At 42.6% G+C, this 72089-nt stretch overlaps 2 protein-coding genes and 1 pseudogene across 3 annotated transcripts in view; 2 read left to right on the top strand and 1 right to left on the bottom strand.

Moving 5' to 3' along the window:
• The first annotated feature begins 17158 nt into the window (after nt 1-17158).
• On the top strand, nt 17159-19678 carry LOC310795717 (translocation protein SEC63 homolog pseudogene; annotated as a pseudogene). The gene has a single exon. The product of its transcript is annotated as a translocation protein SEC63 homolog pseudogene (transcript).
• A 2419-nt stretch (nt 19679-22097) lies between these two features.
• LOC310795318 (retinal Mueller cells isomerohydrolase-like) lies at nt 22098-59862 on the bottom strand (the record flags this gene model as incomplete). The annotated part of the gene is made up of 8 exons (XM_083657368.1): nt 22098-22332; nt 22696-22810; nt 22999-23323; nt 23866-24008; nt 24134-24260; nt 24816-24897; nt 27005-27109; nt 59658-59862. The coding sequence occupies 6 exons, from the start codon at nt 59860-59862 to the stop codon at nt 23188-23190; spliced, it is 798 nt and encodes a 265-aa protein (XP_083513494.1). The 3' UTR covers nt 22098-22332; nt 22696-22810; nt 22999-23187.
• A 12009-nt stretch (nt 59863-71871) lies between these two features.
• Nucleotides 71872-72089, top strand: part of pstpip2 (proline-serine-threonine phosphatase interacting protein 2) — a gene marked incomplete at its 5' end in the record, with an annotated part of 12031 nt that continues 11813 nt past the window's right edge. The window contains one exon of the mRNA XM_083657789.1: nt 71872-71904. Coding sequence (XP_083513915.1) covers nt 71872-71904 — 33 coding nt within the window. The remainder of the gene's footprint in view (nt 71905-72089) is intronic.

Genomic DNA, 72089 nt, shown 5'->3' on the forward strand with positions numbered 1-72089 from the left:
TATTTATGTTCTTATTACGTGAAACTGTTTTTATATGCACTGTAAGGCGACCTTGGGTGTTCTGCAACCGGAACTTTAGCGTTACCAGACCGCAATGCCGATAGCCCACATCAGAACCAGCTGAGCGAGGCGGTGTGCAGCGTGTCAGGGACCGGCTGGATCTAACCTCTCCCAGCCATTACCTCGTTCATCATGGGCATTCCTTCCTCTTCGAAGCTTGGTCCACTGCAGGGACACAGAACATACTGTCATCAATCAGTCAACTGTCCAATCTGTCAACAATCACCAGAATATTTATGTATGTGCATGGTATGGCATGTGTGTGACCCCTCAAGTAAAGCAGTAGCCTGCTTTACTTTACCACTTTACCATTACTTAACAAACATGTTAAGTAATGGTAAAGTAAGCAGGAAGTAATGGTGTATTCCTTAGTAACAACTCAGTAAGATGTACTGCTTTACTTGAGGGGGCACAAACATGAGAACTAATGGTAAAGTAAGCAGGAAGTAATGATGCACTAACATGGTAAGTAATAGTCAGTTCTTAAGGAACTACCTGTTCATGAACTAGTGAAATATAAAAAAATAATAATGAAGTAATCATTACTTACTGGTTCGTTAACATGGTAACTAATGGTCAGTTCTTAAGTAACTACCATGGGAACTAATGGTCAGTTCTTAAGTAACTACCATTAAGGATCTTTAAGGAACTACCGATTAACTATTAATGAACTAGTGAATGAAAACAAATGAAAAAAAATGTAATCATTACTTACTGGTTCGTTAACATGGTAACTAATGGTCAGTTCTTAAGTAACTACCATTAAGGGACTACCTATCAACTACTCATTAACTAATCATTAACTATTCATGAACTAATGGTTTGTTCCCTACTCGTTCCTCAGTAACTACCCATTTTTTGTGTTACAGTATTATGAAGTGTTACCATATTTTGTAATAGGCTACTTTTACAATTTAGTAATTAGTGTGAAACATGGGCTTGTTGTGCTTCATTGCCACTAGGCATCTGAAAGAGGCGTTCGCGCCGTCCTAGACAATTGGTTTGGGTTTCGTATGGGTAATATTGTGAATGGGCATTTTGGGTCGACAGTTTTTATTGCGCTACAGTATATAGATTTAGCAATCTAGGAGGTGGCGGTAATGCAACATTGAAGGATGGCAACCCCCATACCACCCCAAAGAAGAAGAAGACTTGCGTAGAACTGTTATTTTATTTTTGAAAAAGTCCGACAGGAAGTCCTATTGTTGTCGCTAGCGGTTCTTGCTCTTATTACATCCATGTCTTGCTTAGTCTCTTAAAACAGACTGTCTTATCTACATCCGGCAGATGCAGCTATATACAGTCTGTACTTCGTGGGGGAGAATCATGCACCAAACGGAAGAGGAAGTTGAAAGGCGGGACTTCCGCTCATTCGTCCAATCAGAATTTAACATTAGCTAACTAGCTGTATACTGCTGTAGCTATCGTTAGCTAACGCTGATTAGTAAGACGAACGATAAGCTCAGTAACGTTAGCAACTTACCTCATCACTTTCGTTTAACTCTGGAATAAGTGCACGTCTTGCACGAGGTTCCTCCAAGCCGCGGATACATCGTTTACGTCTATCAGGGTCTTATTTCACCGGTTTCGTCGGCGTAGCTTCCATGGTAATTCTAAAGCACTGCTAGCATTAGCAACCTGCATCGGTTTAAGTTTCCGGGGGGAACATATTTTTCGTGGACACGCGTGTCGTGATTGGTCAGATTCCGTCGAACTTCCTTCCGGTCTGAAGGTTTTTTTCACTACTTCCTTGTGCATGTTCTGGGGGTCTAGCGTACAGACGGTATGGCGAGAGCATTTGAAAATTGCGGAAGCCAACTCGTCTGTTCTAATCGTGCATTCCTTTATAACTGGGGACTGGTAATCTTACGACTTCAAAGGTCATGAGCTGGGCGGTGACGTCATCAGAGCTGGTATGTCCCATTCCAAACTCGTAGGAGTCTCAGCAGCCCCAACCTCAAAAATCCAAGATGGCTGCGCCGCGCAACAACAGTAGTAGTATAATCGTAGTAATGTTGTTTAGCACTTCTGTTTTGTTTGTGTCTCATTAAATCAGCTGTACACACAGCACTGCCTAACATCTATCTGTGTGGACATGAGGCTGCAGTGTTTGTATGCGCAAATTGCCGCGAAATGCCATGTTGTCAATTTTATTGCTAACAATGGCTAACAATGGCTAGCCTGGCTAGCGACTGGATCTGACCAATGAACAGTGAACTTCCCAGCTCAAGTTTTCTGCAAATGGAACGCTAACAAAACGGATGTGATGTCATTTAGCCTCCACATCCCAGTTATTTTGCGATAAAGGAACGCACCATAAGAGACTATGTCTTGCTGCCTTTGTTTGGCGGAAGGAATGCTAAAAGTGCTGCATCAGAAAGATCAGAAACGAGTAAAAATGTCTGTAGCAGCGGGGCCGTGCAGATGCTGAGGCTGTGTGTACAGGAGCGGATCAGCTGTGCTGCTGAAGACTTTCTGCTGCTGTTGGAAAAAGGAAAAGAAACTGCTGAAATCCCACCGGATGAGCTGAGAGCGCTGCTGGTCACCGAGCGCGGCCAACTGCGGCTGCGCAGGATATTTTCAGGCTGTTTGAGGAAACCGTGGCGGAGTACGAAGACAAAGTTCAGCGGTCAGGGCAGGAGATCCACCGCCGGAGGAAGCTGCTCGATGTCCTGATGAAACCCCAAGTGAAGCTGCACAGAGCAGGTTAGCCCGTCCGAATCGTAGCTAGCTACCTACTAGGAGCAGCGTCAAGTTAAACATGACACAATAAGAAGGCATGACTTCCGGCCACTGGTTTATAAAATAAAACCTTATCTTCAAGGTACGCCCACTTCCAAGGTATCATGCTAAGGTACGCCCACTTATAAAAGCAAATTTATACTGACTGCGGAGTGTCCGGTGTCCGCGGTGTTCACGGCAAGACCGTTCTCTCCGCAGAGGCACATCCTTTTATGGTAAATGCGGTATCAGTGCAGTGTCTGCAGAGAGCGGAGAATCCCCCTCCAGGCTCCCGTTGTGTTTTTAGCAGGAATGCAAATGTCACATCAGTTCTTCCATGTGTGATCCTGATTTATATCGGCGAATAATCAATCCTAGTGCAATTGTAGGCTATTTTTAGTTTGTTTTTAGCAAGTAAGTTTGTTGTCTTCTTGTTTTTGTGCTTTGCATTTCATTTTTTCGATCTCAAATCAAGTTTTTATTGACGTAGTAAATTGTAGGCTATTCAGACTTTTTTCCCAAAAACACTGAGCCAAGGCAGCTTGTTATGGGAGGAATTATTTTCCCACCGCCATCCCCACTCTCTCCTTTCACCTTCTTTTTTGGCTTTCACAAATTTGTCCCGACGTTTCTTCCCCTTTTGTTTACAGATGTCAGGATCTGTTGACAAAACTACCAATTTCCCTCCACAAATTATTAGTAATCTGTAGGTCTTTGTAGTCTCGTGTGGATGAATCATACACACTGTACTTCTTCTGCCAGGCGATGCTCAAACCCGTTCATTTTGCACTGATTTCGCCGATCACTTGGTCAGTTTGTGGAGGCTTCTTCCCTATACAAACCATAGCAAACATTAGCCAATCATAGCCTCGGAATTGACTGCACGAGCTCGCGGCGGGCTCCGCGGAGTTACATTTTTTGAGAGGAGCGCGGAGCTCCGTGCAGTCCCTCCGCAGAGCCTGTGCGGAGCGCCGGGCTCGCCGCACAGAGCCTCCGCGAATACCGGACACTCCGCAGTTAGTATAAATTAGCTTTAAGGCTAACCACTTCTTAAACCGGAAATGAAGGATTCATTAAAGTTAACACTGTTTCAGGCCCGGCTCCAGACCCAAGTTACAGAGGGGGCCTGCCACTAGCTTGGGGGGGCCAAGCTACCCAAGGGGGGTCCGGGGGGATTCTCCCCCGGAAGAAGATTTTGTACATTTTAAAGTAAAATTCGTCAACCTGGTGCATTTGAGAGCAAAATGAAGAGGCTAAATCTGTGAAGAACTACACACATCTCTAATGTGTTGTGACTTTACAAATAATTAGGCCTAAACAATTAATATTAAGTGTATTTACACATTGTGCACAAATTGCATTCATTGTGACAAATTTACAATAGTTAATATCCAGCCAGAATCATTGCAAATGGATGTTCAAAGTAACAGTTAGCAATAGCATTCAGTTAATCAATGCCTAATGACAGCCAGATTCCATGTTAAACTTTAAAACAGAAAAACGGAAAAACGTTTAGCAAAAAAAAAAATTTTTTTTTTTTTTTTTTTTTTTTTTTTTTTTTTTTGGAATGGGGGGGCCAGTTTGTTGAATGGGGGGGCCCGGCCCGGTCAGGCCCGCCCCTAGCGCCGGGCCTGCACTGTTTACTGAAATTATTTCCACTCTAATCAATGATTATGTAGCAGCATCCATGACAATAAAGAAAAAAAAATCAGTTTCAGCTTCCAAACGGTATAGGACGAATCAGCGTGACATCACTTACCACCCAGAAATGCGAACCCCGCGGCAGTTAACTAATCACCATCAGTCCTACACACATTTCCAACCCTAAAGATTTCTATAACAAAATGAAGGCTAGCCTAATCTAATCCAAGAATGACCACATAATATAAACATCCAGGCCTGAAGTGGAAAGTATATTCAACTCATGTAGGCTAATTTAACACCATAGCCTACACATCATTTGATTCCTCAGCCAGAGAAGGTGATCACAGCTGATGCTGCAAAAACTGTTGATTTGTGTTCTTTGTTTATTGGAATCTGTATTGTCTGTATGATGTCTTTGTTTGTGATTAGTTTTTTGTGTGTATTAATGTTTGCTTTGTCTCCATGTAATTTCTATTGTCAATATAAGATGTTTGAAAAAAGTCATCACAGCTTATTATTTATGGATTTATTGGTGCAGATATCTGAAGATAGCAGTGAGGGGAATAAATAGTTACATTTGCAGATATGATTCTTGCTGCTACATTCTGTACGCTGGCTTCTACAATGCATACGACCAGCTTACACATGACGACGATGATGATGGTCAAAAGCGGTTTGCTTCTGTGCCAGTAATCAACACACATGCTTGTGATTACTGCCTCACCAATTCATATTCTCTTACATCATCACATGGCCATCTTGCTAGGACAATAACAGGTTATTGTTAACAGGTGATTACAATCAAATGATAAAAACAGCCAATGAGCTGTGTGTATTGTAAAGTACCATATTGCTAGCACAAAAAACAGCAGTGTTTACACATCATATCGCCGTATCATGATAAAATACCAAAAGTAATTGTAGTGATTCAACCAGCACCAGAGACATGGACAAGAAACTAAAAACACAATTACAACACGAACACAATTATTAATACTATGCACTATGCATGGTTACTGTAAGAATAACAACACAACAAATGTAGTTTAGGTATATTATTATTTAATATGCTTTAATAAGTTAGTCAGGATCTAAGTACAAAGTCTTTCATGACAAAGCTGTCAATGTTGTTTGGGTACTTACATACAGTAACTTCATGTTCGGCTGGGTATTGGCAAGGGCCTCTCAATACGATACATGGGTCACAATATGATTGCATCACGATACATTGCGATACAATACATATTGCGATATATTGCAATACTCTACATAATTTACTGAAAATTAAAAAAAAATTGAGCTAGAAAATACAACTCGCTGTGTACCACCCAGGTAGTGTAATAATATGTACATCACTTTATATTGATAATTTAGTGGACAAATTGAGTGAAAACCACTAGTGTTGAGTGTGTTACTGAACGCACTAAAATAAAAAGTATTCTTATTGTGTCAATGAACACACAGTTGTAGAAAAACATCAATATGGCGATATATCACGATATTTTTCTGAAATATCGATACGGTATTGCAGAAAAAAAATGATCGCGATATATTGCTGTATGTATCGATTTTATTGCACAGCCCTAGTTTACAGGTTAGGCTGGCATGCATGCAGCTGGTGGCAAGCAGCAAGCTCCCAGAGACAGACAAGGAGACTGGCACTATCTGCACCTTGAGTGTCTGCACCTTGACCGTCAGTGTCAGCACCTTGACCGTCAGTGTCAGCACCTTGACCGTCAGTGTCAGCACCTTGACCGTCAGTGTCTCTCCACTCTGCGGCATCCACCCTTCAACTCAGTCTCACCAATATTGAGCAGTCATTTCACAGCCTCCATCTGCTTCTTAATTCTAAGAAGACGAAATGCATTCTTTTCGACAGAAAACACGATACCACCAGCGCCCCCAAGATCACCTGTGCCGATGGCTCCGAGCTGGAATTTGTCACATCGTACAAATACCTTGGCCTCTGGCTCGACCCATCCCTCTCTTTCAACACTCACATAAAACACCTACAGTCCAAAGTCAAAGCTCGCCTGCAGCTTCTTGTACCGCAATAAAGCTTCTTTCACCCGTTCTGCCAAACACACGCTTGTCAAGATGACCATCCTGCCCATCTTTGATTATGGCGACACCATCTACAGAATGGCATCCCAGAGCGCCCTCAAAAAACTGGACACGCTTCATCATTCCGCCATCCGTTTTGCCACTGGCGCACCATTCACCACTCATCACTGTGACCTTTACAACCTGGTCGACTGGGCATCCCTTTACACCAGACGGCTTCTTCACTGGCTCCAGCTCATCTACAAATCCATTCTTGGCAAAACTCCTCTCTACCTCTCCTCCCTTCTACACTTCTCCAGTTCCGACTACAATCTCAGATCCAGTAACTTCATCCGACTCTCCGTTCCGAAAGTCCGCACCGTTTTTGGCCGCAGTGCCTTCCGCTTTGCGTCAGCTTACGACTGGAACACTCTACAAAACACCCTCAAACTCACGCTCCTCTCATCGCTCACTGCTTTTAAGCAAAACCTGCAACAGATTGTAATCGACTGTTGTACCTGTTGACCTCCTCCCAACCACACACATACCCCCAGTCCCTCCTCTTCTCCCTTCCCTGCCCCTTCACCCCCTCCCCCCTCCTCTTTCTCTCTCTTCCTCTCTCTCCCTCTCCCCCTCTCTCTCTCTCTCTCTCTCTTTGTCTCTCTCTCTCTCTCTCCCTCTCCCCCTCTCTCTCTCTCTCTCTCTGTCTCTCTCTCTCTCTCTCTCTCATATTGTTATTGTAGCATGTGTTTGTATATAGTATGCTCCTATTACTACTGTAAGTTTTTACTTGTATTTATATAACCTTGTTTTTATTTCAGCCTCCCACCCCCTTCCCCCAAAAGGCCCTTGCTTTTTGTCAGGCTGCTTTTGTATATAAGAAATTGTTCTTACTTGCTTGCCTGGGTAAATAAAGGTTAAATAAAATAAAAAAAGTCAGCACCTTGACCGTCAGTGTCAGCACCTTGACCGTCAGTGTCAGCACCTTGACCGTCAGTGTCAGCACCTTGACCGTCAGTGTCTGCACCTTGACCCCGTCAGTGTCAGCACCCACAATGATGCATTTGAGCAGGATAAAGAAGAGGGGGGCAATAAGCAGTACATCTGCACAGGCACTTTGACAGATGACATAATAAGCAACCAAGTAATAAACAACAACCATTCATACTGTACATCTGTGAAATGCCAGCTCCCTCCAACTAGGGCCCCATCATCTCAGCCAGATGTGCACCTTAGCAGTGAGCAATGTGAAGATTAAAGGGCTCATTATACTCGAGCAAGACTCCGCGAGGCAGAGCTCCGTGAGTCACGTGCGGACCTCGCGCTGCTGGGGCAAATGCTTTTATACTCAGAATGGCAGCATTTACATTCTACACTGGTAAAATAGTGAGAACAGCCCGTGAAACGTCGCAATGAACCGCTATTATGTGCAGTACTGAGTGCGCTTTCACTCTCAAACGACCGTATATCAGAAAATGAATGAATCACCAAACTTGTTTTTACTGAATAGCCGTTTCAGTTCTCAGCCCCTGATTGCCTACTCTGTGCTGCTTTTAATCTCTCTCAACACAACACATTTACTTGGTGAAATGGCTAAAAACGAACAGTTGCAAATCAAAGTTTAGCCTACCACATGGGTCAAGAAATGTGGGGAAAACACAGCTCAGTGTTCAGGGCTCAGTGGCTCTCCATGTTTGGAGAGAAGCCGTGCGGAGGTCGTGCTGTGAGAAAAATCTTCAGGTACGCGGTGGGCGGCCTACGGAGGTCGCGCCCAACACATTGACGTCATTTGACGCTTGCGGGCGGCCCTCGCTCCTCCCCTGCGCCCTTCGCGGCACAGCGAGTATAAAGCCAGCTTTAGAGGGAGAAAGCTTAATGTCAGAGTGTCAAGATGATGCCCATGATGATGAGTTTGAGCTGAGTGGTGAAGGAAGCATCAATGATGAAGATGGAAGTCTCAGTGATGAGGATGAGGAGCCTGTCTCACAAGATGGAAAAAGTATTGTGTCTGGAGAATGGTTGAAGCTCTTTCGTGTGTGCCATTGGGAAGGTTGCGGTAAATGTTTGGTGAGGCCACCAACTGTCTCCAAAAAACGATTGGATTTTTGGCCTTAGTATGAGCACAGAATGCATTGATGGCCATGAGTATATGTGGCATTCTCAGCCTTTAGTTAGAGGAATAGTGGAAATGCAATGTTTCTGTCCCTGCTGCTGTATTTGTGACCGCAAATGAGTGCAATCCATTTATGGAGGTGTGTGACAGCATTGGTCTGGAAACCATCTCAAAAAGACAGTGGTTCAACAGATAGAAGTCATATGTCACCCCAGAGGTTAACCATGCCTGGACAGTTACACCATGAGCCTGTACTCAACGCTGTACGTGAGCAAACCAGAGGTGGTTTGTGATGATTCTGAATCTGATCCATTCAAACAACTCCTCGTTGTGGCAGTTCAGCAGTCGTTTCTTAACGTTCTTCACGATGTGCCAGAGGTGCTAATCATGTTGTATGTCTTCATATTCCTCACACATGATTTTCTGCACTGCAACAGATCGAGTGATGATGTCATACTCTCCCAATTTGCAAAGACACCTCTCCAGTCCAGACCCTCCACCTCAGGCCAATAACTTCTTTACTTCTGTCAATTGTATGTGAGTTTCCTGTGCCACCACCAAATTCGACTTGATGTCCAGGAGCGAGTAGGTTCCATGAGGAATTTTGGGACCTGCACTGTCATATCTCTGGAGTCTCCTGAAACCCTAAGGGGCTCATCACTTACAGCGTTGACTACAGCCTCATTATGTACTGTGTCCAGGCAAAAAATAAAACTAGTCGCGAGCTACTTCGTTTCCCCTTGTGTTCCCAAGTACATATTTAGCACATTTTTACAGTATTATATTATTTATCTAACATTATTTAATAATGTGTATCATGTTAAATACTGTAGATACTGAGTTAGCTATACATGAGTGGGATGGGGTTTGTGTGTAAAACAAAACAAAAAACGATTCCTTTGGCGAGCTACTTATTGATGGCCCGAGATCTTAACCTGACATAGCCAGATGGGGGCGGTATTGTTTGTTTTTTCACAAATTAGAGAATCCAGCTTGCTTGCAAGGTTACCGAGATCGACCGGTAGATCATCACAATCTACCTATTAGGCACCCCCTGCTGTCAGTGTTGTGCAAGTTCACACTTTCCCAAGAGCTAGCTGAAAGTTCAGCTCACACTAATGAACTTGTTCATGTTCATAATTTTAAATGTTGAACTAAGTTCACAGTGCCCAAAAATGAGCAGTTCAATTCATTTCCAGTTCATTTCCTATTCCCTTTTTTTAAATTTAGTGCACGAGCATCAAGTCAACCACAATGTAAAAGTAGGTCTTCCGCTTTAAGGCTTTCAAAAATAAATTATGAAGGTATGAGAGTGAGGAAACAACAGGAAGAGCGTCGTTCACTCCCGCAGGAGTTAATGACGCTCACTGTACGTCTCATGTATTTGCAAAAGGATCCGCTCAGCTCACGGGTTCACCAAAATATGAGCTTGTTCAATAAACGGTGCTCATTTAGTGTGTTCATGCGCAACACTGCCTGCTGTAAAGCATTACTGAAAATTTATATTAAGGTTATATTAAGGATTTTATTTTGAAAGCCCTAAAGCGGAAGACCGACATTCTGGCTGACTTGACACGTTCAGTAAATGCTGGAAACTCGTCTCATCCGAGACACTTAGGTTTTTTCTTTTTTCTGTTGGCATATTCTGCAATTTCCCATAATTCCTTGGGTGCTCTTATGAAGAAGTCAGAATGACACAAAATCTAGTGTGCGTGCTTCTTAGACTTGCCTTTACGTTGTTTTAAACTAACCAGGAAATGGGTCAAAAATTGTGGAGTTGTTGTCCAATGCAGTGGAAATGTTCTTAAATTGCTTTTAGTGGAATGAGATTATTTGATTTATGCTCACTCTTTGTGTATGTGTGTATTTCAGCCTTGCCTCCAGACATCCAGCAGCTGTTAATCAGTGAAGAAGAGGTTCCCCCTGAGCAGCAGAACTGGAGCCCCAGTCTGCACCAGGAGGACCCAGAGCCCCCACATTATATTAAAGAGGAACAGGAGGACCCAGAGCCCCCACATGATATTAAAGAGGAACAGGAGGACCCAGAGCCCCCACATGATATTAAAGAGGAACAGGAGGACCCAGAGTCTCCACACATTAAAGAGGAACAGGAGGAACTCTGGATCAGTCAGAAGGGAGAGCAGCTTCAAGGGCCGGAGGACGCTGATGATATCACCAAGTTCCCATTCTCTGTTGTCCCTGTGAAGAGTGAATATGAGGAAGAGAAACCTCAGTCCTCACAGCTTCATCAAAGCCAAACTGAGGAGAACAGAGAGACAGAGCCTCTAGCCAGCAGCTCAACTGAACAGATGAAAACAGAAGCTGATGCAGAGGACTGTGGAGTATCAGAACCAGCTAGTAATTCACAACCAACTAGTGATGACAAGACTTCAGACTCTTCTGAGACTGAAGACAATGATGATGAATGCATGGAAACTAGTGAACCTCAGTCAGGTTTAGACTCACAGAGACACTTGAAGACACACATGATAGTCCACACAGGAGATAAACAATTTAATTGTTCAGTCTGTGGTCAAGGTTTTGGTCAGAAAGGAACCTTGAAGACACACATGATAGTCCACACAGGAGATAAACAATTTAATTGCTCAGTCTGTGGTAAAGGTTTTGGTCATAAATCAACCTTGAAGACACACATGATAATCCACACAGGAGATAAACAATTTATTTGCTCAGTCTGTGGCAAAGGTTTTGGTTCTAAAGGAACCTTGAAGTTACACATGATAGTCCACACAGGAGATAAACAATGTATTTGCTCAGTCTGTGGTAAAGGTTTTGGTCAAGAAGGAAACTTGAAGAAACACATGATAGTCCACACAGGAGATAAACAATTTAATTGCTCAGTCTGTGGTAAAGGTTTTGGTCATAAAGGATCCTTGAAGTTACACATGATAGTCCACACAGGTGTGAAACAATTTAACTGCTCAGTCTGTGGTAAAGGTTTTAGTCGCGAAGGAAACTTGAAGACACACATGATAATCCACACAGGAGATAAACAATTTATTTGCTCAGTCTGTGGTAAAGGTTTTGGTCGGGAAGGAACCTTGAAGACACACATGATAGTCCACACAGGAGATAAACCATTTAATTGTTCAGTCTGTGGTCAAGGTTTTGGTCATAAATCAACCTTGAAGACACACATGATAGTCCACACAGGAGATAAACCATTTAATTGCTCAGTCTGTGGTAAAGGTTTTGGTCAGAAAGGAGACTTGAAGAGACACATGATAGTCCACACAGGAGATAAACAATTTAATTGCTCAGTCTGTGGTAAAGGTTTTGGTCATAAATCAACCTTGAAGACACACATGATAATCCACACAGGAGATAAACAATGTATTTGCTCAGTCTGTGGCAAAGGTTTTGGTTCTAAAGGAACCTTGAAGTTACACATGATAGTCCACACAGGAGATAAACAATGTATTTGCTCAGTCTGTGGTAAAGGTTTTGGTCAAGAAGGAAACTTGAAGAAACACATGATAGTCCACACAGGAGATAAACAATTTAATTGCTCAGTCTGTGGTAAAGGTTTTGGTCATAAAGGATCCTTGAAGTTACACATGATAGTCCACACAGGTGTGAAACAATTTAACTGCTCAGTCTGTGGTAAAGGTTTTAGTCGCGAAGGAAACTTGAAGACACACATGATAATCCACACAGGAGATAAACAATTTATTTGCTCAGTCTGTGGTAAAGGTTTTGGTCGGGAAGGAACCTTGAAGACACACATGATAGTCCACACAGGAGATAAACCATTTAATTGTTCAGTCTGTGGTCAAGGTTTTGGTCATAAATCAACCTTGAAGACACACATGATAGTCCACACAGGAGATAAACCATTTAATTGCTCAGTCTGTGGTAAAGGTTTTGGTCAGAAAGGAGACTTGAAGAGACACATGATAGTCCACACAGGAGATAAACAATTGAATTGCTCAGTCTGTGGTAAAGGTTTTCATCAGAAAGGAGACTTGAAGACACACATGATAGGCCACACAGGAGATAAACCATTTAATTGCTCAGTCTGTGCTAAAGGTTTTGGTCAGAAAGGAAACTTGAAGACACACATGATAATCCACACAGGAGATAAACCATTTAATTGTTCAGTCTGTGGTCAAGGTTTTGGTCAGAAAGGAACCTTGAAGACACACATGATAGTCCACACAGGAGATAAACCATTTAATTGTTCAGTCTGTGGTCAAGGTTTTGGTCTGAAAGGAACCTTGAAGACACACATGATAGTCCACACAGGAGATAAACCATTTAATTGCTCAGTCTGTGGTAAAGGTTTTGGTCAGAAAGGAGACTTGAAGAGACACATGATAGTCCACACAGATGGGTAAAGTCCTTGAACGTTTAGGAAAAGTCATAACATTTTGTTGTGTGTAATGAAATTGTTGCAGTAATCTTCCTGTGGATAACCTTCCATGGAATGTAACATGAGGGCAAATGTATTCTCTGTAGCATTTGACATAACGTAGCTCTAATATGTATTGATTTTACTTCTTTGAATTCTTGTATTTTATATTAGTATTTTTATGGAAAATTCCTCTTTTAGTTCAATAGCTTCCATGATGCAGTGACACTAAAATACTGAAAACCAGTATAAAGAGCAGCTGTGTCGATTTGTCCATACTAATAATTTCTGGTATTTATTCAGAGTCACCGCCTCACATTACATGGAAATTCTATTAATTATAATTTATGAATTATTATTAAAAGTCATGGAAAAGTTTAGAAATTGTATCCATGAAAATGTGTGGGAGCTCTGTTAACTCTGATCTGTGGTGGAGGGGGGATTTAGAGTTATGTATGTAGATGTTTTTGTGCTTTGTTGCGTTGTCATGTGTTTATGTATCACAAAAAAGCAATAAAAATGGATCCCAAATATTGCTATCTGTGCTAAATGTTTTAGTCCAAATGGAAACAATGGCCCTGTTTGAAACTGTTCCCTACTGCACAAATAGTGGACTAACATGTCCCCGCCCCCTTTTCTGTGAAAAAGCAAAAGACACTCGTCAAAGACTTGAATGTAAAATAGCAGAACAAAACAACACCAAAAGAAAAGCACCAGTGTAACTACACCTAAACCCAGATGTTTGGGGGTGTAGCCTGACACCTATAGGGTACTGAACAGGCCTTCTCTTATTGGCTGGTCTCTTTCCCCTGTGATGTCACCCTCTTGTCACAGTGTAATGGACAAGAATGATTGATGAATGGCTCATTATGCAGACTCAGAGGAAACCCAGCTTCCCAGTTTGAGTTCTATGATTGTTTTACTCATCTTAAAATGTAGACTATTAATTATTATATTAATAGAGAGAGAAAAAACTCAAATTGTGCATTTCCAGAAATCAGGAACAAGGAGAAGCACTTTTGATGTTCATGCTGAAGCTATGTCATTAGCATGTAGCAGTTCATATAAATATCTTGGATTAACTTTTGATGAACATTTTATGTTTGGAGAGGGCATGTGTGTTGGCCGACACTGCTGCTAGAGCCCTGGGTTCAGTAATAAGTCAAGTGAAAACTTGTAAAAACCTTGGTTATGCTACATTTTCAAAGCTTTATGATGCATGTGTGTCACCAGTTTTGTTTTATGCAGCTGGAGTTTGGGGAAGGAAGGAATTTTCCAAGGTGAATGCCATCCAAAACCGTGCAATCTGCTGCTTTTTGGGCGTGCATACATTTGCACCTGTGTTGGCTTTTCAAGGGGACATGTGTTGGGAGGCTTGTTTGATCAAACAAAAAGATGAAATGTTTGTGGAACCGTCTATCTAATATGCCAGAGAGTAGAGTAGCAAAACAAGTGTTTAACGGGGATAAAGCACATAACTATCCATGGTGTAATGATATGAATGCTGTTTTCAGGGAAGCTGCCCAGCAATTTATTTTCAGAAGCAGTTTACGTTCTATTATACAACAGGTAGTTCCGGCCGAGCAATTTGATTGGACAAGAGGGATCCTACGAGTGCCTATATTTCATGATAATGCACTGGCGCTTCACTGTGTGTAGATCACTCCGCTTCACAGCTGCCCTAATCAACAAAATGCTTCACAGCTGTAGAGTAGACAGTAGTAGAGTAGACAGCCTGCAGTTAATTAGGCTGATTAGGCTACATTCTCTGCAAAGGGAAAGCTGGGGGGACTATTTTTGTTGGCGGAGGAATAAATACAGAAATCATCTATTTTCTCAGCTTTTTGTCATTTTTTTAATCAGCTTTGTTTAATAGAACTGTTGTATAAAAGCAATATCACACTCGAGGTCGTGCATTGTTGTCTAATATTGGCACTGCTGTGATTATCTACGGCACTCGGCCTGCGGCCTCGTGCCTGCGACCGAATCACAGCAGTGCCAATATTAGCCAACAATGCACTCCCTCTCGTGTGATATTGCTTAAGTGATCACTATATTAAACATAGCTTATTTCTTGACAATCAAGAAAAACGGGCTAATCACAAGTGGCTCAAACCAAAACTCAGAACATACATCCAAAAATAAGTATAGTCCAGAACCTTATGTTCCATTACGCCTGGATACATCCAGAAGATCTCTATGTGCCCAGTTGAGAACTGGTACCCTCCCTCTGGCAATCGAGGTGGGCAGGTTCAATTCTATTGCTGAGGATATATTGTTGATAATTAAACTTCAAACCTACATTTTCAGACTTGACCTCTTTCGCAGCAGCCATTTTGTGTCTTGGGTGGAAGTGGCGTGGGTGCACCAAACCCTCAATCAGGGTCTCCTGTCTCTGGTTCATTTAGGTGTTCTGGTCCTGGGTCCCTGGTTGGTGGGTTGGTTGCACCTCTGTTTTTCCTGCCTTTTGGATGCAGGGTGGCAGCTGTGAAAATGGTCCATTGTAACTTTGTAACACCATCTCCTTTGTGAATTCTCACTCTGGATGGTTTTTTTACCATTCATTGTTTGTTTGGCTGTAAAGGTTCTATTTTGTACCTTTTTTGTCACTGAAAAATTGTGCTCTTCACATTTAGATCACTTGTAAGTTCTCATTCACCTGCAGTAATGAGTGATTCTAATTGATTGGCTGCAGCTGTGGTCTAGGTGTGTCTCTGCTACAAGACTGTGCTCTTCACCTTGTTTGTACATGACTTGACAAAGGCCACCAGGCCCAAACGTTGTCCTGTTATTAAATTCATTGCATCAGAGCCAGAGTGTGCGCTTTCTATTCTTTCTATGGATTCTTGTCCGTCACTGGCACCTCACTGAGATTTCATGGTGTGCATTCTCTCCATTTTTGACAATAATTCATAAACAAGACATATCTAAACACATAATCTACATTATACCTCAAACACACTGCAGCTAAAACCAAAGACAATGAACACATACTTAAATTTGATTCTAATATCTAATGTCCATCTGACTGACAGAACTCTGACCTGACCAGCACAGGAGGCTACGATGCCATCATCCAGCATCACAATGATGGCAAGAGGACATGCAAGGAGGTGGAGGACTTCATAGTTAAGTAGGCCTGGCTGTGGAAAGCAGTGTTGTAAAAACACCATGGTTCTATCTTATCTCATCTTTAACCCACGTGACTTTTATTACTGTATCTTGCAGGGAGTGTGAAGTGTACATACTTCCAACCTGGGCCTAGAATAATTGTGTGTACCTTTGCTTCTGTTGACCAAGGTCTACAAGTAACTACTAAAGCAGTGATACTCAACTTGCAGCCATGGGGCCAGATGCGGCCCGGGACAGGGTGCAGAGTGGCCCCCCGACCATTTCCTAATACTTTCACCTTAGTTTTCATTGATCCGTTTTCCGTCTGCTCACTACTCAGGCACTCATGTATGTACTTAACCTAACTTACTATCCGGTGTGCACAACATTGTCAGACTAAACTCCGGCTGACACCACAAAAGCCTACAATCCGCGACAGAAAAATGTATATTGTTTGTTTATTAACTGGCCCCTGGCCTCCTATCATTTCACGAAAGTGGCCCCCGGGCAAAGCAAGTTGAGTATCCCAGGCTCAAAGGTCTGGAGTGGATGGTCTTGATATCAGGCTCAAAGGTCTGGAGTGGAAGGTCTTGATATCAGGCTCAAAGGTCTGGAGTGGATGGTCTTGATATCAGGCTCAAAGGTCTGGAGTGGAAGGTCTTGATATCAGGCTCAAAGGTCTGGAGTGGATGGTCTTGATATCGGGCTCAAAGGTCTGGAGTGGATGCGGCATTTAAACAAGCTGCACAGCCTGCAGACTGAAGACAAGCCGAGTCCCTGTGAGCAGCATGGTGAACTGCAGTGTGGAGACGCCCTACGCCCAGGACTTCATGACAGGTAGGAGGACTTCATGACAAGTAGGACTTGATCACTGATGACATCATCAGTGATGTCATCAGTCTGAACTATAGCCTCATGTAACGGCGTTGTGTAGGTGGTACTTGCAGCAACCCATGTTAAGGGCTTGTCCAGGGGTGGATTCGAACTGCCGACCTTCGGCTTGGGAGTCCAGGTACACCGATCGGAGCTGTTTTGGCTGAATGCTAACTGGTTAGCTGAAGGTCTGTCAAGTCATACACATTGGGCTTGATAGGGAAAAGCATAGCGGTGGAGAAGAAGGGAGACCCAAGCGCCGCTACGAAATGGCCGGGCAACAGTTCCAGTACGACGACAGCGGCAATACATTTTTCTATTTTCTAACGTCCTTCGTCGGACTAATTGTGATCCCAGCCACATATTACCTCTGGCCCCGAGATCAGAATGCTGAACAACTGCGTCTGAAGAGCCTGCGGAGGGTCCATTGCAGGTGTCTGTGGTACCGGCTCAGGCTGATGAAATCACAGCAAAGCATCGTCCCAACACTAAAAAAAGCGGCATTGTTATTTGGGTGGGCTGTGTTCCTGCTGCTAGCCTACAAGGTGTCGAAGCTAGATAGAGAGTATCATGAGTACAATCCCTATGAAGTCCTCAACTTGGATACGGGTGCATCGCTGTCCGAAATCAAGAAGCAATACCGCGTGCTGTCCCTCAAGTTCCACCCTGACAAAGGTGGAGACGAGGCCATGTTCATGAAGATTGCCAAAGCCTACGCTGCTCTGACCAATGAAGAGTCGCGGAAGAACTGGGAACAGTACGGCAACCCGGATGGTCCAGGAGCAACCAGCTTTGGTATTGCCCTGCCCGCCTGGATTGTGGACCAGAAAAACTCTATGCTGGTGCTGTTGGTGTATGGCCTAGCCTTCATGGTCATCCTTCCTGTTGTCGTGGGCACATGGTGGTACCGCTCCATCCGCTACAGTGGAGACCAGATCCTCATCAACACCACCCAGCTCTTCATGCACTTCATGTACAAGACGCCCAACATGAAGCGGTTAGCCATGGTGCTGACGGCGGCTTTCGAGTTCGACCCTCGCAGCAATAAAGACGCCACCATACGACCCACAGACAACATTGAAGTGCCACAGTTGATCCGTGAGTTGGGCAACATCAACGTGAAGAAGAAAGAGCCTCCATTCTGCTACCCCTACAGTCTGAAGGCCAGGGTCCTGGTACTTGCTCACCTCGCACGCATGGAGGTGTCTGAGGATTTAGAGGAAGACCAGAGGTTTGTGGTGAGGAAGAGTCCAGCTCTGCTGCAGGAGATGGTCAACGTCGGCTGTCAGCTCACCATGATGGCCAACAGCAGAGGAGGTTTCCATGCTCCTCGGCTGGTGTCCATAGAGAATTGTATGAAGCTGACCCAGATGATAGTGCAGGGTCTGCAGGAGTCCAAGTCACCACTGCTCCAGCTGCCCCACTTTGAGGAGGAGCACCTCCGCTACTGCATCTCTAAGAAGTATAAGGTGCGGAGCCTACAGGACCTGGTGAGTCTTAAGGACTCAGACAGACGCAGCATGCTGCGTTTCTTGGGGGAGGAGAAGTACGACGAGGTCATGGCCGTGTTGGGCAGCTTGCCTTCCATCATCATGGACACCAAATTGCAAGTCCTTCACGATGAAGACAGCAATAACATCACAGCAGGCTCTATTGTCACAGTTACTGTCACCTTAACCAGAAAAAGGATGGCGGAGGTGTTTGAGAAAGAGCAGGAGGCGACACCTTGTCTTCCAGGAGGAGAGGAGGCTGCCACTACAGAGGAGGGACAAGGAGACCTGAGTAAAACCAAAACCAAAGTGTGGCAGAACAAGAGTAAAGGGGCCAAGAAGACGGCCAAGTCCAAGAAGAAGAAATTAACCAAGAAGAAGGCCACTCCTGCACCCACCAAAGCCAAGCAGGCCAATGGCAACGTGGCAGGAAACGAAGTGGTTGTGGCAGCGGTCAAGGAGGAAGAGGAGGAGGCGGGCGGCTCGGATAAGGGCAGCGAGTCGGACGAGGGCGAGGCCAACAAAGACTCCCCCAGCGAGAGAGACGAGGAGAGCGACAAACAGAGCGACACCGAGGTGGACGAGATCGCCGGCGACGACGAGGAGGAGTGGGAGGCGTTGCAGCAGAGCATCCAGCGGCGAGAGCGTGCCCTGCTGGAGACCAAGTCTAAGGTGACGCACCCGGTCTACAGCCTGTACTTCGCCGAGGAGAAGCAGGAGTGGTGGTGGCTCTACATCGCCGACCGCCGAGAGCAGACGCTCGTCTCCATGCCCTACCACGTCTGCACGCTCAAAGACACAGAAGAGGTGGAGCTGAAGTTCCCTGCCCCCTCCAAAACAGGCAACTACCAATATTCTGTCATCCTCCGGTCCGACTCCTACCTGGGACTGGACCAGATCAAGCCACTCAAGCTGGAGGTCCACGAGGCCAAGGCTATGCTGGACAACCACCCCCAGTGGGACATCCCCGACACGGAGGACGAGGACGAGGAGCAGGAGGACAGCGACGGCATCGAGGAGAGCGAAGACGACGACGAGGACAACGACTGAGCGCGTGCGCACGCGCACACACATACACACGCAAGAAAACGACGCACGCGCACACATGCGCCCCCCCCCTCCCCCCATGGACTCACCACCCACCCACTCCTTCACCACAGAACAGCACGCGAGAGCAGCGGACGAGGAGGACACACCCACATCACGGAGAATTTATACAGTCCACAAAGAGCCCCACCCCCTTTTCACCTATCCAATGACATGGACTGTGACCCCGCCCCTCCATATCCCTTTTCTACAGAGACCTCCTATAGACTTATCGATTCGCTTTCTGGTGCAAGCGGAAGAGAATTCTGTGAATATATTCAAGTACCCCTCGCTGCAGCCCGCGGAATCGGGCGGAGTCGGATATGGGGCGGGGTCGGACATCAGGGGGGCGGGGCTTACTGCGGGGTCTGACATCAGGGGGGCGGGGCTTACTTACGACCACTTATTTCTTAAAGGTGTATGACACTCTCTTTGCAATGCAAAAGAGAGGGGTACTTGATGCAAAAAACAATTAGCCACATTAGAATTAATTTGATAAAGAATAAAGAAGAGTAATTAGTGTATTGACAGGCTGCGATGCAAAAAAGAAGAAGAAAATAAATAAATCCAATAATAGAGAAAAAATAAAATAAATTTTTTAAATCAAATAAAAAATTTGAAAATTGAAAAAATCTATATAGCCAATGTAACATATTGTTACTTATGTAACATATAATCAGTGTTGGGCACGTTACTTCCAAAATGTAATATATTACATATTACTAGTTACTTGGAGAGGTATTTATTTTAGGGACTGTTTTAGGTATTTTCAGATGACACAGGCTCTTGAAAAAAAAATTGTCAGATTGTAACTACTTACCGGACTCAGTAACTGTAATAATATTACCAAAATAGAATGAGTAACTCGTTACATTACTCAGTTACTGCCTAAAAGTAATATACTACTGTAACTCGTTACTTTTGTAACTAGTTACCCCCAACACTGCATATAATACTGTCATAGTAGCCTAGAGGGATTGTACAGCTGGATTACTAATGAGAAAGGCATCCATGAAAATGATTTAACACATTAATGTTGTAATTAATGTTAACATACAAACATCCCTACAAATATATACACACGCACACACCTATAGACTGTATATAATGTATTTTTAAAATTAATATTGTCAACTTTCTGGCTGAGTGCTGCATTTCAGAGACACAGAAACAAGGACAATAAAACAGTGTTGTAGAAACAAACTTACTTTATTAGACAGAAGAAAAAATAACTTTTCCATGACTTTTCACAACTTTAAGTACATGAACAGATTTTCAGATTATCATTTCAGACTAGTCTATGCCCTGTCGGGGCAACATAACGTCATAACGTCAGGACAACATAACATCTGCCGCAATTTATACTCAGAATTAGCATAAAATTGGGAAAATGAAAACATTGTCTACTTCACTTTCTGCCTATGCCAATGCTCAATGGCCATGTGCAGTTTGAGATGGATTGTTCCAAGCAGCAACTGCTTCATTGCCTGAATGCATCACCTGACTGGTTCGTTAATGAAGCAGATCAAAGTAGTGATGGCAAGTGTGACACTGAAGCTTTGATACAAAGCTCATTACCTGAATGAATCACCTGACTGGTTCAAAGCTTGCTTTGGAGTGCTTGAAAATGATAACAGAGGGTTAAACACCCTTAACGTGCCTGACTCTCTGGTGAACTGTGCATGCTCCACACACACACACATTTAAATGATTTATTTATGTCTACATAGATACAAGTACAAAGGACATAAACACTAATGCAATCAGATGTTGGGAGTCAGTCAGATACATGAGTGCCTAATTGGCGATCACATTAATGCATACACAAAAGATGACACCACACAGGATGATGACAATGGCAAATTGACAGATACAGTTCTACTGTAAGGTAAGATAGCGGTCAGTATCCACTTCATGGGTACAAAAAGCAGCGCCTCCTCCATATTGAGCGTCTACCAATAATAGCAGATACTGAACAATACCTTGCTAACTGCTTGGCCCTTCTCTTTGGGAGACAAGCCATCTGAAGGCCTCTCACAACCAGCTTATGGACATGACATAGGCTACCAAATATGAAAACTAGAAGTTTACACCTGCAGCCCAGCTGTGAGATGGTCTGCTGCAGCTGTTGATATGTCAGCATCTTGGTTAGAAAGGCCTCCTCTAGGCTGTGGTCAAAGGTACAGCCAACCTCTAGAACAAACACCTCTCTCTCATTTTCATTGACAATAACATCTGGAGTGTTAGCTGGAATATTAGAGAAAACATCTGAATCATCACAACACAGACTGAACATGCTCGGCTTCACAGTAGAATGTTTATACAGTGAAATAGAAGATCTGAAAATAGAGGTGATATCTTTCGATATCAAATCCACTATTCTATCGTGCCTACAAATGATTTCCGGCAGTGCGACTGACTTTTATACCGAAGCCTTGATGCTTCAAAGCAACACCGAAGCTTTGATACATGTCAAAGCAACTGAAGCTTTGATACGCGCTGTAGCAACTCATAATGCAATAACGGCTCATAATGTAATAACTTAAATGTAATAAAAGTTGAAAAAATGGAATGTCCACTCACTCACTCACTCACTCACTCGTGAAAAGTGCATCCAGCTTCATAAAAACAGTCAATACTGCAAAATCCTGCCAGATCATTCTCCGAGTAAAACCCTTGCACTTTTCCTCGCTGTCCATGCCCCCTGTAGCCTTCAGTGTCTTTATATAATCTTCGGCACTGTATGCAGTTGCAGATTTGGTAGGGGATCCTGTATGTCCTCGTGTAGTCGGTGGAAAAAACTTTCCAGTTCACCACACCTGATGAAAAAAGAACACAAGGGCTCATGTGTAAAGGTTCAGGTTATTTTTTATTTAATGCTCTGGCCTCGCTGCAATGTAGGAAGTGGCAAGCCGTCATGTCCAAGATGACTGCACCTATAGTTTACTGTCTATTATGTTCTATAAGCAAGTGACTTTACCTGTAGCCCAGAGATGCTGTGCATATAAAAAGATGGGAGTCTAAATGAAAACTTAAGGGCTAACAATGTCTGTCTGTCTAATGACACTGCATTTGTGTCTGGGCATGTGTGCATCTGTGTGTGTCTGTGTGTGTGTGTGTGTGTGTGTGTGTGTGTGTGTGTGTGTGTGTGTGCAGTGTGTGCGTGCGCGTGCATGTCTGACCTTGTCTGGGTCCAGAGAAGAGGACTTCAGGTTCCAGCCAGATGGTTCCGTCTCCATGGAGAACAGCAGTTGCCGTGGTGTAGGGCAGAGATACCAGGTTCTTCCCTTGCTCCTCCTGAACACACACACACACACACACACACACACACACACAGACACACACACACCATTGGAGGCGTGGCCACCTCCATTAAAGTCTGCTTTTACATTATCAACCTACTAGCCTTCATTTAAGGACATTTAGGAGCCTATGATATTACAGTAGTGTGTGTGTGTGTGCTGTGCGTGTGTGTGTGCACTCACCCTGTGTATATCCAGTGGCAGTACGTATCGCCTGACCTCGGGCTGAGGAGGCTTCATCGCTGCTTTCACCTCCTCCCACTCCTCCCTCAGGTTGGCCAGATAGAGGTAGTTATACACAAAGTCATGACTGGAGAGAGAGAGACAGAGATAGAGATAGATAGAGAGTAATTACAGTATAATATACCTCTTTCACACCAAGGTCCAGCCAGGGATATTCCTGGGTTGATTTTGTGTTTGAAAGGCCCGACCCGGCTTGGCGGCCCACCTCACAGGTGGGTTGGGCAAGGGTTGATGTCCGTGTGAATGGCACACGGACCTGTGGGACCTGGGGACAAATTAATCTCATTGGTTGATATATTAGGTTACAATATAAACATCTGTAAAACTGATAAATAAGATTACATCGTTTCCTGTTATCATTAGTAGTCGGCAGGGTTATTCTTGGGGCGGTGATTGGAATATGTGTACTGTACCATCTATGGCTCCGCCACACTGAGGGTAGCCAGTGCCACAGTTCAAAAAGCCTCCAATGACCCTTTTTCACAGCAGTCATTTTCAACACAGGTGCAACCAAAACATTAATGAGGGCCCCAGCACTGGAACACCTAAATGGATTGGAAGTTGGAAACCCTCATTAATATTTTGGTTGCACCTGAGTTGACCCTCCTTTTGAGACACAAAATGCCTGTTGTGAAAAAGGTAAATTGTGTCATGGAGGCGCTGAAGTCAAATGAACTGCTGGTATAGCATTTCAACTAGCTGCACCAGCACACCAACCCAAACAAACAGGCAATGCTGCGGTACAGGTGTTACAAACTACCACAAAGCAATGGCTAATCTGCGCCTTACACACACACAGGACCGTACCCTTTCCAGGTGCAGAGGTCGACGACGATGAAGCCCTGGTCTTCATAGGAGTTAATGTGGTGGAAGAGGTTAAAGGCTGAAGTTCTGAACCTGTGGCTGCTCAAATAACTGGCTGGTTCCTTACTGGCCAGGTGGAACCATGTCTACAACACACACACACACATAACACATATATGAGGAAAAATGCAGGGGCTCACATGTATGTATGTACGTACGTACGCACGCACGCACGCACGCGCGCGCACACACAGACACACCACACACTTACCCCCATGTTGGACTCAAAGCAGTCCATGTAGTTGGTTCCTCTGATGCTCCAGGCAGACAGGAACTTGAGCAGGTTGATCTTCACCGGCTGCTCCACAAACACAAAGTAGTTGTCTGTCATACCAAAACTACAGACAGACAGACAGACAGATGAAGACCAGAATATATACACTATATACAGTAAATCCCTTTCTACAGCTATAGGTACATTTTCACAAGTACACAGAACTTTTGCATCTTTATGAACTAGGCATCTCGCACGCTCGATTCCTAGGCTCGCCCGCTGTGCGGGCTCGCCCACCCTGCAGCTCGAGCTGCTGCGTCACTGATGTCCGTCTTATGACATCATCAGTGACATCACAATGATGTCATAGTGACATCCTCAGTGACATCACAATAGACCCTTCTCACGGGGGCCATTTTGTGTCGAGAAGCCAGCGTAAACACAGGTGCAAGCAAAACACTAATGAGGGTTTCCAAATTCCAATCATGGACCAAAATTGCAGAACCCACTTACTCCCTTTTATATAAGGAAGGATTAGATACAGAAATGATTCCTCAAGTCCTCTAAACTGTGTTGAAGTCTGAACGACCTGAATGTGCCTCTTGGTAACCATGGTGACAGCAATGTGGTGAAACCTCATTGTGAAGTGTTTGAGGCAACAGAAGGACTAACAACACACCTGTGCATGTAGGAGGGTTTGAACCTCTCACTGCTGGGCAGCTGCACCAACACCTGGGCCTTTTCTATAGGATCTGACTTGTCTGGAACACACGCACGCGCACACACACACGCACACACACACACACACACACAGAGAGAGAAAGGGTGTGAGGGTGTGTGTGAAATATTTAGATATGTGCGTAATATCCTTTTTCTCCAGCCTGGTTTCTAATATCTGGTTGATTTAACAGAGAATACAGAAGTAAGCGTGACATTAGATTCTCTATTTTCTCCCCAATTGTACTTTCAGAGTTCACAATGGTGAACTCTGAAAGAAAAGATTTTGGGTTAGGGTTAGTTAGTTACCGTAAATTCCGGACTATAAGACGCACCGGTGTATAAGCCGCGGGACCAAAATTGACTATTTTTTTTCTTCTATAAGCCGCACCGGACTATAAGCCGCGGGTGTTTTGATGTTTAATTACCATATGAAAGGGTTCGTGCACAGAGAGGAATGTCGGGAAAGAGATCGCTGTTTGGGGAAGCTCCCATTTATTAACATTTCAACAAAACAAAACAAAAGTCAGGTCACTAATCCCCAGACAAAATCACACAACAATAGGCTACCGTATATGTGCAGCAAACCTGTAACCAGAGAAGTCAAGTCACTAATCCTCGTCTTCCTCTTCTTCCTGCGTACTGAAACCACCAAAGTCCTCATCTTCAGTGTCGGAAACGAACAGGTTCAGGGTGGCTTCGTCAACCACTCTCCTCTCTCCTTCAGGTGCCATGGCACGAGTCCGATACCTCACGAGTCCGACACCTCACGAGTCCGAAAAAAGAGGCTAACTTCCCCCAGACCCTAACCCAAAACCTAACCTCTCCCACCCCCACGCCTAAACCTAACATCCCCCAGACCCTAACCCAAAACCTAACCTCTCCCACCCCCACGCCTAAACCTAACCTCCCCCAGACCCTAACCCAAAACCATGAGGTGTCGGACTCGTGAGGTATCGGACTCGTGAGGTATCGGACTAGGGGGCAGTCCCCGTGGCGTCATCCTCTTCATCCCGCAGCAGTCCAGCGTTTTGGAACCCGTTGGTAATTGTGGATGTTTTCACACTCCTATAATATTCCGTGATCTTCCTTTGTGTGAATTCGCCGAAGTTTGTGATTTTCTCCTGATAGTCGGGAGGGAGTTGTTCAGTAGTTCTCCCCCGGACGGACAGTCCCTTTTGCCCAGGTTACGCGCGGCTGCTCTGTTTGATCGGCGGCTGCTCTCTTTTAATGCGAGATTGACTGCTTTCAACTTGAAAGCTGCCTCGTGTGAATTTCTGCGTACCTTCCCCATGGTAAGTGAGAGTGTTGCTTCTACTGCTCGTCTTGTTGTGAATATTCCTTGATCTTCCTTTGTGTGAATTCGCCGAAGTTTGTGATTTTCTCCTGGTAGTCGGGGGAGGGAGTTGTTGCCCGAGTGGCCGTTTGCTTACCGTAATTACCATATGTAAGTGGTCACGCACAGAGGGGATTGTCGGGAAGAGATGGCTGTTTGAGGAAGCTCCCATTTACCGTATTACAACATTTCAACAAAACAACATAACACAACACCACCGTTGTTTATTTTTACAGTGCACACAGTGTCCGCGGTGTGGTGAAAAGAGGGCAAGAGAGGAAATTAAAACAGAAGTGGATTTATAGTTAGAAAGAGTGCTAAAAAAGAGAGATTTTTTTTTTTTTTTTTTTTTTTCTGAAAAAATCCATAGATAAGACGCACCGTTATATAAGCCGCAGGGGCCAAAAAACGGGAAAAAAGCCGCGGCTTATAGTCCGGAATTTACGGTAGTTTCAATCCAGAAAATAGGCTGGGTGTTATGAGGTTAATGTGTATTATTTTCTGTTAGAGCCTAACATTGTCTTTCACCTTTATACTTCACTGTTGCATGGTTCTGCATATGGCAATGCACAGAATGCCTCGCTGCATTCTTGTATGAGCAGAATGGGCAGTGATATGATTCTGAAGACTTTGTAGGCACAGGCTCTTCTCCATCTTCTAAGATGGTGAGGTGTCTGAGGCAGATGTCAAAAAGGTAATAAATAAACATCCAAATCTAGGCTACATAGAGCAGAGGTTCCCAAACTTTTCCGACTAGCAATTACGCATGTTGTAAAGTAAAAAAATTGTTACACTGCTGCTTACCTATGTGCCACCTCTGCAGAGTCTGTAACTGTTGGACTGATAACAGGAGACTGCGTTGTAGTTGATGAAATGGGGGCCACCACAGTTGGAAGCACGGCTGTAGACGTTACAGCAGACTGTGGACAGAGAGACACAGTTACACAGGATGTTCCTAAATGCGTGTGTGATGGCTAGACTGTTAGCTAACAGCTAACAGGAGGGAGCGCTACATTTGCTCAGGTATATTTTGGCTGTAGGTCAAAGCCTAGAACAGTGACCTAAGACTGTGAATAAATGCACGGATTGCAAGTCGTACTTCGTCTCCTTCCTCCTTGCTTTCGGTCCGGGAGCGGATCATTACAGTAGGCTTAAGGCCTGTTGAGATAATTACATATTACAACTGCATCGTTACAAATCAAATATGAAGTTAACATACGATCACTTTATGACTTCATACAACACAATTAACAGACGCGATATCAGGCCAGTAAGATAATAAACGCTTCGTCCGGTGGTTTTGGTTCGGTAACATTAAAAATAAAAAAGCTAGCGAGCTATCGTAGCTAGCAACAAGCTAACGCTGTATTCGCTAACCTGTTTTTCATGCACAATGCTGAACTTTGAAAACAATACAACGAGTGCAAACTTCGTGCGGTTAAACAAACACATACGTTAGGTACAATTGCAGGAATTACCGTATTGCAGGTTTACTAGCCGTTTTACAATTACAATTCGTTTTGTGGACAATCTCCAGCGACACTGCTGAGACTTGGACGTTTTCGGGGAAGTGACGTGACATGACACAAGCAAAAAAACAAAAACCAAAAAAACCCGCCCTGATGTCAGCCCCCGCCCCCCTGATGTCAGTCCCCGCCCCATATCCGACTCCGCCCGATTCCGCGGGCTGCAGCGAGGACCCTCTCAATATATTTACCTAGGCCCAAGTGTGTGCGTGTGTGTGTGTGTGCGTCAATATGCGAGCCAGTACTATATGGGTGTATGCGCTGTCACGGCACCAATGTAACGGCGTTGTGTAGGTGGTACTTGCAGCAACCCATGTTAAGGGCTTGTCCAGGGGTGGATTCGAACTGCCGACCTTCGGCTTGGGAGTCCAGCGTGTTAACCGCAACACCAAGAGAGCTAGCGCCCTTGGCGGAGCTGGTTAACATGCCTTTATACCTGGGGAGTGAGTTTAACCAATCCACTCGCTACCACTCGGGACTCACGAGGAATCCGTGCTGATTCAACTCGGTTACACTCAGGCTTAGGGCAATCAATACTAGGCCAATTAGGGCAATTAATCTGCCCTAACTAAAAAATCCAGCTCCATCAGTTTCAGCCCGATTGCACGTAAAACGGCATAGCTGTGGCAAACAGACAGACAGAGTCCACATTGCTAAGTTTATATATAGATAGTGATGTCAGAAAGATATGATGGTGCAAGTCCATGTAATGATTTAAATGATAACAGGAGCACCTTAAAGTCAGATGGTTTGAGTTGGGAGGCAGTGGGAGATTAGGATTGGAGTAATGTGAGCACATTTTCTAGTTCTACTTAGTATTCTCATCGGCTAAAATAATGTAACAACACAGGCGAGAACCTGAGGTCTCCAGCTTACAAGCCCAACAATGTTGGTTGTCATCGTCATGGTAACCATGTGACCCGGACGTGTGACATGTGACGCCCTCATCGAGGACGAGCGCGTCCGGGTCACATGGTTACCATAACAACCAACAACAACATTCCTGGCGAAGGACCAACGTGCTTGTTTATCCACCCAGACCCAGGATCACTACAAGTAGGCCGACAAACACCACAAGCGGAAGAATCATGGTATGCCCCTCCCCCCCCACAGCTCCCCTCCGACTGCTCGTCTTTCTTCTTCTATGCCGCAAGGCATTCTGGATATTGTAGTGGTGACGCGTGTTGAAGCTCCTATGCACGAGAGTAACGTTAGCAGTAGCCTAGCGTATTATTTTCACCTTATACTAAGTGCCCAGGTAAAATATTATTTTATGCATTCTGGATATTGTAGTGGTGACGCGTGTTGAACGGGTTACATGCTGCCACTCCGACGTGCTGCCACTCCGACGTTCTGCCACTCCGAAATATCGGCACTCAGAAAGGGATCATGTCTATGTTCCCCGGGTTCTATATTCCCCGTTTTTCACGCCAAACCTAACCTCCCCCAGACCCTAACCCAAAACCTAACCTCTCCCACCCCCACGCCTAAACCTAAGGTCGGCATTGCGGCTTCTAAGGTGAACGACCGCCAGTCCGAATAATGGAAGTTAACGTTCGGAGTGGCAGGGCTTCGGAAAGGCAGTCAGTAGCCGTGTTGAACGTTAGCAGTAGCCTAGCGTATTATTTCTACCTTATACTTTCAGAGGGTTAATTTACAAGCAGAAGACTCGTATGTGCGGGTGATATTATCGCGAGTATATAAAGTGGAAGCGGGGCGGGACTCCGTTAACTCAGAGGAAGAAGAAGATTTAATGGACTCAGATGAATGGTTTAGCTGTGAAGCTAACGTTAGCTGTGAAGCTATTTATTGGAGCTTAGAAAGGTAAAGTTGGTCACAGTTCAGGAGGAAAAGTTCCAGTCTGTCACTGTGTGAACATTAAAATGTGTAACTGACCGCCAACCTCCTATTGTTGCCCGAGTTTCTGTCTTTATAATTAATATGTTCACTTCCCTTTCGCTGAGTTTTTGTATTGCTTTGCACCATCAACTGGATTTGAACAGCTTGACACTGTGATTACCTGTAGCGTCCACAAGATGGCAGTCCCCCCATTCTTCTTCTTGGTCCCTGTAAAGACGAGTCGGAGACCCCGCTCGTGAAGCCGCATTTTCACTCGTTCCAAGATGGCGTGGCAGCGTGTTATCTCTTAGCAGCAAGAGTGAATGGAGCCTGAGAAACGCAATTTTCACCTATTGAGAGACAAATAGAGCTACCTGGAATGAGCACATGTAAACCCCCGGAGGTACGTACCGAGCAGACTGGCTATCCTCGAGTTGTTCAGTCTAGTTGATGGTGACATTGTTTGCTTGTGTTGTTTGTCAGTGTGCCACTGAGCGATGTCCGTGACGAACCTACAAACCCTCGTTTAACACCCTTGGTGGGCGGATTGAGGTATGCGCAATTGTTGGTGTTATTCATATTGATCAGTGTTTGTATGAATGTGAATGTATTTTCGTCAGGTCTGGTTGATGTGTTGTTGTGTGTTGTGGACGTACTTTACCCCCTTTGATTTATTATATGTGAATTAAATGGAGGTATAGCCTGACCAACTTAAATGTTTGGCACTTTACATTTTGCACTTTTACACGGTGGATAATTAGTTTTAATAGTAGATCGTTTATTAAAGTTGCATTTTAAAAGTCTGTTTTCCATTGAATGTTTGCATTTTATCCATTTACACCTTAACTTGGGGAAGGCATCTTTTAATGGTTAATTGTCAAATAAACTTTGCCTTTTAACAGTCATCATTCAATCTGATGCGAAACTTTATATTGATATTTTGTGAAACTTTATATTGATATTTTGTATGTTTAACCTTTATTGATCCCTTGCATATGTTTGATCTTTTTATAGTTTTCACAGTGTTTACCATGATGTGAGTGACCAAGAGAAAAATAAACTGTGGATCACCAGTCGAGACTCCCCACCTCCTGTTTGTCCAAACCAACGGCCGTTAGAAAATGTCTAAAGTCCAGAAGCTGAGAGCTGTGGTGAAGCTGTGTCGGGTGCAGTGGCCGTTACACAGAGAAGCCTTGCCTCCAGACCTCCAGCAGCTGTTGGTTAAAGAAGAGGTTCCCGCTGAGCAGCAGGAGTGGAGCCCCAGTCTGCACCAGGAGGACCCAGAGCCCCCACATGATATTAAAGAGGAACAGGAGGACCCAGAGCCCCCACATGATATTAAAGAGGAACAGGAGGACCCAGAGCCCCCACATGATATTAAAGAGGAACAGGAGGACCCAGAGCCCCCACATGATATTAAAGAGGAACAGGAGGACCCAGAGCCCCCACATGATATTAAAGAGGAGCAGGAGGACCCAGAGCCCCCATATGATATTAAAGAGGAACAGGAGGACCCAGAGCCCCCACATGATATTAAAGAGGAACAGGAGGACCCAGAGCCCCCACATGATATTAAAGAGCAACAGGAGGACCCAGAGGCCCCACATGATATTAAAGACGAACAGGAGGACCCAGAGCCCCCACACATTAAAGAGGAACAGGAGGAACTATGGATCAGTCAGGGGGGAGAGCAGCTTCAACGGCCGGAGGAGGCTGATGATATCACCAAGTTCCCATTTTCTGTTGTCCCTGTGAAGAGTGAATATGAGGAAGAGAAACCTCAGTCCTCACAGCTTCATCAAAGCCAAACTGAGGAGAACAGAGAGACAGAGCCTCTAGCCAGCAGCTCAACTGAACAGATGAAAACAGAAGCTGATGCAGAGGACTGTGGAGTATCAGAACCAGCTAGTAATTTACAACCAATTAGTGATGACAAGACTTCAGACTCTTCTGAGACTGAAGACAATGATGATGAATGCATGGAAACTAGTGAACCTCAGTCAGGTTTAGACTCACAGAGACACTTGAAGACACACATGATAGTCCACACAGGTGATAAACTTTTTTTTTGCTCAGTCTGTGGTAAAGGTTTTGGTCATAAATCAACCTTGAAGACACACATGATAGTCCACACAGGAGATAAACAATTTAATTGCTCAGTCTGTGGTAAATGTTTTGGTCAGAAAGGAGACTTGAAGAAACACATCATAGTCCACACAGGAGATAAACAATTTAATTGCTCAGTCTGTGGTAAAGGTTTTGGTCGTAAAGACTACTTGAAGACACATATGATAATCCACACAGGACATAAACAATTTAATTGCTCTCTCTGTGGTAAACGTTTTGGTCAAAAATCATCTTTGAACACACACATGATAGTCCACACAGGAGATAAACAATTTAATTGTTCAGTTTGTGGTAAACGATTTGGTCATAAAGGACACTTGAATGCACACATGATAGTCCACACAGGTGAGAAACAATTTAATTGCTCAGTGTGTGGTAAAGGTTTTGGTCATAAAGGATCCTTGAAGTTACACATGATAATCCACACAGGAGATAAACAATTTAATTGCTCAGTCTGTGGTAAAGGTTTTGGTCAGAAAGGAAACTTGAAGAAACACATGATAGTCCACACAGGAGATAAACAATTTAATTGCTCACTCTGTGGTAAAGGTTTTGGTCATAAACGATCCTTGAAGTTACACATGATAGTCCACACAGGAGAGGCACTATTTAATTGTTCAGTCTGTGGTAAAGGTTTTGGTAATAAAGGATCCTTGAAGTTACACATAATAGTCCACACAGGAGATAAACAATTTAATTGCTCTCTCTGTGGTAAACGTTTTGGTCAAAAATCATCTTTGAAGACACACATGATAGTCCACACAGGAGATAAACAATTTAATTGCTCAGTCTGTGGTAAAGGTTTTGGTCAGAAAGGAGACTTGAAGAAACACATGATAGTCCACACAGGAGATAAACAATTTAATTGCTCACTCTGTGGTAAAGGTTTTGGTCAGAAAGGAACCTTGAAGAAACACATGATAGTCCACACAGGAGATAAACCATTTAATTGCTCAGTCTGTGGTAAAGGTTTTGGTCATAAATCAACCTTGAAGACACACATGATAGTCCACACAGGAGATAAACAATTCAATTGCTCAGTGTGTGGTAAAGGTTTTGGTCATAAAGGATCCTTGAAGTTACACATGATAATCCACACAGGAGATAAACAATTTAATTGCTCAGTCTGTGGTAAAGGTTTTGGTCATAAATCAACCTTGAAGACACACATGATAGTCCACACAGGAGATAAACAATTTAATTGCTCATTGTGTGGTAAAGGTTTTGGTCATAAATCAACCTTGAAGACACACATGATAATCCACACAGGAGATAAACAATTTAATTGCTCAGTCTGTGGTAAAGGTTTTGGTCAGAAAGGAACCTTGAAGAAACACATGATAGTCCACACAGGACATAAACAAATTATTTGCTCAGTCTGTGGTAAAGGTTTTGGTCAGAAAGGACACTTGAAGTCACACATGATAGTCCACACAGGAGATAAACAATTTATTTGCTCAGTCTGTGGTAAAGGTTTTGGTCATGAAGGAAACTTGAAGAAACACATGATAGTCCACACAGGAGATAAACAATTTATTTGCTCAGTCTGTGGTAAAGGTTTTGGTCATGAAGGAAACTTGAAGACACACATGATAGTCCACACAGGAGATAAACAATTTATTTGCTCAGTCTGTGGTAAAGGTTTTGGTCAGAAAGGAACCTTGAAGAAACACATGATAGTCCACACAGATGGGTAAAGTCCTTGAACGTTTAGGAAAAGTCATTAACATTTTGTTGTGTGTAATGAAATTGTTGCAGTAATCTTCCTGTGGTTAACCTTAAATGGAATGTAACATGAGGGCAAATGTATTCTCTGTAGCATTTGACATAACGCAGCTCTAATATGTATTGATTTTACTTCTTTGAATTCTTGTATTTTATATTAGTATTTTTATTGAAAATTCCTCTTTTAGTTCAATGGCTTCCATGATGCAGTGACACTAAAATACTGAAAACCAATATAAAGAGCAGCTGTGTCGATTTGTCCATACTAATAATTTCTGGTATTTATTCAGAGTCACCGCCTCACATTACATGGAAATTCTATTAATTATAATCTATTAATTATTATTATTAAAAGTCATGGAAACGTTTTGAAATTTTATCCATGAAAATGTGTGGGAGCTCTGTTAACTCTGATCTGTGGTGGAGGGGGGATTTAGAGTGTCATGTATGTATGTAGATGTTGTTGTGCTTTGTTGTGTTGTCCTGTGTTTATGTATCACAAGAAACAATAAAAATTTATCCCAAATATTGCTATCTGTGCTAAATGTTTTAGTCCAAATGGAAACAATGGCCCTGTTTGAAACTGTTCCCTACTGCACAAATAGTGGACTAACATGTCCCCGCCCCCTTTTCTGTGAAAAAGCAAAAGACACTCGTCAAAGACTTGAATGTAAAATAGCAGAACAAAACAACACCAAAAGAAAACCACCAGTGTAACTACACCTAAACCCAGATGTTAGGTGGTGAATCCTGACACCTATAGGGTACTGAACAGGCCTTCTCTTATTGGCTGGTCTCTTTCCCCTGTGATGTCACCCTCTTGTCACAGTGTAATGGACAAGAATGATTGATGAATGGTTCATTATGCAGACTCAGAGGAAACCCAGCTTCCCAGTTTGAGTTCTATGATTGTTTTACTCATCTTAAAATGTAGACTATTAATTATTATATTAATAGAGAGAGAAAAAACTCAAATTGTGCATTTCCAGAAATCAGGAACAAGGAGAAGCACTTTTGATTTTCATGCTGGAGCTACAGTATGTCATTAGCATATAGCAGTTCATATAAATATCTTGGATTTACTTTTGATGAACATTTTATGTTTGGAGAGGGCATGTGTGTTGGCCGACACTGCTGCTAGAGCCCTGGGTTCAGTAATAAGTCAAGTGAAAACTTGTCAAAACCTTGGTTATGCTGCATTTTCAAAGCTTTATGATGCATGTGTGTCACCAGTTTTGTTTTATGCAGCTGGAGTTTGGGGAAGGAAGGAATTTTCCAAGGTGAATGACATCCAAAACCGTGCAGTCTGCTGCTTTTTGGACGTGCATACATTTGCACCTGTGTTGGCTTTTGAAGGGGACATGTGTTGGGAGCCTTCTTTGATCAAACAAAAAGATGAAATGTTTGTGGAACCGTCTATCTAATATGCCAGAGAGTAGAGTAGCAAAACAAGTGTTTAACGGGGATAAAGCACATAACTATCCATGGTGTAATGATATGAATGCTGTTTTCAGGGAAGCTGACCAGCAATTTATTTTCAGAAACAGTTTACGTTCTAGTGATCACTATATTAAACATAGGTTATTTCTTGACAATCAAGAAAAACGGGCTAATCACAAGTGGCTCAAACCAAAACTCAGAACATACATCCAAATTAAAATACGTATAGTCCAGAACCTTATGTTCCATTACGCCTGGATACATCCAGAAGATCTCTATGTGCCCAGGTGAGAACTGGTACCCTCCCTCTGGCAATCAAGGTGGGCAGGTTCAATTCTATTGCTGAGGATATATTGTTGATAATTAAACTTCAAACCCACATTTTCAGACTTGTCTGCTTCCCTGCAGCCACAAACAAACAAATCTCCTCCAGGTGATCCAATCAATGGCAATAGGAGGAAAATTAAACATAAAAGCAGTAACCAATAGTGCCAGGATTAAGGCCATGAAAAACATTTGACATAGAATGATGTAGCAGCCAGATTCAGTTGAATAGTCTGTCATGTCTCTCTGCTCCCATCTACTGGATCCTGCTAGCACACACACACTATGGGGTTTGTCACAAGACAAGAAGAGCAGCAACTGGTTGAACTGAGAATAACAAGGCTGTGTCAAGATCACAGACATTTCCACTGCAGGTTCATTGCTCATGATCGTCACGTGCAAATAATCCTGTCCCACTGACCTCTGAACTCTGCACTCATTTCAATCTTTATGTTCCTACTTTAGCTCTCATGTCATCCAAGTCAGGATCATTTCTGGATATGTATTGTCAAGTTGTTGTTGTTTTTGCAGCGGTTTATGGTTGTTTAAATATGTAATAATATATTTACTGATCCTGGGCTTTATGAGAGTCTGCCTGTGTGTGTTCGCCCTGACGCAGGAATTTAACCCTGTTTATATATTAAAAAAAACACCCTAAATCCCTAAAGATCCTAAATGAGGCCATGTTTGATGTGTGAGATAGCTATTAGAAATATGCTGTCCTTTGTTTTCCACCACCTTTCTTAACAAGGTTGAAAGGTGCTTTACAATAACATGAGAAGACATCTGTTTGAAATAAAAACAGTAAAACATTGAATACAAATAAAGGAATAAAAGAGCAAGAAGTACAGGTGTGATCAATGGAAGGAACTAAATTGAAGCAGAAAAGGCCCACACAATATGAACAACATAAACATAAACATACACACGCCTGACACACTTTTCTCTTCACCAAGCAGATGGAATCACTAATTTATGGCCCTGATATCAGGCTCAAAGGTCTGGAGTGGATGGTCTTGATATCAGGCTCAAAGGTCTGGAGTGGATGCAGCATTTAAACGAGCTGCACAGCCTGCAGACTGAAGACAAGCCGAGTCCCTCCTGTGTGAGCAGCATGGTGAACTGCAGTGTGGAGACGCCCTACGCCCAGGACTTCATGACAGGTAGGAGGACTTCATGACAGGTAGGACTGCATGACAGGTAGGACTTGATCACTGATGACATCATCAGTGATGTCATCAGTCTGAACTATAGCCTCAGCCTTAGGGCAATCAGTACTAGGCCAATTAGGGCAATTAATCTGCCCTAACTAAAAAATCCAGCTCAATCAGTTTCAGCCCGATCGCACGTAAAACGGCATAGCTGTGGCAAACAGACAGACAGAGTCCACATTGCTAAGTTTATATATAGATAGTGATGTCAGAAAGATATGATGGTGCAAGTCCATGTAATGATTTAAATGATAACAGCAGCACCTTAAAGTCAGATGGTTTGAGTTGGGAGGCAGTGGGAGATTAGGATTGGAGTAATGTGATAACATTTTCTAGTTCTCCTTAGTATTCTCATCTAAGTAGACTAAAATAATGTAACAACACAGGCGAGAACCTGAGGTCTCCAACTTACAAGCCCAACAATGTTGGTTGTCATGGTAACCATGTGACCCGGACGTGTGACATGTGACACCCTCATCGAGGACGAGCGCGTCCGGGTCACATGGTAACCATAACAACCAACAACAACATTCCTGGCGAAGGACCAACGTGCTTCGTTTATCCACCCAGACAACACCCCCCCCATAGCCAAAGCTATAAAAAATATAAAATTAAAAATACAATGGGCTACAGCACATAGGCCTACCCCCCCCCCCCCTCCCCAGGCCAGCCGTTTGTTCCAGGCGCAGTGAAGTCCCAACAATCTACAAAAACATGCAATAATCTAGAATCATAGATAAAAAGTTGAATACACAGTAAATAAACCCAAAAGTAAAGGGTTAGCCTTCCCAATGGCCAAGGGCAGCATCTGTTATTCTGGCTGAGGCGGGTGGTCAGACAGACAAATAACATTTAATGCTTTGGTGCGATGTAGGATTTTGTCTTTCAATATCCTCGTTACAGCCTCGCTTGGTGTTGTTGCTTCTCACAGGAATGTGTCCCTGTTATGTAACAAGAGAGCCCAACATGAGCGTCTGGCCAATCCCGGCGCACACACACACACACACACACACACACACACACACACACACACACACACACACACACACACACACACACACACACACACACACACACAGCTCCCCTCCGACTGCTCGGCTTTCTTCTTCTATGCCGCAAGGCATTCTGGATATTGTGGTGGTGACGCGTGTTGAAGCTCCTATGCACGAGAGTAACGTTAGCAGTAGCCTAGCGTATTATTTCCACCTTATACTTTCAGATGGTTAATTTACAAGCAGAAGACTCGTATGTGCGGGTGATATTATCGCGAGTATATGAAGTGGAAGCGGGGCGGGACTCCGTTAACTCAGAGGAAGAAGAAGACTTAATGGACTCAGATGAATGCTTTAGCTGTGAAGCTAACGTTAGCTGTGAAGCTATTTATTGGAGCTTAGAAAGGTAAAGTTGGTCACAGTTCAGGAGGAGAAGTTCCAGTCTGTCACTGTGTGAACATTAAAATGTCTAAAGTCCAGAAGCTGAGAGCTGTGGTGAAGCTGTGTCGGGTGCAGTGGCCGTTACACAGAGAAGCCTTGCCTCCAGACCTCCAGCAGCTGTTGGTTAAAGAAGAGGTTCCCGCTGAGCAGCAGGAGTGGAGCCCCAGTCTGCACCAGGAGGACCCAGAGCCCCCACATGATATTAAAGAGGAACAGGAGGACCCAGAGCCCCCACCTGATATTAAAGAGGAACAGGAGGACCCAGAGCCCCCACATGATATTAAAGAGGAACTGGAGGACCCAGAGCCCCCACATGATATTAAAGAGGAACAGGAGGACCCAGAGCCCCCACATGATATTAAAGAGGAACAGGAGGACCCAGAGCCCCCACGTGATATTAAAGAGGAACAGGAGGACCTAGAGCCCCCACATGATGTTAAAGAGGAACAGGAGGACCCACATGATATTAAAGAGGAACAGGAGGACCCAGAGGGCCCACACATTAAAGAGGAACAGGAGGACCCAGAGGGCCCACACATTAAAGAGGAACAGGAGGAACTATGGATCAGTCAGGAGGGAGAGCAGCTTCAACGGCCGGAGGATGCTGATGATATCACCAAGTTCCCATTTTCTGTTGTCCCTGTGAAGAGTGAATATGAGGAAGAGAAACCTCAGTCCTCACAGCTTCATCAAAGCCAAACTGAGGAGAACAGAGAGACAGAGCCTCTAGCCAGCAGCTCAACTGAACAGATGAAAACAGAAGCTGATGCAGAGGACTGTGGAGTATCAGATCCAGCTAGTAATTCACAACCAATTAGTGATGACAAGACTTCAGACTCTTCTGAGACTGAAGACAAGGATGATGAATGCATGGAAACTAGTGAATCTCAGTCAGGTTTAGACTCACAGAGACACTTGAAGACACACATGATAGTCCACACAGGTGAGAAACAATTTATTTGCTCAGTCTGTGGTAAAAGTTTTGGTCGTAAAGGAACCTTGAAGTTACACATGATAATCCACACAGGAGATAAACAATTTAATTGCTCAGTCTGTGGTAAAGGTTTTGGTCTTAAGCAACACTTGAAGATACACATGATAGTCCACACAGGAGATAAACAATTTAATTGCTCAGTCTGTGGTAAAGGTTTTGGTCAGAAAGGAGACTTGAACAGACACATGATAGTCCACACAGGAGATAAACAATTTAATTGCTCAGTCTGTGGTAAAGGTTTTGGTCAGAAAGGACACTTGAAGTTACACATGATAGTCCACACAGGAGATAAACAATTTATTTGCTCAGTCTGTGGTAAAGGTTTTGGTCAGAAAGGACACTTGAAGTTACACATGATAGTCCACACAGGAGATAAACAATTTATTTGCTCAGTCTGTGGTAAAGGTTTTGGTCATGAAGGAAACTTGAAGACACACATGATAGTCCACACAGGAGATAAACAATTTAATTGCTCAGTCTGTGGTAAAGGTTTTGGTCAGAAAGGAGACTTGAAGAAACACATCATAGTCCACACAGGAGATAAACAATTTAATTGCTCAGTCTGTGGTAAAGGTTTTGGTCATAAAGGATCCTTGAAGTTACACATGATAGTCCACACAGGAGATAAACAATTTAATTGCTCAGTCTGTGGTAAAGGTTTTGGTCAGAAAGGAGACTTGAAGAAACACATCATAGTCCACACAGGAGATAAACAATTTAATTGCTCAGTCTGTGGTAAAGGTTTTGGTCGTAAAGACTACTTGAAGACACATATGATAATCCACACAGGACATAAACAATTTAATTGCTCTCTCTGTGGTAAAGGTTTTGGTCGTAAAGGAACCTTGAAGTTACACATGATAGTCCACACAGGAGATACACAATTTAATTGCTCAGTCTGTGGTAAAGGTTTTGGTCGTGAAGGAAACTTGAAGACACACATGATAGTCCACACAGGAGATAAACAATTGAATTGCTCAGTCTGTGGTAAAGGTTTTGGTCGTAAAGGAACCTTGAAGAAACACATGATAATCCACACAGGAGAGGCACAATTGAATTGCTCAGTCTGTGGTAAAGGTTTTGGTAATGAAGCACACTTGAAGAGACACATGATAGTCCACACAGGAGATAAACAATTTAATTGCTCAGTCTGTGGTAAAGGTTTTGGTCAGAAAGGAAACTTGAAGACACACATGATAGTCCACACAGGAGATAAACAATTTATTTGCTCAGTCTGTGGTAAAGGTTTTGGTCATAAAGGAACCTTGAAGACACACATGATAGTCCACACAGGAGATAAACAATTTATTTGCTCAGTCTGTGGTAAAGGTTTTGGTCATAAATCAACCTTGAAGACACACATGATAATCCACACAGGAGATAAACAATTTAATTGCTCAGTCTGTGGTAAAGGTTTTGGTCATAAATCAACCTTGAAGAAACACATGATAATCCACACAGGAGATAAACAATTTAATTGCTCTCTCTGTAGTAAAAGTTTTGGTCGTAAAGGAACCTTGAAGTCACACATGATAGTCCACACAGGAGATAAACAATTTAATTGCTCAGTCTGTGGTAAAGGTTTTGGTCATAAATCAACCTTGAAGAAACACATGATAATCCACACAGGAGATAAACAATTTAATTGCTCTCTCTGTGGTAAAGGTTTTGGTCGTAAAGTTACCTTGAAGAAACACATGATAGTCCACACAGATGGGTAAAGTCCTTGAACGTTTAGGAAAAGTCATAACATTTTGTTGTGTGTAATGAAATTGTTGCAGTAATCTTCCTGTGGATAACCTTCCATGGAATGTAACATGAGGGCAAATGTATTCTCTGTAGCATTTGACATAACGCAGCTCTAATATGTATTGATTTTACTTCTTTGAATTCTTGTATTTTATATTAGTATTTTTATTGAAAATTCCTCTTTTAGTTCAATGGCTTCCATGATGCAGTGACACTAAAATACTGAAAACCAATATAAAGAGCAGCTGTGTCGATTTGTCCATACTAATAATTTCTGGTATTTATTCAGAGTCACCGCCTCACATTACATGGAAATTCTATTAATTATAATTTATGAATTATTATTAAAAGTCATGGAAAAGTTTAGAAATTGTATCCATGAAAATGTGTGGGAGCTCTGTTAACTCTGATCTGTGGTGGAGGGGGGATTTAGAGTGTTATGTATGTATGTAGATGTTTTTGTGCTTTGTTGTGTTATCATGTGTTTATGTATCACAAGAAACAATAAAAATTGATCCCAAATATTGCTATCTGTGCTAAATGTTTTAGTCCAAATGGAAACAATGGCCCTTTTTGAAACTGTTCCCTACTGCACAAATAGTGGACTAACATGTCCCCGCCCCCTTTTCTGTGAAAAAGCAAAAGACACTCGTCAAAGACTTGAATGTAAAATAGCAGAACAAAACAACACCAAAAGAAAAGCACCAGTGTAACTACACCTAAACCCAGATGTTTGGTGGTATAGCCTGACACCTATAGGGTACTGAACAGGCCTTCTCTTATTGGCTGGTCTCTTTCCCCTGTGATGTCACCCTCTTGTCACATTGTAATGGACAAGAATGATTGGTGAATGGTTCATTATGCAGACTCAGAGGAAACCCAGCTTCCCAGTTTGAGTTCTATGATTGTTTTACTCATCTTAAAATGTAGACTATTAATTATTATATTAATAGAGAGAGAAAAAACTCAAATTGTGCATTTCCAGAAATCAGGAACAAGGAGAAGCACTTTTGATGTTCATGCTGGAGCTATGTCATTAGCATATAGCAGTTCATATAAATATCTTGGATTTACTTTTGATTAACATTTTATGTTTGGAGAGGGCATGTGTGTTGGCCGACACTGCTGCTAGAGCCCTGGGTTCAGTAATAAGTCAAGTGAAAACTTGTCAAAACCTTGGTTATGCTGCATTTTCAAAGCTTTATGATGCATGTGTGTCACCAGTTTTGTTTTATGCAGCTGGAGTTTGGGGAAGGAAGGAATTTTCCAAGGTGAATGCTATCCAAAACCGTGCAATCTGCTGCTTTTTGGGCATGCCTACATTTGCATTTGTGGTTCAGTGTCTTGCCCAAGAACACTTCGACATGCAGACCGGAGGAGCCGGGAATCGAACCACCGACCTCTTTTATCCAAAGCGATTAGTCGACGACCCGCTCTACCTCCTGAGCTACAGCTGCCCCTGGCCGTCCTACCTGCCACCGACATCCGACCGCTTCAGCTCATTCAGAACGCTGCAGCCCGTCTGGTTTTCAACCAACCCAAATTCTCTCATGTCACTCCCCTCTTCCGGGACCTTCACTGGCTTCCCATCTCGGCACGCATCAAATTGAATGAATGGTTTATTTTGGCTCATATGAACCACAAACAAAATGTAACAATTTGTGTGAATATACAGCAAGAGAACATCAGCATACATGTACATATCAAACCATTTCACACAAATACAATTTATACAATCAACGACCGAAAAAAGGAATAGGCTGAAGCCAAGGCTTATTTTTTGCCTATCCTGTATAATCCATTAGAAAAACCCAGAATATCTGCAACAAAATAAAGAATAGAAAGAAAGACAGAATTTACTGTAAATTATAATCCTGAATTATTTTACTTTTTAAGGCTTTTTTAAACCTCAACAATGATGTACACAATTTCAAATCATCACAAAGGCTATTCCATAATTTAACTCCCAAAACTGAAACACATTGAGATTTGACGTTAATTCTCGCTTTGCATGTTTTAAAAATGCATAACCCTCTTAAAGGCCCATTCCGTTGGTTTTGGCGAGAAATAAATGTGCACAAAGTGTTTATTATTGGCACTGAGTGAATGCGCCTTGACGTCACTTAAAAATGGCGACCAGGGGCGTTTCTCTCCGACCAGCCGTTCAGAAGATACATGGAAAACCGCAGTTTCGAAGTGGATAGCATCTCCCGCCACAGCTAGAGGATGTGACGTCTCGCGCGTTCACGTCGAGCTTGCCTCTTGTCCTACGCTAACAGGAAATGGCTGAAGTAGCTTTTAACGTTACGCTCGTCGCTAGCTGCTAGCTAAAGGAAACAACAAACACAGACTCCAGAAAAAGTCCAGACTAAATAAATAAATATTTATCTAATGAAGCCCGTCTGGCCAGACAGCAGCAATGTGACCGACATCGGGGGGAAACTAGAGTCAGGACTGTGTTTTCGGTTCATGAAGGGAACTTGCTGCTTGTAGCTAGTGTAATGTGGTTTTGACCAGATAACGTTAGCTGCTTGCTAATGGATTTTCAAGATTCAAGATTTTTACTGTCACTCCGTAGTACAAGTATCTGACCACCTGGTCAGAAACTCTGCTAACATTACCGTCTTGTGTTAAGTAATGCAACCCTAACGTTACTACCGTTATGCTTATGGTCATGGAACATTATTGTTTGACTGCATTTAGCTGCGGTGGTGATTCGTTAGCTTGATGCTATACGCGGCTAACTAATAGATTTAGCTATATTTATAGAAATTACCACCAGCCCCACTAATAACGTTACTGTCTTGTGTTGATAATGAATCTAACAGTCGGAAATATGCCTAACGTTAGCCTACTGTCTGTTATGCTTACGGTACATTGTTTGACGGTAGGCTACCGTACATACAGGGGGAGCAGGCTATTTCCTGGCTTGTGCTAACATGAGTATCCACTTCCCGCAGCCAGCAGGCTCTGACTGCAGTGGGACTGCACATACTAGTAATGTTAGCTTGATGCTAATCGCGGCTAACTAATATTAATTTACATTTATAGAAATTACCACCAGCCCTACTAATAACGTTACCGTCTTGTGTGGATAATGAATTTAACAGTCCTAAATATGCCTAACGTTACTGTTATGATTATGAAACATTGTTTGATTGTTCAGTTTGGTCAACTCCAGGCATTACCGTACATAAGGGGAGCAGGCTATTTCCTGGCTTTTGCTAACATGAGTATCGACTTGCCCGCAGCCAACGCAAGCCAAAACACGACCAAACATGCCACAATAACGTCCCCTAATTCATCCAGAATCCTTCCTGGGCATCTCGAGGCTGATCTGACCGATAAATTGTCCAGGTTGCCGTTTTCAAGTGACTTTTATGAGTTAACGTTACAAAGCAACGAACAGCTCTGCTGTTGCCAGGCAACTACTTGTGCGCGTGCGAGTATGGTGCCCGCGCGTCAGCTCGTTCACACGCTGCCTGCAGTTACACTAACGGCCACCGGCGTCAGTAATAGTGAGTTTTGACGGATTGGGCCTTTAAATTATAATTTCCTTCTCTTAATTAAAAAAAAATGTTGAATACAAACTGGAAGGCTTTTGCTCCTAACACGGAAAACAATTTCTAAAGTTTTTATATACACAATATCTACAGATTTTAAGGTGCAGGACCTTATGAATAGTGGATTGGTCGATTCGAGGTAACCAACTTTATTTATTATTAAATTCAAGAGACTGGTGCTGGCCTGCAGGGCAGTCTACACCAGACAGCTCCTCTGTACCTGCAATCTATGGTCAGGTTCCAAACCTCTCACCGCTCCCTTCGCCCCTCCTTCGCTACCGGGGCTCAAAAGTCGCTCATCCCGATCGCGACTCTTCTCGTCCCTGGCGCGATATTTATTTTCGGATGATGGCGAAGGCTATGCGAAGGCATAACCCGCCCCTCTCTGCCTCTGATTGGCCTAGCGTCAAACTTCCATCCAAACACATTCGCTTGGCTATCTTTACATCTCTTTCTACAGTCTGTGGTCAGACCGTCAGACTCAGTGGGTCATACAGACAGCACTTACGCTTGCTAGCCTGTATGAAAGACGCCAGTGAAAAGAAATATCGCGTCCCTGGCACCTCAATGGTGGAACGAGCTCCCTCCTATGGTCAGGACGGCCGCTTCACTGCCAATCTTTCGGCGAAAACTTAAAACACACCTTTTCAGGCTCCATCTGGGCCCTTTTTGAACTAACATTTCTCTCTCTCTCTCTCTCTCTCTCTCTCTCTAAAAAAAAATACTAACTAAACTTTACCACTATTTCCTTCAGAAGTTGTAGTTGTCATAGACTGTGTTGCATAGTTGATTGCTCTATTGTTGACAAAAGTGTGTTATTGTAAGTCGCTTTGGATAAAAGCGTCTGCCAAATGACGTAATGTAATGTAATGTAATATATATGGAGACATTTGACCTTAATTATGAGCGGTAAGCTGAAATCATTGGGGAAACTGCGGGCAGCAAGTTCACCTGTTGTTGTTTGGCAACTCCTGGTAGTGCACTCCTAAGGGAACTATTTTTTGTTGGCAGAGACAAATAACAGACAGAAAGCATCTGTTGTCTCAAATTACTTTAAAATGTAATTATTTCTTGGTGAATAGCTTTGTTTACATCTGTACAACTGTTGTATAAAAGCAATATCACACTCGAGGTCGTGCTGTTTGTACTCTAACATCGTCACAGCTGTGAATATCTTTGGCACTCAGGCTGCGTCCTCGTGCCTACGAACGAATCGTAGCTGTGACGATATCACAGTACAACAGCCCTCCCTCTCGTGTGATAGTGCTTAAAGGGACAGCTCACCCTAAAATCCAAAATTACATGTTTTTCCTCTTACATGTAGTGCTATTTATCCATCGACATCGTTTTGGTGTGAGTTGCTGAGTTTTGGAGATATCAGGCTTGGAGATTTCTGCCTTTTCTACAATACAATGGAACTGGATGGCACTCGGCTTGTGCTGCTCAAAACGGCAAAACTCAACAGCAATGTCTGTTTCCAGAAATAATGACCCAGTTACACAAGATAACACAGACCTAGTTGTGAGCAGTTTCATGTAGGAACTAACTAGTAGCTAGTGGGTGTAGTTCGGTCTAAAGAAAATAGTTCCTACATGAAACTGCATAGAACAAGGTTTGTGGATTATCTTGAATAACCGGGTCATGATTTCTGGAAAGAGACATATTGCTGTTGAGTTTTTCAAATATATGGTTTTGTCACTTCGACCACCACAAGCCGAGTGCCATCCAGTTCCATTGTATTTGAGAGAAGGCAGAAATCTTTAGGGCTGATATCTCCAAAACTCAGGCAACTAACACAAAATGATCTAGGTGGATAAATAGCACTACAGGTGAGAGGAAAAATATGTATTTTGGATTTTATGGTGAGCTGTCCCTTTAAGTGAAGTTTGTCTTACAGCCCATCACAGCATTATGGCTTCTCTCCAGTGTGATGAGGCTAGCCTGAACACTTTCTGTGAATGTGTTGTTGATGTACTGCTAGGTCACTTGAGAGACTGAAGCTGCCCTCACATTGGTCACAGGAGTACGGCTTCTCTCCAATGTGAATGTGTTGATGTGTTTTTAGGGCACTTGACTGCGTGAACCTTCTCGGACATAGTTCACACCAGTATGGCTTCTCTCCAGTGTGAATGCGTTGATGTGTTTTTAGGTCACCTGACTGACTGAAGCTCCTCCCACATTGGTCACAGGAGAATGGCTTCTCTCCAGTGTGAATGCGTTGATGTCTTTTTAGGTCACATGACTGACTGAAGCTCCTCCCACATTGGTCACAGGAGAATGGCTTCTCTCCAGTGTGAATGCGTTGATGTATTTTTAGGTGACTTGAGTGGTTGAAGCTGCTTCCACATTGGTCACAGGAGAATGGCTCCTCTCCAGTGTGAATGCGTTGATGAGTTTTTAGGTTACTTGAGTGGCTGAAGCTCCTCCCACATTGGTCACAGGAGAATGGCTTCTCTCCAGTGTGAATGCGTTGATGTGTTGTTAGGTTAGTTACCAGACTGAAGCTCCTCCCACATTGGTCACAGGAGAATGGCTTCTCTCCAGTGTGAATGCGTTGATGTGTTTTTAGGTCACCTGACTGACTGAAGCTCCTCCCACATTGGTCACAGGAGAATGGCTTCTCTCCAGTGTGAATGTGTTGATGTGTTTTTACGTCACCTGACTGACTGAAAGATGTCCCACACTGCAGAGAGCTGTGGCGTTTTGGTCTGTTGGTGTCTCTCTGTTTCATGGAGGAAGATATAAAGGATATAAGTCATTACTCTCTCTGACAAAGTATTTTATGATATGAAAGCATATGCTGACAGATAAACATATCTTGTTGTATGTACTGTGTAACCAGTGTTGGGGGAGACACATTACAAAAGTAACACATTACAGGTAATATATTACTTTTAGCAGTAACACAGTAATATAACGCCAATAGGATTTTGGTAATATTATACCAGTTACTGTACTATGTCAAGTAATGGGAGTTACAACTTGAAACTGAGCTGCTGTCAGCTCCTCGTTAGGGTGCATTGAGTTACATTATGATGCATTCATCTACTCAGTAAAGTCAAGTATTGAGTGAAGGTCAATTATAACGTTATGACTTCACACAAAAATATTAGAGGGAATTAAGCCCTGTTTACTGTAACTTCCTACACTATAGTTCTAAGCAGCTTATAATAATAAAAACTACTAATGCCAAGACTTTATTTTTTATTTTGATCAAAGCACATATTTAAATAAAGATACAATCATTTCCTAATCAAATTGTGTTTTTGATGCAAATAACCACTATAGATGACAATAACAAAGTAAAAGGATAACATTTAGAACTGTGGACGGTTTACATTGACTTTAGGGCGGTTGACATTCTTTTTTGGGACGGTGGTGTCGTTCTGCGGTTATTTTGGTGAAAGCAAAAGTAGTGTGATAAGTAACAAGTTACTCTACACAGACAATAATATTGTAAAGTAACTTATTACTTTCAAAAGAAAATAACTAGTAACCAACACTGTGTGTAATTATCAGAAAATTGCACATCATAAAATAAATGGCACGTTATATTTGATTTCATCCAGACCTGGACAACAGCAGCAGCTTTGCATTGTGAAATATCATATAGGAAGAACCAAGCCAACAGGCTAATGTTAGCAAAGTTAGCGAGGGAGAGAGAATACTTAGTACTCATTCTGACATACAGTACAACAGGGATACTCAACTTGTTTTGCCCAGGGGCCACTTTTGCAAAATGGCATTAGGCCAGGGCCAGTTAATATACAAACATTAATATACTTTTTTCTGTAGCGGGGTTTTTGGGGTGTCAGCCGGAGTTTAGTCTCACAATTTTGTCCACACACGATAGATAGTTAGTTAGTTAGGTTAAGTTAAGTTATAGGCTACATACTGTAAGTGCCTGGGTGGAGAGCAGACGGCCATATTTGACAATTTAGCTGGAGTTCAGTCAAACTTTATTTAACATTAGTTTTCATTGTGAAGTAGAAAATGGTTGGGGGGCCACTCTTCACCCTATCGCAGGCCGCATCTGGACCCCGGGCCGCAAGTTGAGTATCACTGCAGCACAACATCCTATAAATAGGCGAGCTAACAGATTACATTGACCAACAGATTCTAATGTTCTCACCTCTTGTGAAGAAGTCATCTTTGTCTCTTGATCTCTTCCTCCACCAGATCTCTTCCTGCCAATCAGCTGTGACATAATCAAACAGAGACTGTTGGTAAGACAGGGAACACAATGATGATCATAACAACACTGTGAAATCAGTGTAGTGGAGTAGAAAGTATAAATATTTCCCTCTGAAATAATAAGTAGGAAGTATAAATTGACTTGTGTCCACATTCATGCACAGGTTAATGTTCGGCCCAGAGCAGCCGCAGAGGAACGAGTCAGGAAGAGGAAGCCACCCCTATCTGACTTATTTCCTGTGTTGAAATAGACTAGGCCTACAGCCTGTGTGTTGAAATAGACTAGGCCTACAGCCTGTGTGTTGAATTAGACTAGGCCTACAGCCTGTGTGTTGAAATAGACTAGGCCTACAGCCTGTGTGTTGAAGTAGACTAGGCCTACAGCCTGTGTGTTGAAGTAGACTAGGCCTACAGCCTGTGTGTTGAAATAGACTAGGCCTACAGCCTGTGTGTTGAAATAGACTAGGCCTACAGCCTGTGTGTTGAAATAGACTAGGCCTACAGCCTGTGTGTTGAAATAGACTAGGCCTACAGCCTGTGTGTTGAAATAGACTAGGCCTACAGCCTGTGTGTTGAAATAGACTAGGCCTACAGCCTGTGTGTTGAAATAGACTAGGCCTACAGCCTGTGTGTTGAAATAGACTAGGCCTACAGCCTGTGTGTTGAAGTAGACTAGGACTACAGCCTGTGAAACACGGACTGTGTTTTGAAGTGTGACTTCTCTAGATGATAAATGATCTCACATGCTGACATGGCAGCCACTACACTACAGCATGTCTGACAACGTACACTATGTTGGTGACGCATTATTTACTGTCCTCTTCTCTTTCCGTTACAAGTAGGCAGTGTTGGGCAAGTTACTTTCAAAATGTAATGTACTACATATTACTAGTTACATTCATTTGAAAGTAATAAGTTACTTTACAATATTACTGTCTGTGTAGAGTAACTCGTTACTTATTACACTACTTTTGCATTACTTTTACCAAAACAGCAGCAGCAGCGGAATGACATCGCCGACCCAGAACCATCCCGAAAAATAATTTCAACCGCCTTGAAATCAGTGTAAACAATCCAAAATTCTAAATGTTATTATTTTCCTTTGTTATTGTCATCTATAGTGGTTATTTGCATAAAACACACAGTTTGATTAGGAAATGATTGTATCTTTTTTAAATATGTGCTTTGATTTAATCAAATGTAACTCAATTTGTAACTTGAGTTACTTGACAAAGTAACTGGTATAATATTACTGAAATCCTATAAGTAATAAGTTATATTACTGAGTTAGGCTACTGCTAAAAGTAATATATTACATGTAATATGTTACTTTTGTAATGAGTTACCCCCAACACTGCAAGTAGGCCTATTGTTATGTGTGCTTCTACAGAAAGACAAGGATACATCAAATACTAGATTTACATTGGTGTCATATACAGATGCAAATGACTCAGCATAACAATGTAAATTAACTCTTATTACATATATGATTGAAATGGATATGACTTACATTTAGCCGCCCGCACAGATAGAAGTGACTAAGCAGTCAGCAGACCAAGCACACCACTTCTTCTTCCCCTTCTGCTTCTTCTTCTTCTTTTAGGTTTGATGGCGGTTGGCAGTGATAGAGTTTTAGTCACAAGAAACCCAGGCGTGTTCGTTGAATGGGAGGAAAACAGCGAGGCTGGAGACTAGGACACAGTCGACAACAGACAGGTGGATAAGGTTAAGTGCACAGTGACACACGTTTATTTAAGACTAGCAGACATGAATGGTTATATCAAAGCATATATTAAAATTGGTACAAGTCAGAAACAATTGAATAAACTCTTAGATACTGATACCCAAAGTTGTTCAAGTCCAGAAGATCTATTTCAGGCTTCAAACTATCGTCTGTCAGCAGTGACCTGTCATACCTCAACACAACAAGTGTCAGGGGATGAAAGGATGCCTCATCCCACACTGAGATTTTGTAGGCTACAGTAAATGTGAGTTTCTGATTGGTCCTGAAGTGGAAAGCCAGGAGGAGTCACGCACAGGGTGTAGTTATTGCGTAACCTATGTGCGAATAGAAATCACGCGGTGTCACACTCACACACACACACACACACACACACACACACACACACACACACACACACACACACACACACACACACACACACACACACACACACACACACACACACACACGCACACACGCACAGACACACACACGCGTACGCACACGCACACACACACGCGGCAGCTGCTGCTCTGACGTCACCTCACCAGGAAGTAGTGAAACCTGCAGAAGTGTCCTCCTCCACTACTCTGTGCCCTGCAAGCAAAGGTAAACACTTGTTTTCTTGCATGTGTTGATGGACTCTCTGTTTATGCTGACGTGACTAGCGCTGCATTTACCGCAGTGTTGTTATTTAGCTATGCATACAGCACGCTGCGTGAAACCGTTGTATGGAACTGGATAACCTAGCCGTCTGTGTTTGGCAAAACGAACTAACTTACTAATTATTACGATACAGACAGTCCACTCCATATCGTAGCCTAGGCTACCTCTGAGTTGCTACTGCTTCATGCAAGCCTTTGTTTTATGATTTACGAAGGTCATGTCAGATAAAAAACTACAGGGTAATGTTAACATTTGATACCAACACTCTGGCCAAATTAACCAGTTTTCCATCAAACATTAGATCTGTCACATGTTTAAATTATTATTATTTGTTAATACAGTAATATGATTACCACCAGTGGCAGTCGATTATGATTCATTGTCATGCTCTCCAAAAAACCGAGCCATAGCCTAAAAGTTACACATGAATTGGAAGAAATTGTTCTGGACACCTCATAGAAATGATCTAAGCTGCAAAAAATTATTTTACAATTAGTTTGTCGTAAAACGCTACTTTGCCTGGACTATATGTTAATATAGTGATCACTAGAACGTAAACTGTTTCAGAAAATAAATTGCTGGTCAGCTTCCCTGAAAACAGCATTCATATCATTACACCATGGATAGATATGTGCTTTATCCCCGTTAAACACTTGTTTTGCTACTCTACTCTCTGGCATATTAGAGAGACGGTTCCACAAACATTTCATCTTTTTGTTTGATCAAAGAAGGCTCCCAACACATGTCCCCTTGAAAAGCCAACACAGGTGCAAATGTATGCACGTCCAAAAAGCAGCAGATTGCACGGTTTTGGATGTCATTCACCTTGGAAAATTCCTTCCCCAAACTCCAGCTGCATAAAACAAAACTGGTGACACACATGCATCATAAAGCTTTGAAAATGCAGCATAACCAAGGTTTTGACAAGTTTTCACTTGACTTATTACTGAACCCAGGGCTCTAGCAGCAGTGTCGGCCAACACACATGCCCTGTTCAAACATAAAATGTTCATCAAAAGTAAATCCAAGATATTTATATGAACTGCTATATGCTAATGACATAGCTCCAACATGAACATCAAAAGTGCTTCTCCTTGTTCCTGATTTCTGGAAATGCACAATTTGAGTTTTTTCTCTCTCTATTAATATAATAATTAATAGTCTACATTTTAAGATGAGTAAAACAATCATAGAACTCAAACTGGGAAGCTGGGTTTCCTCTGAGTCTGCATAATGAGCCATTCATCAATCATTCTTGTCCATTACACTGTGACAAGAGGGTGACATCACAGGGGAAAGAGACCAGCCAATAAGAGAAGGCCTGTTCAGTACCCTATAGGTGTCAGGCTTCACCACCAAACATCTGGGTTTAGGTGTAGTTACACTGGTGCTTTTCTTTTGGTGTTGTTTTGTTCTGCTATTTTACATTCAAGTCTTTGACGAGTGTCTTTTGCTTTTTCACAGAAAAGGGGGCGGGGACATGTTAGTCCACTATTTGTGCAGTAGGGAACAGTTTCAAACAGGGCCATTGTTTCCATTTGGACTAAAACATTTAGCACAGATAGCAATATTTGGGATCAATTTTTATTGCTTTTTTGTGATACATAAACACATGACAACACAACAAAGCACAAAAACATCTACATACATAACACTCTAATCCCCCCTCCACCACAGATCAGAGTTAACAGAGCTCCCACACATTTTCATGGATACAATTTCTAAACTTTTCCATGACTTTTAATAATAACAATTAATAGATTATAATTAATAGAATTTCCATGTAATGTGAGGCGGTGACTCTGAATAAATACCAGAAATTATTAGTATGGACAAATCGACACAGCTGCTCTTTATATTGGTTTTCAGTATTTTAGTGTCACTGCATCATGGAAGCTATTGAACTAAAAGAGGAATTTTCCATAAAAATACTAATACAAAACACAAGAATTCAAAGAAGTAAAATCAATACATATTAGAGCTACGTTATGTCAAATGCTACAGAGAATACATTTGCCCTCATGTTACATTCCATGGAAGGTTATCCACAGGAAGATTACTGCAACAATTTCATTACACACAACAAAATGTTATGACTTTTCCTAAACGTTCAAGGACTTTACCCATCTGTGTGGACTATCATGTGTCTCTTCAAGGTTCCTTTACGACCAAAACCTTTACCACAGACTGAGCAATTAAATTGTTTATCTCCTGTGTGGACTATCATGTGTCTCTTCAAGTCTCCTTTCTGACCAAAACCTTTACCACAGACTGAGCAAATAAATTGTTTATCTCCTGTGTGGATTATCATATGTGTCTTAAAGTAGTCTTTACTACCAAAACCTTTACCACAGACTGAGCAATTAAATTGTTTATCTCCTGTGTGGATTATCATGTGTGTCTTCAAGGTTGATTTCTGACCAAAACCTTTACCACAGACTGAGCAATTAAATTGTTTATCTCCTGTGTGGACTACCATGTGTAACTTCAAGGTTCCTTTACGACCAAAACCTTTACCACAGACTGAGCAAATAAATTGTTTATCTACTGTGTGGACTATCATGTGTGACTTCAAGGATCCTTTATAACCAAAACCTTTACCACAGAGAGAGCAATTAAATTGTTTATCTCCTGTGTGGACTATCATGTGTTTCTTCAAGGTTGCTTTATGACGAAAACCTTTATCACAGAGAGAGCAATTAAATTGTTTATCTCCTGTGTGGACTATCATGTGTGTCTTCAAGGTTCCTTTACGACCAAAACCTTTACCACAGACTGAGCAAATAAATTGTTTCTCACCTGTGTGGACTATCATGTGTCTCTTCAAGTGTCCTTTCTGACCAAAACCTTTACCACAGACTGAGCAATTCAATTGTGCCTCTCCTGTGTGGACTATCATGTGTAACTTCAAGGATCCTTTCTGACCAAAACCTTTACCACAGACTGAACAATTAAATTGTTTATCTCCTGTGTGGACTATCATGTGTGTCTTCAAGGTTCCTTTATAACCAAAACCTTTACCACAGACTGAACAATTAAATTGTTTATCTCCTGTGTGGGTTATCATGTGTGTCTTCAAGTCTCCTTTACGACCAAAACCTTTACCACAGACTGAGCAATTAAATTGTTTATCTCCTGTGTGGACTATCATGTGTTTCTTCAAGGATCCTTTCTGACCAAAACCTTTACCACAGACTGAACAATTAAATTGTTTCTCACCTGTGTGGACTATCATGTGTGTCTTCAAGTGTCTCTGTGAGTCTAAACCTGACTGAGGTTCACTAGTTTCCATGCATTCATCATCATTGTCCTCAGTCTCAGAAGAGTCTGAAGTCTTGTCATCACTAGTTGGTTGTGAATTACTAGCTGGTTCTGATACTCCACAGTCCTCTGCATCAGCTTCTGTTTTCATCTGTTCAGTTGAGCAGCTGGCTAGAGGCTCTGTCTCTCTGTTCTCCTCAGTTTGGCTTTGATGAAGCTGTGAGGACTGAGGTTTCTCTTCCTCATATTCACTCTTCACAGGGACAACAGAAAATGGGAACTTGGTGATATCATCAGCCTCCTCCGGCCGTTGAAGCTGCTCTCCCTCCTGACTGATCCATAGTTCCTCCTGTTCCTCTTTAATGTGTGGAGACTCTGGGTCCTCCTGTTCCTCTTTAATATAATGTGGGGGCTCTAGGTCCTCCTGTTCATCTTTAATATCATGTGGGGGCTCTGGGTCCTCCTGTTCCTCTTTAATATCATGTGGGGGCTCTGGGTCCTCCTGTTCCTCTTTAATATCATGTGTGGGCTCTGGGTCCTCCTGTTCCTCTTTAATATCATGTGGGGGCTCTGGGTCCTCCTGGTCCAGACTGGGGCTCCAGTTCTGCTGCTCAGGGGGAACCTCTTCTTCACTGATTAACAGCTGCTGGATGTCTGGAGGCAAGGCTGAAATACACACATACACAAAGAGTGAGCATAAATCAAATAATCTCATTCCCCTAAAAGCAATTTAAGAACATTTCCACTGCATTGGACAACTCCACAATTTTTGACCCATTTCCTGGTTAGTTTAAAACAACGTAAAGGCAAGTCTAAGAAGCACGCACACTAGATTTTGTGTCATTCTGACTTCTTCATAAGAGCACCCAAGGAATTATGGGAAATTGCAGAATATGCCAACAGAAAAAAGAAAAAACCTAAGTGTCTCGGATGAGACGAGTTTCCAGCATTTACTGAACGTGTCAAGTCAGCCAGAATGTAGGTCTTCCGCTTTAGGGCTTTCAAAATAAAATCCTTAATATAACCTTAATATAAATTTTCAGTAATGCTTTACAGCAGGCAGTGTTGCGCATGAACACACTAAATGAGCACCGTTTATTGAACAAGCTCATATTTTGGTGAACCCGTGAGCTGAGCGGATCCTTTTGCAAATACATGAAACGTACAGTGAGCGTCATTAACTCCTGCGGGAGTGAACGGCGCTTTTCCTGTTGTTTCCTCACTCTCTTACCTTCATAATTTATTTTTGAAAGCCTTAAAGCGGAAGACCTACTTTTACATTGTGGTTGACTTGATGCTCGTGCACTAAATTAAAAAAAAAAGGGAATAAGAAATGAACTGGAAGTTAATTGAACTGCTCATTTTTGGGCACTGTGAACTTAGTTCAACATTTAAAATTATGAACATGAACAAGTTCATTAGTGTGAGCTGAACTTTCAGTTAGCTCTTGGGAAAGTGTGAACTTGCACAACACCGACAGCAGGGGGTGCCTAATAGGTAGATTGTGATGATCTACCGGTAGATCTCGGTAACCTTGCAAGCAAGCTGGATTCTCTCATTTGTGAAAACAAACAATACCGCCCCCATCTGGCTATGTCAGGTTAAGATCTCGGGCCATCAATAAGTAGCTCGCCAAAGGAATCGTTTTTTTTTTTTTTTTTACACACAAACCCCATCCCACTCATGTATAGCTAACTCAGTACCTACAGTATTTAACATGATACACATTATTAAATAATGTTAGATAAATAATATAATACTGTTAAAATGTGCTAAATATGTACTTGGGAACACAAGGGGAAACGAAGTAGCTCGCGACTAGTTTTATTTTTTGCCTGGACACAGTACATAATGAGGCTGTAGTCAACGCTGTAAGTGATGAGCCCCTTAGGGTTTCAGGAGACTCCAGAGATATGACAGTCCAGGTCCCAAAATTCCTCATGGAACCTACTCGCTCCTGGACATCAAGTTGAATTTGGTGGTGGCACAGGAAACTCGCATACAATTGACACAAGTAAAGAAGTTATTGGCCTGAGGTGGAGGGTCTGGACTGGAGAGGTGTCTTTGGCCTGAGGTGGAGGGTCTGGACTGGAGAGGTGTCTTTGGCCTGATGTGGAGGGTCTGGACTGGAGAGGTGTCTTTGCAAATTGGGAGAGTATGACATCATCACTCGATCTGTTGCAGTGCAGAAAATCATGTGTGAGGAATATGAAGACATACAACATGATTAACACCTCTGGCACATCGTGAAGAACGTTAAGAAACGACTGCTGAACTGCCACAACGAGGAGCAGTTTGAATGGATCAGATTCAGAATCATCACAAACCACCTCTGGTTTGCTCACGTACAGCGTTGAGTACAGGCTCATGGTGTAACTGTCCAGGCATGGTTAACCTCTGGGGTGACATATGACTTCTATCTGTTGAACCACTGTCTTTTTGAGATGGTTTCCAGACCAATGCTGTCACACACCTCCATAAATGGATTGCACTCATTTCCGGTCACAAATGCAGCAGCAGGGACAGAAACATTGCATTTCCACTATTCCTCTAACTAAAGGCTGAGAATGCCACATATACTTATGGCCATCAATGCATTCTGTGCTCATACTAAGGCCAAAAATCCAATCGTTTTTTGGAGACAGTTGGTGGCCTCACCAAACATTTACCACAACCTTCCCAATGGCACACACGAAAGAGCTTCAACCATTCTCCAGACACAATACTTTTTCCATCTAGTGAGACAGGTTCCTCATCCTCATCACTGAGACTTCCATCTTCATCATTGATGCTTCCTTCACCACTCAGCTCAAACTCATCATCATGGGCATCATCTTGACACTCTGACATTAAGCTTTCTCCCTCTAAAGCTGGCTTTATACTCGCTGTGCCGCGAAGGGCGCGGGGGAGGAGCGAGGGCCGCCCGCAAGCGTCAAATGACGTCAATGTGTTGGGCGCGACCTCCGTAGGTCGCCCACCGCGTACCTGAAGATTTTTCTCACAGCGCGACCTCCGCACGGCTTCTCTCCAAACATGGAGAGCCACTGAGCCCTGAACACTGAGCTGTGTTTTCGCCACATTTCTTGACCCATGTGGTAGAGGCTAAACTTTGACTTGCAACTGTTCGTTTTTAGCCATTTCACCAAGTAAATGTGTTGTGTTGAGAGAGATTAAAAGCAGAACAGAGTAGGCAATCAGGGGCTGAGAACTGAAACGGCTATTCAGTAAAAACAAGGTTGGTGATTCATTCATTTGCTGATATACGGTCGTTTGAGAGTGAAAGCGCACTCAGTACTGCACATAATAGCGTTTCATTGCGACGTTTCACGGGCTGTTCTCGCTATTTTACCATTGTAGAATGTAAATGCTGCCATTCTGAGTATAAAAGCATTTGCCCCAGCAGCGCGAGGTCCGCACGTGACTCACGGAGCTCTGCCTCGCGGAGTCTTGCTCGAGTATAATGAGCCCTTTAATCTTCACATTGCTCACTGCTAAGGTGCACGTCTGGCTGAGATGATGGGGCCCTAGTTGGAGGGAGCTGGCATTTCACAGATGTACAGTATGAATGTTTGTTGTTTATTACTTGGTTGCTTATTATGTCATCTGTCAAAGTGCCTGTGCAGATGTACTGCTTATTGCCCCCCTCTTCTTTATCCTGCTCAAATGCACCATTGTGGGTGCTGACACTGACGGTCAAGGTGCTGACACTGACGGTCAAGGTGCAGACACTCAAGGTGCAGACAGTGCCAGTCTCCTTGTCTGTCTCTGGGAGCTTGCTGCTTGCCACCAGCTGCATGCATGCCAGCCTAACCTGTAAACTAGGGCTGTGCAATGAAATGGATACATACGGCAATATATCGCGATCATTTTTTTCTGCAATACCGTATCGATATTTCAGAAAAATATCGTGATATATCTCCATATTTATTTTTTTCTACAACCGTGTGTTCATTGACACAATAAGAATACTTTTTATTTTAGTGCGTTCAGTAACACACTCAACACTAGTGGTTTTCACTCAATTTGTCCACTAAATTATCAATATAAAGTGATGTACATATTATTACACTACCTGGGTGGTACACAGCGAGTTGTATTTTCTAGCTCTATTTTTTTTTTTTTTTCAGTAAATTATGTAGAGTATTGCAATATATCGCAATATGTATTGTATCGCAATGTATCGTGATGCAATCATATCGTGACCCATGTATCGTGATACGTATGGTATTGAGAGGTCCTTGCCAATACCCAGTCCTAGAACATGAAGTTACTGTATGTAAGTACCCAAACAACATTGACAGCTTTGTCATGAAAGACTTTGTACTTAGATCCTGACTAACTTATTAAAGCATATTAAATAATAATATACCTAAACTACATTTGTTGTGTTGTTATTCTTACAGTAACCATGCATACTGCATAGTATTAATAATTGTGTCCGTGTTGTAATTGTGTTTTTAGTTTCTTGTCCATGTCTCTGGTGCTGGTTGAATCACTACAATTACTTTTGGTATTTTATCATGATACGGCGATATGATGTGTAAACACTGCTGTTTTTTGTGCTAGCAATATGGTACTTTACAATACACACAGCTCATTGGCTGTTTTTATCATTTGATTGTAATCACCTGTTAACAATAACCTGTTATTGTCCTACCAAGATGGCCATGTGATGATGTAAGAGAATATGAATTGGTGAGGCAGTAATCACAAGCATGTGTGTTGATTACTGGCACAGAAGCAAATCGTTTTTGACCATCATCATCGTCGTCATGTGTAAGCTGGTCATATGCAGTGTAGAAGCCAGGGTACAGAATGTAGCAGCAAGAATCATATCTGCAAATGTAACTATTTATTCCCCTCACTGCTATCTTCAGATATCTGCACCAATAAATCCATAAATAATAAGCTGTGATGACTTTTTTCAAACATCTTATATTGACAATAGAAATTACATGGCGACAAGGCAAACATTAATACACACAAAAAACTAATCACAAACAAAGACATCAGACAGACAATACAGATTCCAATAAACAAAGAACACAAATCAACAGTTTTTGCAGCATCAGCTGTGATCACCTTCTCTGGCTGAGGAATCAAATGATGTGTAGGCTATGGTGTTGAATTAGCCTACATGAGTTGAATATACTTTCCACTTCAGGCCTGGATGTTTATATTATGTGGTCATTCTTGGATTAGATTAGGCTAGCCTTCATTTTGTTATAGAAATCTTTAGGGTTGGAAATGTGTGTAGGACTGATGGTGATTAGTTAACTGCTGCGGGGTTCGCATTTCTCGGTGGTAAGTGGCGTCACGCTGATTTTTTTTTTCTTTATTGTCATGGATGCTGCTACATAATCATTGATTTGAGTGGAAATAATTTCAGTAAATCGTGTTAACTTCAATGACTCCTTCATTTCCGGTTTAAGAAGTGGTTAGCCTTATAAGTGGGCGTACCTTAGCATGATACCTTGAAGTGAGCGTACCTTGAAGATAAGGTTTTATTTTATAAACCAGTGGCCGGAAGTCATGCCTTCTTATTGTGTCATGTTTAACTTGACGCTGCTCCTAGTAGGTAGCTAGCTAAGCTAGCTACGGTTCGGACGGGCTAACCTGCTCTGTGCAGCTTCACTTGGGGTTTCATCAGGACATCGAGCAGCTTCCTCCGGCGGTGGATCTCCTGCCCTGACCGCTGAACTTTGTCTTCGTACTCCGCCACGGTTTCCTCAAACAGCCTGAAAATCTCCTGCGCAGCCGCAGTTGGCCGCGCTCGGTGACCAGCAGCGCTCTCAGCTCATCCGGCGGGATTCCAGCAGTTTCTTTTCCTTTTTCCAACAGCAGCAGAAAGTCTTCAGCAGCACAGCTGATCCGCTCCTGTACACACAGCCTCAGCATCTGCACGGCCCCGCTGCTACAGACATTTTTACTCGTTTCTGATCTTTCTGATGCAGCACTTTTAGCATTCCTTCCGCCAAACAAAGGCAGCAAGACATGGATGTAATGAGAGCAAGACCCGCTAGCGACAACAGTAGGACTTCCTGTCGGACTTTTTCAAAAATAAAATAACAGTTCTACGCAAGTCTTCTTCTTCTTTGAGTTTGTATGGGGGTTGCCATCCTTCAATGTTGCATTACCGCCACCTACTGGATTGCTAAATCTATATAGCGCAAGTATCAATAAAAACTGTCCATCCAAAATGCTCCCATTCACCATATTATCCATACGAAACCCAAACCAATCGTCTAGGACGGCGCGAACGCCTCTTTCAGATGCCTAGTGGCAATGAAGCACAACAAGCCCATGTTTCACACTAATTACTAAATTGTAAAAGTAGCCTATTACAAAATATTTATACTCGGAAAACCCATTTAAGACAAATCCTCATTTACAATGGTGCAGAGTAAATTTTATGTTAATGTTTACTCTGCTAGTGCTAACTACTAACTGTCAATCTGGGAACCCAGTCTATTTTTTATTTGAAAATGACTGATTCAAGATTCAATAGTTTATTGCCATATCAATTAAAATTGATTGGAATTTGTCTAAGCATATGCTCAAACAGACAAAACAATCACAGTGACAGACTATGAAAGACAGACAATACAACTACACATCTGTTGCAACGTATAAAAAGTAGAGAAACAAGCAATCAAAAATAACTGTAGAGTGCAAAACAGTAATATCTGGGTTCCCAGATTGACTAACCATTGACTGAGACCCCCCCAAATATATATATATATATATATATATATATATATATATATATATATATATATATATATATATATATATATATCTATATCTATCTATATATATATCTATATCTATCTATCTATATCTATATCTATATATATATATATATATATATATATATACTGTATATAGGCAACACTGCACAGCAAGATATGTTTGATATGTAGGGTATACTTAGCGCTGGGTATAGTTATAGTATGTCAGTGCTAGTTAGCTAGTAAACTGCTCAATTCCAAAATATGAGGCACAGGGAATGCAACTATTGAAACATAATGAACAACATTTCAACATCCACATAACCATTCTTACATGGATACAGGGCTGAGATTTTTACAAAGGTCCAGATATTTATAGAGACATAATGGTATTTTCTAAAATTATGCAAAATCACACACACATATGAAGAATGAAAAAACAAATGTTTCATATTTCCTCATTTGTTTCTTAGGCGATTTTACTTCATTCTTATGTGGCACAAATTCAAGTGAGTTGCAGAGACAACAAATAGGCACTAAATTCCTCCTTGTGATTAGATGTGAGGACTGGAAAGTAATGGTGGGAAGGAAAGTCTCCAACAGACAATTCAGTACAAATGTTTTTATTTGAATCTGAACGTATCATACATTAAGGAACATGAAGGAACAAATGCAGTTGTGGAAAAAAATAAGTTGTGTTATTACATCTATAACATAGATGTATAAGCAGAATTACAGAATAAATTCACGGTAACTGAGTGTGTTGACTTAAACATAAGAATCCCAACTCAATCTAAAACATTGTATTGTTTTTCTTACCATTAGCTCAGGAGGTTAATATGTTTTTGGTGCCGTTAGTTAAAAGGATTATGGAAAAACTACCTGTGTGGATTTTCATGAGTCTCTCTTCAAGTCTCATTTGCGACCAAAACCTTTACCACAGACTGAGCAATTAAATTGTTTATCTTCGTCCTGTGTGGATTTGTGTGTGTCTCTGGAAGCTTATTTTACGACCAAAACCTTTACCACAGACTGAGCAATTACATTTTTTATCTTCGTCCTGTGTGGATTTGTGTGTCTCTGGAAGCTTATTTTACGACCAAAACCTTTACCAGACTGAGCAATGGAATTGTTTATCTCCTGTGTGGATTATCATGTGTTTCTTCAAGTCTCCTTTATGACCAAAATCTTTACCACAGAGAGCAATTCAATTGTTAATCTCCTGTGTGGACTATCATGTGTTTCTTCAAGTCTCTGTTATTACGAAAACCTTTACCACAGACTGAGCAATTAAATGGTTTATCTCCCGTGTGGACTATCATGTGTGACTTCAAGTCTCCTTTACGACCAAAACCTTTATCACAGACTGAGCAATTAAATTGTTTATCTCCTGTGTGGATTATCATGTGTTTCTTCAAGTCTCCTTTATGACCAAAACCTTTACCACAGAGAGAGCAATTAAATTGTTTATCTCCTGTGTGGACTATCTTGTGTAACTTCAAGGTTGCTTTACGACCAAAACCTTTACCACAGACTGAGCAATTAAATTGTTTATCTCCTGTGTGGACTATCATATGTCTCTTCAAGTCTTTGTTATTACCAAAACCTTTACCACAGACTGAGCAATTAAATGGTTTATCTCCCGTGTGGACTATCATGTGTGACTTCAAGTCTCCTTTACGACCAAAACCTTTACCACAGACTGAGCAATTAAATTGTTTATCTCCTGTGTGAACTATCATGTGTGTCTTCAAGTTTCCTTCATGACCAAAACCTTTACCACAGACTGAGCAAATAAATTGTTTATCTCCTGTGTGGACTATCGTGTGTCTCTTCAAGTGTGCTTCATTACCAAAACCTTTACCACAGACTGAGCAATTAAATGGTTTATCTCCTGTGTGGACTATCATGTGTGACTTCAAGTCTCCTTTACGACCAAAACCTTTACCACAGACTGAGCACTTAAATTGTTTATCACCAGTGTGGATTATCATGTGTGTCTTCAAGTTTGCTTTACGACCAAAACCTTTACCACAGACTGAGCACTTAAATTGTTTATCACCTGTGTGGATTATCATGTGTTTCTTCAAGGTTGATTTATGACCAAAACCTTTACCACAGACTGAGCAATTAAATGGTATATCTCCTGTGTGGATTATCATGTGTGTCTTCAAGGATCCTTTATGACCAAAACCTTTACCACAGAGTGAGCAATTAAATTGTTTATCTCCTGTGTGGATTATCATGTGTGTCTTCAAGGTTGATTTATGACCAAAACCTTTACCACAGACTGAGCAATTAAATGGTATATCTCCTGTGTGGATTATCATGTGTGTCTTCAAGGATCCTTTATGACCAAAACCTTTACCACAGACTGAGCAATTAAATGGTTTATGGACAACAGAGAATGGTGATATCTTGGTGATATCATCAGCCTCCTCCGGCCGTTGAAGCTGCTCTCCCTTCTGGCTGATCCATAGTTCCTCCTGTTCCTCTTTAATGTGTGGAGACTCTGGGTCCTCCAGTTCCTCTTTAATGTGTGGGCCCTCTGGGTCCTCCTGTTCCTCTTTAATATATTGTGGGGGCTCTGGGTCCTCCTGTTCCTCTTTAATATATTGTGGGGGCTCTGGGTCCTCCAGTTCCTCTTTAATATCATGTGGGGGCTCTGGGTCCTCCTGTTCCTCTTTAATATCATGTGGGGGCTCTGGGTCCTCCAGTTCCTCTTTAATGTGTGGAGACTCTGGGTCCTCCAGTTCCTCTTTAATGTGTGGGGGATCTGGGTCCTCCTGTTCCTCTTTAATATCATGTGGGGGCTCTGGGTCCTCCTGTTCCTCTTTAATATCATGTGGGGGCTCTAGGTCCTCCTGTTCCTCTTTAATATCATGTGGGGGCTCTGGGTCCTCCTGTTCCTCTTTAATATCATGCTCTGGGTCCTCCTGTTCCTCTTTAATATCATGTGGGGGCTCTGGGTCCTCCTGTTCCTCTTTAATATCATGTGGGGGCTCTGGGTCCTCCTGGTGCAGCCTGGGGCTCCACTCCTGCTGCTCAGCGGGAACCTCTTCTTTAACCAACAGCTGCTGGAGGTCTGGAGGCAAGGCTTCTCTGTGTAACGGCCACTGCACCCGACACAGCTTCACCACAGCTCTCAGCTTCTGGACTTTAGACATTTTGTAACGGCCCTTGGTTTGAACTAACAGGAGGCGGGGAGTCTCGACTGGTGATCCACAGTTTATTTTTCTCTTGGTCACTCACATCATGGTAAACACTGTGAAAACTATAAAAATATCAAACATATGCAAGGGATCAATAAAGGTTAAACATACAAAATATCATTATAAAGTTTTGCATCAGATTGAATGATGACTGTTAAAAGGCAAAGTTTATTTGACAATTAACCATTAAAAGATGCCTTCCCCAAGTTAAGGTGTAAATGGATAAAATGCAAACATTCAATGGAAAACACTTTTAAAATGCAACTTTAATAAACGATCTACTATTAAAACTAATTAGCCACCGTGTAAATGTGCAAAATGTAAAGTGCCAAACATTGAAGTTGGTCAGGCTATACCTCCATTTAATTCACATATAATAAATCAAAGGGGGTAAAGTACGTCCACAACACACAACAACACATCAACCAGACCTGACGAAAATACATTCACATTCATACAAACACTGATCAATATGAATAACACCAACAATTGCGCATACCTCAATCCGCACACCAAGGGTGTTAAACGAGGGTTTGTAGGTTCGTCACGGACATCGCTCAGTGGCACACTGACAAACAACACAAGCAAACAATGTCACCATCAACTAGACTGAACAACTCGAGGATAGCCAGTCTGCTCGGTACGTACCTCCGGGGGTTTACATGTGCTCATTCCAGGTAGCTCTATTTGTCTCTCAATAGGTGAAAATTGCGTTTCTCAGGCTCCATTCACTCTTGCTGCTAAGAGATAACACGCTGCCACGCCATCTTGGAACGAGTGAAAATGCGGCTTCACGAGCGGGGTCTCTGACTCGTCTTTACAGGGACCAAGAACAAGAATTGGGGGGGGGGGGCTGCCATCTTGTGGACGCTACAGGTAATCACAGTGTCAAGCTGTTCAAATCCAGTTGATGGTGCAAAGCACTACAATAACTCAGCGGAAGGGAAGTGAACATATTAATTATAAAGACAGAAACTCGGGCAACAATAGGAGGTTGGCGGTCAGTTACACATTTTAATGTTCACACAGTGACAGACTGGAACTTTTCCTCCTGAACTGTGACCAACTTTACCTTTCTAAGCTCCCAACAAATAGCTTCACAGCTAACGTTAGCTTCACAGCTAAAGCATTCATCTGAGTCCGTTAAGTCTTCTTCTTCCTCTGAGTTAACGGAGTCCCGCCCCGCTTCCACTTTATATACTCGCGATAATATCAGCCGCACATACGAGTCTTCTGCTTGTAAATTAACCCTCTGAAAGTATAAGGTGAAAATAATACGCTAGGCTACTGCTAACGTTACTCTCGTGCATAGGAGCTTCAACACGCGTCACCACCACAATATCCAGAATGCCTTGCGGCATAGAAGAAGAAAGACGAGCAGTCGGAGGGGAGCTGTGGGGGGGGGGGTCTGGGTGGATAAACGAAGCACGTTGGTCCTTCGCCAGGAATGTTGTTGTTGGTTGTTATGGTAACTATGTGACCCGGACGCGCTCGTCCTCGATGAGGGCGTCACATGTCACACGTCCGGGTCACATGGTTACCATGACAACCAACATTGTTAGGCTTGTAAGTTGGAGACCTCAGGTTCTCGCCTGTGTTGTTACATTATTTTAGTCTACTTAGATGAGAATACTAAGTAGAACTAGAAAATGTGCTCACATTACTCCAATCCTAATCTCCCACTGCCTCCCAACTCAAACCATCTGACTTTAAGGTGCTGCTGTTATCATTTAAATCATTACATGGACTTGCACCATCATATCTTTCTGACATCACTATCTATATATAAACTTAGCAATGTGGACTCTGTCTGTCTGTTTGCCACAGCTATGCCGTTTTTTGTGCGATCGGGCTAAAACTGATGGAGCTGGATTTTTTAGTTAATTGCCCTAATTGGCCTAGTATTGATTGCCCTAAGGCTTAGGCTATAGTTCAGACTGATGACATCACTGATGATGTCATCAGTGATCAAGTCCTACCTGTCATGCAGTCCTACCTGTCATGAAGTCCTCCTACCTGTCATGAAGTCCTGGGCGTAGGGCGTCTCCACACTGCAGTTCACCATGCTGCTCACAGGGACTCGGCTTGTCTTCAGTCTGCAGGCTGTGCAGCTTGTTTAAATGCCACATCCACTCCAGACCTTTGAGCCTGATATCAAGACCATCCACTCCAGACCTTTGAGCCTGATATTAAGACCATCCACTCCAGACCTTTGAGCCTGATATCAGGGCCATAAATTAGTGATTCCATCTGCTTGGTGAAGAGAAAAGTGTGTCAGGCGTGTGTATCTTTATGTTTATGTTGTTCATATTGTGTGGGCCTTTTCTGCTTCAATTTAGTTCCTTCCATTGATCACACCTGTACTGCTTGCTCTTTTATTCCTTTATTTGTATTCAATGTTTTACTGTTTTTATTTCAAACAGATATCTTCTCATGTTATTGTAAAGCACCTTTCAACCTTGTTAAGAAAGGTGGTGGAAAACAAAGGACACCATATTTCTAATAGCTATCTCACACATCAAACATGGCCTCATTTAGGATCTTTAGGGATTTAGGGCGTTTTTTTAATATATAAACAGGGTCAAATTCCTGCGTCAGGGCGAACACACACAGGCAGACTCTCATAAAGCCCAGGATCAGTACATATATTATTACATATTTAAACAACCATAAACCGCTGCAAAAACAACAACAACTTGACAATACATATCCAGAAATGATCCTGACTTGGATGACATGAGAGCTAAAGTAGAAACATAAAGATTGAAATGAGTCCAGAGTTCAGAGGTCAGTGGGACAGGATTATTTGCAGTTGAAATGTCTGTGATCTTGACACAGCCTTGTTATTCTCAGTTCAACCAGTTGCTGCTCTTCTTGTCTTGTGACAAACCCCATAGTGTGTGTGTGCTAGCAGGATCCAGTAGATGGCAGCAGAGAGACATGACAGACTATTCAAATGAATCTGGCTGCATCATTCTATGTCAAATGTTTTTCATGGCCTTAATCCTGGCACTATTGGTTACTGCTTTTATGTTTAATTTTCCTCCTATTGCCATTGGTTGGATCACCTGGAGGAGATTTGTTTGTTTGTGGCTGCAGGGAACCAGACAAGTCTGAAAATGCGGGTTTGAAGTTTAATTATCAACAATATATCCTCAGCAATAGAATTGAACCTGCCCACCTCGATTGCCAGAGGGAGGGTACCAGTTCTCAACTGGGCACATAGAGATCTTCTGGATGTATCCAGGCGTAATGGAACGTAAGGTTCTGGACTATATGTATTTTAATTTTGATGTATGTTCTGAGTTTTGGTTTGAGCCACTTGTGATTAGCCCGTTTTTCTTGATTGTCAAGAAATAACCTATGTTTAATATAGTGATCACTAGAACGTAAACTGTTTCTGAAAATAAATTGCTGGTCAGCTTCCCTGAAAACAGCATTCATATCATTACACCATGGATAATTATGTGCTTTATCCCCGTTAAACACTTGTTTTGCTACTCTACTCTCTGGCATATTAGATAGACGGTTCCACAAACATTTCATCTTTTTGTTTGATCAAACAAGGCTCCCAACACATGTCCCCTTGAAAAGACAACACAGGTGCAAATGTATGCACGTCCAAAAAGCAGCAGATTGCACGGTTTTGGATGGCATTCACCTTGGAAAATTCCTTCCTTCCCCAAACTCCAGCTGCATAAAACAAAACTGGTGACACACATGCATCATAAAGCTTTGAAAATGTAGCATAACCAAGGTTTTGACAAGTTTTCACTTGACTTATTACTGAACCCAGGGCTCTAGCAGCAGTGTCGGCCAACACACATGCCCTCTCCAAACATAAAATGTTCATCAAAAGTAAATCCAAGATATTTATATGAACTGCTATATGCTAATGACATAGCTCCAACATGAACATCAAAAGTGCTTCTCCTTGTTCCTGATTTCTGGAAATGCACAATTTGAGTTTTTTCTCTCTCTATTAATATAATAATTAATAGTCTACATTTTAAGATGAGTAAAACAATCATAGAACTCAAACTGGGAAGCTGGGTTTCCTCTGAGTCTGCATAATGAACCATTCATCAATCATTCTTGTCCATTACAATGTGACAAGAGGGTGACATCACAGAGGAAAGAGACCAGCCAATAAGAGAAGGCCTGTTCAGTACCCTATAGGTGTCAGGCTTCACCACCAAACATCTGGGTTTAGGTGTAGTTACACTGGTGGTTTTCTTTTGGTGTTGTTTTGTTCTGCTATTTTACATTCAAGTCTTTGACGAGTGTCTTTTGCTTTTTCACAGAAAAGGGGGCGGGGACTTGTTAGTCCACTATTTGTGCAGTAGGGAACGGTTTCAAACAGGGCCATTGTTTCCATTTGGACTAAAACATTTAGCACAGATAGCAATATTTTGGATCAATTTTTATTGTTTCTTGTGATACATAAACACATGACAACACAACAAAGCACAAAAACATCTACATACATACATAACACTCTAAATCCCCCCTCCACCACAGATCAGAGTTAACAGAGCTCCCACCCAATTTCATGGATACAATTTCAAAACGTTTCCATGACTTTTAATAATAATAATACATTTATTATAGTTAATAGAATTTCCATGTAATGTGAGGCGGTGACTCTGAATAAATACCAGAAATTATTAGTATGGACAAATCGACACAGCTGCTCTTTATATTGGTTTTCAGTATTTTAGTGTCACTGCATCATGGAAGCTATTGAACTAAAAGAGGAATTTTCCATAAAAATACTAATATAAAACACAAGAATTCAAAGAAGTAAAATCAATACATATTAGAGCTACGTTATGTCAAATGCTACAGAGAATACATTTGCCCTCATGTTACATTCCATGGAAGGTTATCCACAGGAAGATTACTGCAACAATTTCATTACACACAACAAAATGTTATGACTTTTCCTAAACGTTCAAGGACTTTACCCATCTGTGTGGACTATCATGTGTCTCTTCAAGTCTTTTTTCTGACCAAAACCTTTACCACAGACTGAGCAATTAAATTGTTTATCTCCTGTGTGGACTATCATGTGTAACTTCAAGGTTCCTTTCTGACCAAAACCTTTACCACAGAGTGAGCAATTAAATTGTTTATCTCCTGTGTGGACTATCATGTGTCTCTTCATGTCTCCTTTCTGACCAAAACCTTTACCACAGACTGAGCAATTAAATTGTGCCTCTCCTGTGTGGACTATCATGTGTGTCTTCAAAGTTCCTTTACGACCAAAACCTTTACCACAGACTGAGCAATTAAATTTTTTATCTCCTGTGTGGACTATCATGTGTGACTTCAAGTGTTGCTTAAGACCAAAACCTTTACCACAGACTGAGCAATTAAATGGTTTATCTCCTGTGTGGACTATCATGTGTCTGTTCAAGACTCTTTTCTGACCAAAACCTTTACCACAGACTGAGCAATTAAATTGTTTATCTCCTGTGTGGACTATCATGTGTCTCTTCAAGTATCCTTTCTGACCAAAACCTTTACCACAGACTGAGCATTTACATTGTTTATCTCCTGTGTGGACTATCATGTGTATCTTCAAGTGTTGCTTAAGACCAAAACCTTTACCACAGACTGAGCAATTAAATTGTTTATCTCCTGTGTGGACTATCATGTGTGTCTTCAAGTGTCTCTGTGAGTCTAAACCTGACTGAGGTTCACTAGTTTCCATGCATTCATCATCATTGTCTTCAGTCTCAGAAGAGTCTGAAGTCTTGTCATCACTAGTTGGTTGTGAATTACTAGCTGGATCTGATACTCCACAGTCCTCTGCATCAGCTTCTGTTTTCATCTGTTCAGTTGAGCTGCTGGCTAGAGGCTCTGTCTCTCTCTTCTCCTCAGTTTGGCTTTGATGAAGCTGTAAGGACTGAGGTTTCTCTTCCTCATATTCACTCTTCACAAGGACAACAGAGAATGGGAACTTGGTGATATCATCAGCCTCCTCCGGCCGTTGAAGCTGCTCTCCCCCCTGACTGATCCATAGTTCCTCCTGTTCCTCTTTAATGTGTGGAGACTCTGGGTCCTCCTGTTCCTCTTTAATATGTGGGGGCTCTGGGTCCTCCTGTTCCTCTTTAATATCATGTGGGGGCTCTGGGTCCTCCTGTTCATCTTTAATATCATGTGGGGGCTCTGGGTCCTCCTGTTCCTCTTTAATATCATGTGGGGGCTCCTGTTCCTCTTTAATATCATGTGGGGGCTCTGGGTCCTCCTGCTCCTCTTTAATATCATGTGGGGGCTCTGGGTCCTCCTGTTCCTCTTTAATATCATGTGGGGGCTCTGGGTCCTCCTGTTCCTCTTTAATATCATGTGGGGGCTCTGGGTCCTCCTGTTCCTCTTTAATATCATGTGGGGGCTCTGGGTCCTCCTGTTCCTCTTTAATATCATGTGGGGGCTCTGGGTCCTCCTGGTGCAGACTGGGGCTCCACTCCTGCTGCTCAGTCGGAACCTCTTCTTTAACCAACAGCTGCTGGAGGTCTGGAGGCAAGGCTTCTCTGTGTAACGGCCACTGCACCCGACACAGCTTCACCACAGCTCTCAGCTTCTGGACTTTAGACATTTTAATGTTCACACAGTGACAGACTGGAACTTTTCCTCCTGAACTGTGACCAACTTTACCTTTCTAAGCTCCAATAAATAGCTTCACAGCTAACGTTAGCTTCACAGCTAAACCATTCATCTGAGTCCATTAAGTCTTCTTCTTCCTCTGAGTTAACGGAGTCCCGCCCCGCTTCCACTTTATATACTCGCGTTAATATCACCCGCACATACGAGTCTTCTGCTTGTAAATTAACCCTCTGAAAGGAGGTGGAAATAATACGCTAGGCTACTGCTAACGTTACTCTCGTGCATGCGTGATGTCACCGGATGTCACACAAAAAATGCTTCTTCTTCTTTAAGGTTTATTGGCGGTTGGCAAAGAACGAATTGGTGCATTACCGCCACCAACTGGTATGGAGTGGACACACACACGCACACACGCACACACACAAATGCGTCGAGCGCGTCATACAAAGCCACGCCCTCCGCGGGGGACGCACTTTTCTTTTAATACATCCATGGGACGCACACGAAAAAGCGGCCGGGCGGTGTTTAAATTCAAGGAAAAGTATAGCTCATACGGTAGAGAGCTCGGTTTGAACGTCGTGGTGTTGAATTTTGCGCTTGTCTCGTAAGCCGAGGATTTGTGGTTCGAATCCAGGAGGAAACTTTGTGCGCCCCCGCGAGCAGGGGGGGCATTCTCGCCGGGGGGGCATTTCTCGGCATAACACCGGCGTATACTAATTTAAAGTGCATGTATAAACAGCTAGGCTATCTGTAGCACAGCATTTAATTAGGCTACCAACAATAGCCTACACATCCTGTCAGTACCAAGAGAAGAGTAGGCTAGATCAGCAGATAGATCGGTCAAAGATCACGTGCTCAGTTGGTTTCAGCATGTTTCAAACATTAGGTCACGAGGCGCTCTCATTTCTCTATCGGATTTCTCAAAGGAAATTGCAATTAGGGGAACAGAAAATTGCGCAAATCTCAAAACCAATAAAACGTCTGATTACAGAAAACTCGTCCTTTACCCCCCCCCCCCCCCCCCCCACACACACACACACACACACACACACACACACACACACAGTTGAGCCAATGAGCCCTTCCCTCTGTCTGTTTCTCTCTCTCTGCCTGCCTCTGTCTCTCTCTCTCTCTCACACACACACGCACGCACACACGCACACACACACACACACACACACACACACACACACACACACACACACACACACACACACACACACACACACAGCTGACAGGCAGGCTCCTCTGTGCCCAGCCCACAGCGCTTATTGCACTGTCGCTAACTAGCCCACATTCGACCGGCTACTAAACTAAACCTATAAACTGCGGACATATCTGTCCTGGCTGTCGTGATGAAAAACCTTCATTTCAAGGACTACTTTTGGGTAAGTGTGCTCTGTTATTGGCCTATTATTAAGGTCACAAAATGAGGGTTAGTGATGTTAGGCTTAGGGGTGTAGTGGTAGCCTAAATAGCCTACAGAGGTGGGTAAACTATCCACGGTGAGTATACCCCTTGTTTCCCCTCATTGACTAATAGGTGAGTAAACTATTTGCCTCATTTCAAAGAG

Source organism: Poromitra crassiceps (genome assembly GCF_964638095.1).
Source record: "Poromitra crassiceps genome assembly, chromosome: 21".
NCBI lineage: Eukaryota > Metazoa > Chordata > Actinopteri > Beryciformes > Melamphaidae > Poromitra > Poromitra crassiceps.